The following is a 72,089-nucleotide window of genomic DNA, read 5'->3' as shown; positions in this document are numbered from 1 at the left end:
TCTCATGTTATTTAAGCACTCTCTGAAAACTTTTAGCGATGCCCCAGTTTCTTAGAATAACATAGAAAATGACTTTATAAATCTGGAACTCTTTTAAGATTTTCAGACCCAAACACACACCAGCAGGCTGTCTAAGAATTCAACTCAGTTCTGACGCTATCTACCCAGAGATAACATCAGATTGTGCAGGTTAAGGGTTCATGATACAAGACTGCCTCCCTGTTCCCCCCCGCCCCCACCCACCTTCAGAGGCCATTGCAAGCGCCAGGCTATCTGTGCTCTGACCAACCGGCTAGACTGGATGTTCCAATGACCTTCTCCCTAGGTTCTCTTAATTTGCAAGAGGGTCACAGAACCCAGGGAAACACTTTGTTTCGATGGCCAGTTTATTCAATAATATGATAAATGATACAAAGCAGCAACCAGATGAAGAGATATATAGGGTGAAACACGGGAAAGGAGCTTGGAGCTTGGAGCATGGAGCTTTTATGGATTCTTTAAGTGCACCACTCCCCCCACATTTCCAGGTGTTCGTCAACCTGGAAGCTCTCCAAACTTTCTCCTTTTATTTTTTTAATGGAAGTTTCATTGCATAATTAGGGTTGGTTGAGTCACTGTCTGTTGGTTGACTCAACCTCCAGACCCCCTGCTCTCCCTGCAGGTGTGTGTGTGGTAGGAGGACAACCTTTCAATCTCCTGGAGGAATATATAATATAGATATAAATATAGAATAGATTGATAGAATGAATATATAAATATAGATATAGAAAGAAATATTTGTACACATTTTGCTATTGCAAGGAGAGATCTTCGCTCTTCTAAATATAGTCCCTCCCTATCTGTTCTAGATCCATCTCCTCTTGTATCCTAAGGATGTTGATTTCTTTATGATACTTTTGTCTATTCCTTCTCTTTTAATAATAGTTTTATTGAGGTATAATTGACACACAATCACCTTCACCTATTTAAAGTGTACAACTTGATAAGTGTATGAGAGCACACTTCTCCCATTTTCATACGCCTGTGAAATGAATTATCAGCACCATCAAAATAGTCAACCTAGATACCACCCAGAAAACCCTCCTCTCCTGTCCCACCCTGAAATCTCCCTGCTGACTGCAGGCAAAACTCTGAAAGGTTTTCAGTCACTGTGTTTTACTTTGTATTTTCCAGAATTTTAGATGAATGGAATCCGACAGTATGTATCCTCCTATTTTTGGCTCTTTTCACTCATCTTAATTATTTTGAGTTTGTCCTTGTTGAGCCATGTTATTGCTGAGTAATATTTCCTTAGGTGGACGTGCTAGTTTGTTTCTCAGTCACCTGCTGATGGGCATCTGGGTTGTTTTCAATTTTTACTATTACAAATAAGGTGGCTATGAATATTCATGTACCAGTATTTGTATGGTCACATGTTTTATTTCTCTAGGGTAAATATGTAGAGGTGGATTGACTGCACTAGCTGGTAAAATCATACAATTAATTAACTCTTTAAGAAATTGCCAAACTGTTCTCCAAAGTGTTCATACCATTTTACATTCCCACCAACAGTGTATGAGAACTTTATTTCCTCTAGACTCTCACCAACATTCACTAGAGTCAGTTTTTAAAAATGTTAGCTGTTATAATTGGCATGTAGTGGTACCTCATGTTTTGAGTTTGAATTTTGCTAATAATTAATAATTGTGAGCATTTTACATTGTTCTTTTGCCATCTGTATATTCTCTTCAGTTATGTGTCTGTTTCAATCTTTTGCAGATAGTTTTTTTTTGGTATTTTGGTTTTTTTTTAATTTTTCGTTTAAATTCAATTTAGTTAATATATAATGTATTATTAGTTTCAGGGGTAGAATTTAGTGACTTATCACTTGCATATAACTTTCAGTGCTCATTACATCACATGCCCTCCTTAATGCCCACCACCCAGTGACCCCGTACCCCCATCTTCTCCCCTCCAGCAACCCTCAGTGTGTTTCCCTTATGGTTTGCCTCCCTCTCTGTTTCTACTTCATTTTACTTTTCCTTCCCTTCCCCTATGACCCTCTGTTTCATTTCTTAAACCCCACATCTGAGTCAAATCATATGGTATTTGTCTTTCTCTGACTGACTTATCTCACTTTTGCCTATATTTTTAAACGAGTTGTTTGTTTTGTTATTAATGCACTTTAAGAGTTCTTTTTATATTCTAGCTGCAAGCCTTTATCATAACAGACATGTGATTTGCAAATATTTTTATTCCATCTGGATGTTTCATAAGCATTTCAACTTTTATAAAAGTCAGATTTAATAAAGTGTCCCGAAACCTGTTCCTACTCTGGTATTCCCCTTCTCAGCAAATCCATTTAGTTTGTCAAACCAGGATGAGGGCAACTGTCTTTAACTTCTTTCTCTCTTTCATTTCTCCTCCTTCTACTACATCTGTCATAAACTCAGTCATGTCTGTTTGACTTCATACATAGCTCATAGATAGCTCTATAAGTCCCCACTATCTCTCATCACTCTCCTCATTGGTTTTCCTGACTACAGTTATATTCCCTCTAATGCAGTCCCCCACAGTGGCCAACGTGGCTTTGTTCGTGTGCTCCTGCTTTGATGATATGCCTGTGTTACAGGGACCCTTCCACGAATGTACTATTACTCTATGGAGAAATGTTTCTTTAAACTTTGTCCTGACCTGGGACATGTGGGTGGCTCAGTGGTTGAGCGTCTGCCTCCGGCTCAGGTCATGATCTCAGGGTTCTGAGATTGAGTCCCTGCATCAAGCTCCCTATGGGGAGCCTGCTTCTCCCTCTTCCTGTGTCTCTGCCTCTCTCTCTCTCTCTGTGTGTGTGTGTGTGTGTTTCTCATTAATAAATAAATAAAATATTGAAAAAAAATAAACTTTATTCTGACCTGAAAGACCCATCATCATTTTTCCATAGACTAGTACCCGGCTCCATTCCCCTCCATGCTTACTCTTCCATGCTATATTCCATGCAGATTGAACCACTTCTAGACCCTCAAAAGTATTATCATTTTCTTGTCCCTCAGGCCCTTGTCTAGAACAAAAGAGAGCACTTCTGTTTTGTGGGACGATCTCCTACCTATCTCATTTTCCCTGTGGAATATTATTTCCATGAAGACACGGATTTTGTCGTGTTCATTTATCAGTGGACTCCTAGCACCTAGAACAGTGCCTAGTGTGAAAAAATGTCCATCCTTAAAGACCAGACAGGACGTAGTACCTCTATAAAGCCATCAACAAGCTGCCGACAAAATTAACTTCATCCTCACCTGTTCTCCTGTAGTACTGTGTGCATCCCACTATGTCAGCAATACTTGCATTATTACACTTACTTTCTACTGCTGAGGGGGGAGCTTTGCAAGGACAAGTACAATGTTTAATTTGATCCATGAGATACAATCTCTAGAATTCCCTAACATACTACCTTCATGCATGTTATTTCCTTTTGTCTTTCCATAATTTTTTCCTTCCTTTGCTCATCATAGGCATAATACGTTACTCAGTTAATACCATCAATCAATTAGGAAGTGATGGATATTATACTTCAAATAAATAATGACTGTTAAGTCCATGGAAACATAGACTTATACATTCTATGAACAGATACGGGGCTCTATCTATCAACATAATACATTTTCAACATAAGGACATTATCAAGTTTAAATTTCTAATGTGTATCACATGTGAACAGAGGCAGACACTTTTATATAAAAGTCACTAATAAATGTAAATATTAACCTGTAAATAGAATGTTCTCAGAGGGTGTATATTATTTCTACTATGTAGAGCTGTACATAGACATATAATACTATATTTATAGCTTGTAAAAACTTTGAGACATAGCCAGTTGCACCCTAAAAAGTGGAAGATTTTTAAAATAGAAACCACACCTTTCCACCGAGGAAAAGGTCTCACACACAGTGATAACACAGACACATTGTGACAACCTGGGGTGTTTCTTGTGTAGTCCAAGAATTCCCTGGCAGTTGATTCGAGATTACATTTCTCAAATTACACCCCAAGGGCCAGCCATATCAGAGTCTTCCCCTGTGGGCCACACATTCAGTTTGCAGGACACTACCCCAAACCCACCACAGCAGAATCTCTAGGGATCAGGCCCATGCACCAGGATGCTTAATGAGCCTGACGGATGAATCTGTTGCACACTGCATCCTGGGAATCAGCGATCCCAGGCACCCTGCCTTGGGCAAACAGGCTTACGCTGAAGAACGAGAGCACGATGGGACGGCAGCTGTGAGTGGGAAGTAAGGAGTTGTGTGTGAAGCACAGAAGGCTGGCTGCATGGTGGGTGCTGGCAGGAGCCGGTGCCGGAGTCACCAGGCTGTGGGTGATTACAGAACGAGGATTGTTTTAACGAGGACCTTATGTTCCCCTTCAAGGTTAAGGAAGCAAGATTCACAGCTGTCTGCTTTTCCACTTCTCACTTCCTTTTCACTCTCCTCCTGTTCTTTGACCTTTCCATGAACATGTTTTCCACCAGAAATATGCTCTGGATCTTGGCAGAGCTCAGCCCTCCTCCCTCCTCCCCAGCTTGTCTCCTCCTCTTGTCTTTGCCATAAGCAGATCCAGTCTCTGGCTATGGACAAGGGCAGAGAGGGGTGGCCGCTGCCCAGCATCTCAGAAAAAGTCACTTCTGAAGTCAGCTGACTACTGCTCCGCATGCTCAGAGAAAATCTGGGATGAGAGGCATTTTAAGATGGTCTAGGGCTAACACAGTCCTCATTTTCAGCTAAGGAAACAGCTTCAGAAAGCAGGGAAGAAACTAAGATCACAAACCAACGTAGCTGCCAACCTGATCTGCTATCCGCGACTCTAGTCTCTCACTTGATCCTCTTCCAGAAATTCACTGTGATGCATTTTTAAATGGAACTGTTATCTATTACCTTCTGCAGGCTCCACATAAATAATTTTAATGTATGAACGAAGCATTGAATGGTTAATTGATTAATGACTGAAGGATGAATGAACATATTGATGAAAAAGGAGACTTAAGAATGGGTTTCAGTATAGAATAGATAATCAATGGTTGCCAGAAACCCAAATGTGGTCAACATACTGCTTTTTAGAAAAGCACTTCATTATCTGCGATTTGTTATTTTATATTGGGTTATGTGTGACCTAACACACAAAGGACACCTGGCCTTACAAAACACTTCTCATTTGATCCTTTTAAAAATATTAACAGATATTTACAAACTTGCCCATAAGTTTTAACAAAAAACCTGACATTTGAGACGTGAAGAAATTTGACGTGCAGCTACTACAAGCAGCAACGGAACACAAACCCACACCTGTGCTGACAATGAAGAAGAAAGACATCACACCCAGAGGCCCTTTGAGAAACGCATTTTAGGAAACTCAGATAGCCTCATTCTTTGATTATTTAAGTCAAATAGGTAGAAATGTTTTCTATTTTATATGTAAATAATGTAAATTGGCCACACTGAAAAAAAAAAAAAGAATCATAGTAACTGGTTTTAAGAAGAAATAAGTAAAGACAGAGAAGGGAAGTGAAAGTGCAATTAAGGACTGGACTATGTGATTGTGATAGGCTTTGCTGTTAAGCACCCGGCTTCACCATATGCGCACGCATGTCTTCTACAATTTAAATATAATTATTAATTCTGGCCACAGTAGGCTGCTCAGAGTCCAGGAAATCATAGTAGATGCTGCCTTCCGTGTATGTATTTTATTTTTTACTTATATTAAATACTAGTCTTCACTTGAAAGGCAATATATTCCTATAGAATACAATGTGCTTTATGAGTTCACCTTAAAATACTTAAAATAGGGCAGGCCGGGGGGGCTCCACAGTTCAGCATCTGCCTTCAGTCCAGGTGGTAAACCTGGGGTACCGGGATCGAGTCCCACATCGGGGTCCTTGCATAGAGCCTGCTTCTCCCTCTGCCTGTGTCTCTGCCTCTCTCTCTCTCTCTCTGTGTATGTCTCTCTCTCATGAATAAATAAATAAAATAAAAATTCTTTAAAAAATAAAAAATAAATAAAATACTTAAAATATAATTGAAAATATATGTTTACTGCTATTATATTTATAAAAAAAACATTTCAGGGCTACCTAGGACAACTTTTGACCTGGCAAGGTGCATATTGCTAAAATATTAGAAACATTAGTCTTCTGGAATGAAGAGGGTTTGTTGCCTCCATAAAATTCCAGTGGTCTGTGTATGTTGAGGTAGTTCTCCATAATGAAGGGATTGCTGCTCCTCCTTGTACTTCCTTCTACTGAGAAAGAAAAAGAATGCCTGGTGGTCTCTTTGAATTTCAGAAGCCGCCGTGTTCACCAAATTTGGATTCCTCCTCCCAACAGTTGGGTAAATGACCTTAAAGACTTCCATCTCTGATGTGGTATATTCAATATCTACTGCTACATAGCACATGAGCTCCAAATTGATCAGTTTAAAACAATAAAGAAATGTATTATCTTGTTGTTTCTGTAGGTTAGAAGTCTGGAAGCACCTTACCTGGGTCTTCTGGCTCAAGGTCTGTCACAAGAGACGGGGAGGTGATCAAGGTGTTTGCTGGGCTTGCAAAGTTTATCTCAGGGGGCATTAGCTTAGAAGCCCATGCACCAGCCTATTGGCAGACTTCCAGAGATTCACTTCCAAACTCACTGGTTCTTGACTGGAAACACCCTTTCCTGGCTGGAGGTGTCTTTCCATAGAGCTCTTCACAACATGGAGGCTTGCTTCCCCAGAATGAGGGCTTCAAGAGGGAAGCAGACTGAGAGAGGAAAGTTATGCTCTTTTTGTACCTTAAAGCTGGAAGTGGCCGCTCCTTAATTGTGCCACTTTTCTCTTCCTAGATGTGAGTACCCAGTTCTAGTTCTAGCCCACATTCAAAGGGAAGGAATTGCATAAGGGAGTAAGTGAATATTAGCAGTCACAAATTATAAGAAGCCACTTTAGAGGCTATCAATTTGGAGCTCAGAGCAAAGGAAAGCTTGCTGATTAGTCAGTACAGCCTGTACAGCAAGGAGTTCTGTCTCTTAACCCTTAGGACCTGATGATACACGAAGTACCTGGGTCAGACCAGGATGCTGCATGGAGCTTGTGAAACACCTCAAAAATCACAGTAGTGGCCTCATAGCCAGATCAGCTAAGACCATGGAACAAAATAATGCCCTCTTCCATAATCAACCATTCTCCTTTTCTTAAATAGCTTTTAGTATTTGATCAGGTCTTGGGAGAGATTGAACACATGTTCTTGAGAGGCCAGGTGATCATGCAACCTAAACTGCTCATAGTGAGCTAGACGCGGAGTCAAATAGAAATGAAGTTAGGAGTCTAAAGCAGCCCTCTTTCATCAAGTGGAAATAAATAGTATACTGAGGACTGTGAACCGGAAAGCCCTGAAGAATTGAGACTCTCTTTTCATTGATTTCCACCTGTTGTGCTATAAATCTTTTCAAACTTCATATTTAGATCTTTAAAAAACATGTTGATTTATGTACTTTTCAGAGAAGTTCTATTCTGTTATGTGTGCTCTAGTCACTCTTATTTCAGAGTCTCTGGCTTTTCCTCAGGGAGATAATATATCTAATATTTTATCTTCATAAGTTACCGTTTTCTTTCCCATATTTTTCATTCATTTCATCCTTTTGCATTGCCTTCCTGGAGAACCTCCCGGTGTTTTCCTCAGTGTCACTGATTTATTATTTCAAAGTGCTAATTCTGATTGTGGCAGCTACTGATGGGTTTTTAAGTCTTTAGATATGTTTTACCTTTCTTGAAATATTTTTTTATGCCATGTAACATCCTTTTTAATGCAAACTGTCTTTTTTAATTTAATCATACTTTCTCCTTATGGCTTTCTAGTTCTGCTTCATAGAAACAATTTCTTTTTGTATCCTGTTGCATATACCAGCCTTAAAATTTTGTTTTTTAATTATTTTCATGCCCTAAAAAATTTTGGTCTTAGGAATCCTTTATAGTCTTACAAATTATAGAGGGCCCCAAATAAATTTTACAAGGTGCAAATGGCATCCCAATATTATGAAAACACTTTTTGCCTAACGTGCCCTCTGAAGGGGTCTCAGGGACCCCCTGTGCCTCCAAACCACACTTTGAAAATTGTTGCTCCAATATATATTTTTCAAAGCTTAGCTTTTCTGAGTCAATACTGTAATTTCTCATTTCATTTCATTTCATGTCATTGATTCCCTCACTGTTATATCATTGTTGGATAGGGGATGCTTTTATAATATAAGATTCACATAATATGTTACAGAAATCCATTTCAAGTTCTCATGGCCAGTGGAAGATGTGGTAAATTGCATTAATCCCCCATCAATGCTTCACATTTCTCTGCCTCTCCATCGTTCACCATATAATCTTTCAATACCTTCAAATGAAGGGAAATTGTCAGGCTTCTGAAGCTGGGCTCAGCCACATGACTTGATTTGGCCAGTAGGATACAAAAGGAGGCTTAAAATAGGCCATGCATCTGATTGTGCCATGGAAAGGACAGGCCAGAGCTAGTTCTCTGGTCCCAGGAGTAGGATGAGAGAAACTTGGCAGAGCTGCCAGGACAATTTAGACCAGAGGAGTCCCAGACGACTCACAGAACCATGAGCTATATAAATAGCTGATTATTGTCTAAGCTCCTCAATTTGTGTTTATTAAACACCAATTGTTAACTGAAACAAACAAAAAAAAAGCAAAAGGAACTGGGACTTAACTGAACACCTAGGAAATGTACAAGATAGTATGTTTTTTGTCTACCAATTAATATAATCTGAGGAGTTAATTATATTGTCTGGGTCACCCAAGCTAGACAACAGAATAGTAATAGAACCTAGGTCTGTATGAAGACAAAAGTCCTCACTGTTTTCCTAGAAAAGTTCATGGGATTCCATGGGGACTGTTATCAGCAAAGGCAACAGAAATGATATATGAATATTTAGACTTCTAAGGATCTCTCAGGTCGTTGATTTAGCAGTCAACACGTATGCGGTGTTCAGTTAGCTCTTTCCAACACGATTTAGAACATGTTGCTGTGTTACCTGGAGGCTACCTTCCCTGGACTGTCAATCATTCTATGTATTATTTCAGCCATGAGAAGCTTTATCCCCGACAACATTTCCCCCATCAAATCTTAAGTGTTCTCATTAGGAACTATTTTATTGTTTAAACTGTTGAACAACAGAATTTATCAGAACCTTATCAGCGAATTGTTCAGGCTGGGGTTGTGACATTTTTGTTGTTGTCAGTGGGAGATAGAACCGGTTTTCAGAACCTGTCTCTCTGGAGAAAGTTCCGTCATTCCTTAGCCAAGGCTCGTGATGTTATTTATGGAGAACACAATTATTGTCTTTGATTAACCAAAGAAGATTGTGTGGAATTGCTCCTAAGCTTATCTAGTACAGGTGCAGAGAGCTAAAGTATTGTCAGTCAAGGGAAGGTTCAAAGGAGCAGATTTTAGACAATTTTTAGACAGTTTTTTACAATTAGAGTACATCAACTAGTGAGATCCCCATTACCAGAAGTATTTAAGTTGAACATGGATGATTATTTCCTGAGGACATTACAGTCAGAGGCTCTCATCTGTTTCCATAGCTGATGCATGACAAATCTCTCCTGCCCAATGTGTGCTTTTTTAGGGTCTGTGACCCACTCCCACAGAATCATATGCAAAACTGCCTAAGGCTGTGTATTCTTTTCTTAGAGCAGGTCGATAAATTACATTATTCTCAAAGGATCCCTGAGTGTTAGAAGATTAACAATTAGAAAAACATTCATTCATATGGAATGGGGTTGGACTAGATAAACTCTGTATCAAACCAAATGGTAATCTTCTACATAATTAGCATTTGTTATCTTTTTTTTTAGCCAACAGAGCGTCTATGAATTCTCTCTCTATATATATGTATCTCACAATTATCTCACAATATATATCTCACTGGTTCCTTTTGCTTTTCTCATTTGTTTCAGTTAACAATTGCCATCTCTCTCTCTATACACACACACACACACACATATATATATCTCCATATAGATATATATCTCACATTTTCTTTCTTCCATTCATCCACTACAGACACATAGGTGATTTCCATATCTACATTTCCATATACATAGGTGCTTTCTTAGCCTACCATCTTGCTAATGTCCTCTTGCTTATCTTTTGCTGAGAAAAACAGCCAGCAAGCATAGAAGATTATATCTGCCTGAGAAGCCTTAGTGCTATTTTGTTTTAAGTGATGGGAACTTGTTCCTTAGTTGACTGATAAGGAAGGTGACCTTGAAACTCATATATTTAAATCAAGAATTTTATTTATTTATTTATTTATTTACTAACTGGTCATGTTATATGTGCTTAGGTAAAGAGCATTTTCAAATACTTGGTAAACAGCATATGCTTGACCGGCGCAGCTCAGAGATGCATAATATAATGCTATGGCTCAAAATCAAACTGTATTTTTAATGTACACTAAAGTGTTTCCTTCAACCTTAAATGTATAACTGTACCTTGCAGCTACAATATCTTTCCTAGAAAAAAACGTTCAGATTGAAATTGAAGGTTTTTTTACTAACATGTTTGCTTCTAAAAATGCTCTGTAGAAAGATCTAAATAATTTGTCATGTGATTTGTGAATATTCACAATTGTTTTGCTTACGTTATGTATGGTGATGAGCAAAAAGTAGATATTAAGCACTTACATGCTTAATTTTATACTGTATTATATGACGTTCTTACCTTTTCATTCTAGGCAGAGGAGGAGGATACAGATAATTGATCAAATAGAGGAATAAAAAGCCTGTTCTCACCCTGAAGGTTCCAGTACAAAAAGAATGTAAAAGGGAAGCACGTGACATCTTTCATTTGGTTCCACAAAATATGCAGGAATAAATTAAGAAGTATGTGCATATGTTGCAGCATATGAGAAAGAGCTTCAGGGTTCTATGAAATTTTAATTTTGATAAGAAGCAGCAGTATGCTAGGTGAAATGAAACTGTACAATGAAGACATAACTGTCATGAATCTTTAGGCACTGAATATTATTATGTCAAAATAGATTTTTTAAAATTATAAACACAAGAAACAAACTGACAGGAAAACATTAGAATTGAGACACATAATAAACTTCCCTTAGCTATTGCTATGTTAAGTAGGCAAAAAATAAATAATAAACGTGTATAAGAAACCTTATAAAAATACACAAATAAAGCTGTTGACAAGATGAATCATTATAAGCCTAAAAGGGTCTTAATAAACACTAGCAAATGTATCCTAAAGGAAACTAAGAGATACATTATGAACAATTAGGATAAATTGTTGGTGTGCAAAGATGGTCCAACATTAGAATACGTATTAATATTATTTTTCAAAACAAGAGAATAAAGAAGACACGTATGAGGATTATACCAATAAATATAAAAAAAAAGCACTTGGTAACATTTAACCTACATTCTTGATTTTTTAATGTTAGATAAATAAGAAGCTGAGTTATTATCAGCAACAAACTTTCAGAATGCACATTTTTGTTATTCCATTTTCTGATTTCACCTATTTTCTTAACAATATTCTATTGTTTAAACTGTATCTTGTTTATAATTGTGGATGACACGATCACTTCTTTATTTTCAAACTTTGCATGTCTTTTCTCTTTCAGAGTAATACCTCTTTATACCTCCTGGTAGCTACTAGCTAGACGCTCCCCAGATCACACTTCTAATTAGATGTTTGTCTTGTGCTGATTGGTCATTTGTAGTTATTCTTTACTGAACTGTTTACTCATACTTCTATTCCACTTTTTAAACCAAGTATTCCTAGGGATACCTGGGTGACTCAGCGATTTAGCGCCTGCCTTCGGCCCAGGGCATGATCCTGGAGTCCTGGAGTCCTGGGGTCGAGTCTCACATCAGGCTCCCTGAATGGAGCCTGTTTCTCCTTCTGCCTGTGTCTCTGCCTCTCTCTCTCCCTGTATCTCTCATGAATAAATAAATAAAATCTTAAAAAAAATAAACCAAGTATTCTTTTTCTTTTTTAATTTCAAGTATCTATAACTGAGAGAGTATGAACTGCTGGATACCATGGACTCAGTTAGATGAATGTTGACATTTCCTAAAAATATTTAAATCTCTACCACCCAGTTTACTTACTTCAATTATTATGCTCTTATTTTTTGTCTTTTTTTATGCTCAAAGGTCCTTATATAGGGAATCCAATGGGTATATTGACTAAAAACACAGTTTTGTGCAACACTAATTTTTGGAATTGTTTAAATGCTTTGTTAATAGACCTTTTCACAGCTATTATACATCCCTTACATAAGGTAGTAAAGCCAAACCTCGATATATTTGCTTGAACTCTAGATATTAAATTACTGAAATTATGCATCTATTTTGAACTTGGTATTTGCAAATTCACCTAGAATTTTAAATATATAATAAAGAGATTGTTAGGAAAAGATGAGGATAACTTAGTGTTACCAAATGGGTATTTATGTGTGTTAAAAGATGTTGAGAGGACGTGAGTGCCTGGCCTGCCCACAAATTGCACCCAGCATCGGAGGCTCCTCACCTCCTCCCCTGTCCCTGCCACCATTCCTGGGCTGGGAGCCACTTCTAGAACTCAGCCTTGAGAAAGTGTGGTGTCGTTGGGACCATTTGGACGATACACTTGATTGAATCCCATTAAGGCTTCCATATAAACTCTTAAGATTCTGGTGGGCATTAGGCTTCCTACAGGGAGCCTGCTTCTCCCTCTACCTGTGTCTCTGCCTCTTTCTCTCTCTCTCTCTCTCTCTCTTTCTGTGCCTCTCATGAATAAATAAATAAAATCTTCAATAAATAAATAAATAAATAAATAAATAAATAAATAAATAAATCTGCTGGGCAGGGGCAGCTAGCCTGGCAGTGGCCCCAGGTGCCTCCTACGTAAGTTCCCTTGCTTATTAAACCCGCCACCTACCAGTCTGGAGCTGTCTGCCCTTCTTTGGTCTCTTTGCCTTCTGGGTCCGGTCATGGGGCCAGGTTCCAGTTTTACCTGAGGAGCTCCTGAGGACAGAGAAGCCTGTGCAGGCGTCCACCACGCTGCTGGCCCGGGGGTCCCACGGACAAGGTGGGAGAGGAGGCCAAGTTGGAGAGCCTGGATGGAGTAGCTTCGGGCCTTGCAGAGCTAGGAGGGTGCAGGCCGACGGGCATTAAATCCTGTGACAAGGCCTGACTGGGACACTGAGAGGCAGAAGCCCTGGGGAAGTGAGGAGGGCAGAGAGGGGGATGCTGTGGTGATTTTCTGTCAAAGGGACCACAGGACAAAAGGCCTCAGGCTGTCTGCCCCTGAGGACGAGGGAAGACAAAGGCATAGCAGCAACCCCAGACTATGCTGCAGCCCCAGCTCAGGAAGTGCTCATGGTGGGGAAACACACGGCCTTTGGGGTCAGTGATATCAGGCCAAGTGCCAACACGAGGCCAGGAAAAGTAGCCTGGCCTGTGTTTGGTGCAGCTGTGAGGCCTGAGGGGCAGCGGCGGTCCTCTGGGCAGAATCAGAGAAAGAGCTGGCTCTCCCTGACGCCCTGCCCCTGGCGGAACCCGCCTGATGCTCGCACAGTCCCTTACTGATGGTATTTTTCTGTCCTGTGGGGAGACCCTGGAAATCTAGAAGGGCCACCACTTTTAGGGAGCCAGGAACGACACAGGTCACCCGCGTCCAGGTCACAGAGGGCCCTGATCAGGCCACAGTGGCTGCAGGGTGAAAGCCGAGGATCCCACCTGCCCCCGGCCCCTGGTATGGGACACTGATAGCTCCACTGAGCCCAGCTATGGGACAAGGCGTTGGTGCTTGGGGGCAGTCCACTGCTGACCCAGGGGGCTGACAAATCCCAGGAGCAGGTATGAGCTGTGGGAAGGACTCGGGGCAGAGAGGGAGGTTGAGGAGGTGACAATCTACCCTGATATGTATGCTATGAAGCTTCTGGTAAAAGTAAATTGGCAGCAAATGTGGTTTGACCTCATTGCTGCTGAAACTCCACCTGAAAAGATCCACTGACGCTCCAACATCATATTGCTTGGCCCATAGAAAGGGAAAATAAGGGAAGGGAGAAGAAATGTGTGGGAAATATCAGAAAGGGAGACAGAACGTAAAGACTGCTAACTCTGGGAAACGAACTAGGGGTGGTAGAAGGGGAGGAGGGCGGGGGGTGGGAGTGAATGGGTGATGGGCACTGGGTATTATTCTGTATGTTAGTAAATTGAACACCAATAAAAAAAAAAAAAGAAAAAAAAAAAAAGAAAGTCTTAGAACCCCAGTTCAGATGTGCCTGCCATCCCGAGCACCCGTCCTACTCTAGCAGAGGCTGTAGGCACAGTCCTTCTCTGGGTGGGTGTCTACCCCATCCCGAGTATAGGTTGCAGGCCAACGTCACTCCCAGGTGAGGGTTACTAGAGGCAATCAGAGGCCCCGTGTTGAGCCCACTATTCACTGGTCCCCCAGAAATAAGCAAGAAGTGACAGGTCTGGTTGAGACTGGAGCTAAATAATACGTGGTGACTCGCAGAAGCTTTCTGGTCCCCTTAACGCTACCAATGGTTATAGAGGGTGTTCTGTATTCAAGTAATTTATCAGATATATAGTCTGCAAATATTTTTTCCCAGGCCATGGCTCATCTTTTCAATTTCTCAGACTGTCTTTTGAAGCACCAATATTTTTAATTCTGATAAAGTCCAATTTACCAATTCGTGATTTCCTAGGTTGTGTTTTTCTGTCATGGTAAGCACTCTTCACCCAACCAAGATCATTAAGACTTTCTTCTTTTTTTCTTTTGGTGTTGCATCTCTTATATTTCAATCTATGATCCATTTTAAGTTAATTTGTGTGTATGATGTGGGTTAAGAATCTAAACACATGGAGCACCTCGGTGGCTCAGTGGTTGAACATCTGCCTTTGGTTCAGGTCATGATCCCGGGGTCCTGGGATCGAGTCCTACATGGAGCTCCCTGCAGGGAGTCTGCTTCTCCCTCTGCCTCTCTCTGTGTGTCTCTCATGAATAAGTAAGTAAAAAAAAAATCTTCTTAAAAAAATAGAATCTAAACACATTTGTTTTGCATGCACATATCCAGTTGTCTCAGAATTAATTGTTAAAATGACATCTTCTTCCCAATTCATTGTTTTACCACCTTTGTTAAAAATCAAAAGACCGTACATACAAGGATTTATTTCTGGACTTTCATTGTTTTCTATGTCCATCCTATACCAACACCAAATCACTTTGATTATTTGAGTTTTGGCTTTAGAATATGTTTTCAGATCAGGTACTATTGGTCTTCCAGTTTTGACATCGTTTTGGTTATTCCAGGTCCTTTGAGTTTCCAAATAAACTTTACAATCAGCTTGTCAAATGCTTCAAAATGTACATGCTTCCTGGTATCTTAACCATTAGACAGACTTCTAGTTACCATGAGTCTGATTTACCCTCCTGCAAAAATAATCAGAACATGTATAACAAAGAACACAATACATTGTACATGAAGCGATATAGAACAGTAATCCCTGAGAGTTGGGAAACAAATAAGGTGAGCCCTCAGATTTACCCCAAATTACTGCCTGGAGAAAGTCTCCAGGTCACAGATGGGAGGAGGTGCCCCGCAAGAGCCCAGGGCACTCGCTGACTTGATGTGATGCAGTTGGGTGTGTGAGGAGGCAGGACAACAAGACTCCAAAGGACAGAATTCTGGAGAGAAATAACTTCACAGAGAGAACACTCCAGAGATCTTAGGAGGTCCTCCTGTAGTATTCAGTTCTTTATTCCTAACCAGCTTTTGAAAATGGGGAAATCAAACACAGATCGACATCTAAATTCATGAGCCTCACATGTTACTGTTGCCAAAGTACAAAAGCAAGAATCGGTGGCAGTACTTGAAGGAAAATATTAACTATCAAAAAATGTGGGATCATTGCATATTTTTCTGAGCCTGGGTGGCTCAGTCCGTTAAGCGACCTACTTTTGATTTTGGCTCAGGTCATGGTTTTGGGGTCCTGAGATGGAGCTGGCCTCAGGCTCCGGAATCAGCAGGGAGTCTACTTCTCTCCTTCTCCCTCTCCTTCCCTGCACTCGCTTGCTCTCCTGCTCACTCACTCTCTCAAATAAATAAACAAAATTTTAGAAAAAAGAATTTTAAAAGTGTGAGAATAAAAGTACAACTTTATTTTTATGACTTTATGAAATGTAGAAGATGGAAGGAAAAGAGAAATTATATAAATTTAGAAAACATTCCCCAAATCTTCTAGATAACTAACACTACAAATGAATCAGAGACAAGAAAAACGTGTTGTCACACTTCCAGGGATTCCCATCATGGAATTTAAACAAATGCAATCACAATGAGGAAGAAAACTAACTCAGATCCCTACCATGTTTTGTGCAACAAAGTAATATCTAAGCTGATCAAATTTTAAGACCTACAAGTTGAAATAAGAAAAATTTAGAACTAAACGTAGTTGAAATTACTTATATTCTTGGATTGCCTAGGGATTTCTAAGAATCATATTAAAACCATAATGGAAAAGTTGGATTTTCTGAGAAATTTAAATATATGAAAATGAAAATTGAAAAACTAACATCAATAAAATAAAAGGCAAATGGCAAATCAGGAGAACGTATTACAATACCCATGCGGGTCCATGAGTGAAACAATTTACTAAAACTCTCAACTAAATCAATTACAAAGTTAAACCCCATTAACTTAGTAGAAAAAAAAATCTGAGTTAATAATGGAAAGAGTTTACAGAAAGAGGGCAAAAGTTGCCCAAAATCAAAAGCTTTAAATGCTTAACCACTTTTATTGTTGAAATATATCATGAAAAACTATTAAGATTTCAAATGTCAACTTTGACAAGATTGAATGCTGGCAAGGGTCTAGAGAAACAGGCACATAGAAACCACTTATGAGCGTGTTAATAGGTAACATAGACATGCCTGTGATTAAATACTCTTTTGCTCATCATTACTTCTTGCATTTTATTCTCTCCTTTGTTAATTCCTTCTCCCTGAAGTGCATCCCCAGCTGCCCTTCCAGCAGTAAACACAGCCTTTGTTTAAAACATTTTCATTTCACCCTCAAACTTGAATGGTCAATTGATTAACATTTTTAGATACATACTCTAAGTTGAAAGTTAATTTTCCTTAGCACTGTAGGGCTAAAATCTCTGGTGTCTTCCTTTTTTTTCTTATAATTTTATTATAAAAATTTACCATCACGCAGCAAATTTGAAAAAATTGTGCAATGAACACCCTTATATCCACCACATAGTCTGCACATCACACTCCTATCCATCTGTCTATCCATCCATGAGTCCATCTCATCTTTGATGCATTACACACACCAATACACTCCCCCCTATTTAAACGTGCATATTATTACCTAGAATTCAATATTTATTTTTAGGTTTTTTTTTTCTTTTGAAAAAAAGATACAAGGACAGGCACAAATCTCAGATGTACAATCGATGAGTTTTGACAAATACACATACCTGTGGAGCCCAAATAATTGCGTGGCGTCTGCTCTTGATGTGAAGCCTCCGTTATTAGAGTTTTATCTCTGGGTGTTCTTCCAATATCTGCTTTGATTTGGGTGTGTGGCCACTTAGTTGCAATACACCAAAGGGTAGATTTATTAGGAATTCCTTTATTTACTAAGTCTCGAGTTTTGCATCTTTTATAGGTTTTGGAAAATTCCCTGCCATTTTCTCTTTAAATACTGCTCTGTATGTTTCTTCTTCTGGAAGTCATGCTAGCTATAGTTCTTCTATCTTTCAGGTTTCTTTTTTCTTTTTTTTAATAATAAATTTATTTTTTATTGGTGTTCAATTTGCCAACATACAGAACAACACCCAGTGCTCATCCCGTCAAGTGCCCCCCTCAGAGCCCATCACCCATTCACCCCCACTTTTCAGGATTCTTAACTGCAATGGTTCCTGGGACCATTACCTATCCAGCCCCATCCTCTCCCCCGTGCTATATTTGAATATCCAAGTGACAGCTTATATTTTCCACTGAAATGCTTAATTAGCATCTCAACTCTAAGGTATACAATACCAAACATCTGAATTTTCCTGGCACCCTGCTTTTGGCCCAGGGGCTTTCTATCTCAGTTAAAAGAAACAGATCCTTCCTCTCAGATGCCCGAGTCAAAGCCCTTGGAATCATCCCTGACTCCTGTATTTTTCTCACCCAAGTCATAAACAAATCTGGTCAGCCACAAACTCAAATATATCCAGAATATGTCTTGACCACGATACCGTCTCCTGCCTAGATTATAACTTCAATAGCTTCATAGCTGATTTAATGTGTCTTCCATTGCCCCTTCACAGACTATTCTCAATAAAAAGAAAAACTGTATCAAGTCACATTCCTGCACAAAACTCACTAATTTATCCCCACCTCACTATGCAGAGTAAAAGCCGAAGTCTATCAATTGGACCACAGCAGTCATGTGTTCTCATCCTCCTTTCCTCTCTGGTTTCATCTCCCACCATCCTTCCCATCGGACACTCTGTTTCAGCTACACTGACCATCTTACTGATCTTTGCACATGACATGCATCCCTTAAGATTTGCCTTAAGATTTCCAGTTTATCGCAGATGGCCTCAGATCTGTCTCCCTGCTTTTTAAGAGTCAAATTTGCTCTTCTCATCCAACTGGGTGTTATACTTGGATCCCTAAACTTGCATGACCACACTATTAACTCCCCTCAAACTATCACCAAAGCAATCAAATTTTGAACACCGGTTTTTGTCTGAAGGGCTTTAAGCTTCTTCTTAGTTTCTGGCATTCATATATATATTCTTTTCTTCTATCTGAGAGACACTAAATAATGTAACTTTACCCAGGATCTATAGTGTTTGGAGCAAAAGCATTTTCAAGTTATATTATTCTACTGTCTTGCTGATTCAGATCTTTATCCCAACTCTCCCCTCACCCCAAATCTGGATCACTGTATTTTAGTTGTACAAAGTAGTCTGTCACTGGATTTTGTTGCTATTTGAGTCTAAACTTAGGATCTCTGTCTCTTTACTACTGAGTGTGATACGTTGATATTTATTTCAGTTACTTACACACGGGATTTATTTCCACCATTTTATTTTATGCTTTCTATTTACCATGTATTTTCTTTGCTTCTTCCTTTTTTATTTTTTCTGCCTTTGCTGATTTAGAAATTGGATAGGTGAACTTCTCTAGCTTGTGGTTCTGTCTTCCAGAACATTAGCTTCTTAGGCTTTAGGATAATTATCAGTCTGAGTCCAGTTGAAGTTCCTGGCTTGGGAATTCCTCCAGCACCAGGTAAGGTTGTATAAATTGAGCACAGCCTCAGGGCTTTGATTTCTCGTGGAAATTTTTTTTTCATTTTTTACTTTCTAACACAGAAAGGATTTTGCTTCTCAAAGGACTCTTCTGCCAAGGTTTCTTTTCTCCATTCCCTGTAAGCACATCCTCTAGGTGTCCTGCCTTTACATGGGAGTCTTATTCTACCTCCCTCTAACCTCAAAGTCCATGTCCTAGCTTCTGCTCCTGTGTGTGAATTAAAGTCCGATTCTGTAGGACTTAAGAGTCTAATTTGGGGTTGGATAATCATCTACATGGCCAATATAACCTCAGTTTACTGGCTAAATGCTCTGGTTTTCAGTTCCTTTTTTGTTTCTGGCAAATGAAACTTACCCTCTTTTCTTTTTTATGAGGTGAAGTATGCAGTATATTTAAATCTGCCATTTTTCCAGTTTATAAGTGGAAGGGATCCAGGTTTGTTTTTCTAGCATTGTTCCCAGAACAAGAGAACCATTGCACAAAAATTTAAAACTTCATCAAAGTATATACAGTTATTTACAAAAACAATATAAAGTGCTAATAACAATAAAATGTATAGCTTTATGTTAAATGGAAAATATGTTAATGCTTCTATGAGAAAAAAAATGCCCAAAGAATGCAAGAATTTAGCCCAAAAAATTAATATGGCATAAAAAATGTTTTAATATATACCTAACAAGTATTGCAAATGCAAATTAAAAGACTTTTGTTTTTCAACTCACAGTGACAAAAGTTAATATAATTGATAATGATCAATATTGGTGGGTACTTTCAGAGATAGGCACTCATACACTGTCAGCACATGTTTCAAATTAAAACTTTATCCCTTTGATCTAATGATTTAATTTATAATATTCTCTCCTAAAGATTTAACCAGATACGGATACACATAGAGCCAACATTTTAAAATAAAATGAATGTTCAAACACAGTAAATACATATTTGCTCTTTCAATGAGGGATCATGAGGAGCACATTCTATCCTCACTCCAAAGAATCTGCTTTCATGAATAAAAGGTGGAGTTTTATTCGTCAAATGGGTACCTTGATAAAAATATTCAACATTATACATATGAACTGATTATATTATTTGTAATATCGATCCTTTTTACTGTAATTTTTATATGTAAATATTCAATAGCTGGAGTTTGGACAAGGTTATGAAAGAAAAGTGGAAGAAAGAAAATAAAAAGGGAAATTTTCATTTAGTTAGTGGAGGCGATTTCTTTACTGTTTTTTCCCTCCTTTTGACCTTTTAGTATGGTATTAGGAATTTTAAAAAGCAGGGTGGAAGCTTTACTGTTTTGCAATCAAGACTTGATCTCATTTTGAGTAACATTATTTGAGCATAAAAGTAATGATTTTCTTTTAAACATAGGCTTTTCAAAGATTTTCTCTACACTTTAGTGTGATTTTATTACATCTAAAAGGCTATGTTTCCCCTCTGCCCCAAGAGAAACAAATTTTCCATTTTATGAAGTCAGCGGGGAGTCAGACTCAATTTATAAAAATTAACTTCACAAGGAACTTTTCCTAAGACTAAACTCTTGCCACATGAGGAAGTTACACTCTGGTAATCAAAGTCTCACTTGCAGAAATAAAAACTCTCTAGCATTAAGAAACTAGTAAAAACACAAACAAACAAACAAAAAAAAACCCAAAACCTGAGAAAATAATGAGTTATATTTTCCCTGAAAAATAAGGACGCTCATCAGATTGAGCTTATTTTGACAATTTAAGAAGGTGATGTTCAAATCAGTGTGCAAAATTACTCTTTGGGGATTCAATAGAATATATTAAAACTTTTTATATGCACTTACTTCTCATCACATCCCTTATATCAATGTCTTATGTATTTTTTCAATTTAGATAATATATTAGTATAGTACCACATGCATATAATATGTAATTGAACATACCTACATTGAGGATGCATGCTCAAAAATATTTTTCTGATGTGCAGTCATGATCTTAAAGTTTGAATTCCACTTCAAGATGTCTAGGAAAAAAATTAAGAAGAAACAATTTTATACAGATTTCAGTGCATTCAAAACACTATGGTATATCCAAATCTTGCCATTCTGTATATTGAAAAAAGTAATATTACTTAAGAAAAACATCCTGTATTCAGAATTAATTTTTCAGGCTAGTTAATTTTCTTTAATGTCTTCTATTTTCTAATTCTCTATTGTGATGTTTTGTTCAGTAAAAAGACTGTAGAAGAATATTAAATAGTGATTTCACAATGTAAACAGGAATCTTAATGATTAAATGATCCTACTGGCAAATCATTTCACCTATTTAGTGGGCTATAGCCTTTCTGAAAGCTTTAAAGAAGAAATTTTGTATTTTGCTTTAAAAATAACAATGTAAGAGGAAAGCTAAGTAAAGTCTTTTTTTAATCGTGTAAAATAATTTTCCAGTGTTATGAATCCATTTTAGAAGAAATTACATAGACTATTAATTCCATGTTTCATTGGTACTAAGGCACATATTCTTTTTAATCGTTTAATATATTGAAGATGGAGTGCCTGTTATAATTTATGGCACCTTAAGATTGTTGTAGGTAGGTGGCTATTAAGATGTCATTTCTTCAGCATATGCAAACATGAAAAGTGTCAATATCAAAACTTGCAGATCGAACATCAGCACCTTGGGAGAGAACTCTAGAAAGAAGAGTGGAGTGCTTTCTAAACAATTGTTGTCTCATTAATGCTCTTGATGACTTAGTCCATGTTTGAATAATACATAGGCTTGTTGACCCTATATTGGAAGGCAGTTCAGGGAAATCAGGCTCTGGAGGGAAGAAGCTTCAGCAACACTTCAATTGATTTGTTTTACTTTTACTTTCTTTCAAGTGCATGTCCAAGAGAGAGATAATAAAAGTATTCACTTAAGTAAGCAGAAAAGTTATTTCAATCTGTATAAAATAAAAATTCTAAATGATCAGAAAGTATTGTGTCCTTTAATTCGTAGTATATTTTCTGCCCTATCAGAACATAAAATAATGATTGTACAATCAATAGCATCTTAGTTTCGATGGAATGACATACCCACTATAACACATATGCTCTAGGTCATCAAAGGAAAACAGACCTGGTATGTGGTCTTAATTTTTTAAACTTTCTTTTACGTTTTTTCAGCTTCAGTTAATATATGCTAATGTGAGCTTCCACATGCCGCTCCCTATGTCTCTTATTTTCAGATTTGAAAGTAAAATAAACAGAATAGAGTAAACCATAAGACTTCCAGCAAGAGGCAGAGATACATAATATTAAAATCAAGCAATATACACACTTACATATTGCAAACGACATCAAAAGGACACGACAAAATCTTCTGAAACTGACAATAAACCACACTATAAGTGATAACCTAAGGTATAACAGAAAAGAATTTACGAAATATTTGGAAATTAATCTCATAGAAGTGAATGTCTCCAGGTAGATAGCTATTGTTGCAGATCTTATGGGCACAAGAATTGAATATCTTCAGTTAACGCAAATAACAAACTGGAAATAATGATTTGGAGAAATCAATTCCAATAATTTTCAGCTCCGACCTTAAGGTGTTCAAGACACAACATCTTACATGATTTAAAGGCATTGGGTATGCCCCTCCAGTCATCAGCTGTCTATCCACAGTGGGCATCACCAACATATCCATCATCCCTGCACTCATAAGGTCTCTTCATGTCTATTTGAGGACCACACTCTTGGGCTGGGTCATTAAAACTTAGGCTCTGAGCCTAGTAAGCTTAATCTTCTTCAAGCCAACCACCAGATACCTGGTGCACAACCAAGATGCTGGGTGCCGTTCTTTGCTCCTCATGTTCCTTCCAAGCTGATGAAGACTATTCTCTTCCTCACTCCTTTCAAGTCACTCTCTTTTAACCTCAACCCTTCTGGGACCTACAACTTTTTCCAAATAGTTTCGGCTTTTAGAAAATCCTAGAAAATCCTTAGACTTACAGAGATCCTGAATTATAAAAAAGCCATGTAGCTACTTAAAAGGAAGGGAGTGCTAGGAAGATCTAAGGATGACACGCACCAAAATTATTGTGCCACATGCATCCCAGACTATCTTAACCATCAGCCAGGGAATTCCTGGTAATTTTCGATTAATTGCAACAATAGCCAAGGAAAGGGCAGATTCCATGCATGGAATGTACTTTCTCACAGTCTACAGACGTCCTCAAACCACAGAATAAATGGCAGGACAATTATGCTTGTTATTATAGAAAGCTCTAAATCGTTAGAATATTTTTAGGGAAAATTGCAGATCAGGAGTCCCTTTTTTTATTCATTGTCTCAATGTGAATCCTGTCTCTTTCACTGCTACAAGTTAAAGTCTGTACTTTGCATCATTTTAACACTATAATGTTGGAGTGAAACAACCAAGGGAAAAGAGTGCAGTGTGAGAAGGTTGTAGAGTGCCAGTTTATGAGTTTGTTTATTCTGCAGAAATTTTACTGCTGCTCAAACTGACTGCTTCTTTAGTGCCTTAAATCACACAGCATAATCTGTGGACTCAAGATCAGAACAATAAACTTCACTGAATTTACAGGCTCAGGAGAACAGAATTCAATAGGGCCTTTTATTATGACCCTATCCTGACAATGTTTTCCTGACTTTCATTGCCTCAGGAATTCATAGGAGAGATGCCAAAGCAGTATGTTGTTTTGAGTGTGGACTCTATCCCCACTGTCAATCATACCAAATATTGAAGAAAACAATTCAGATAGGAAAAGATAATATGGAGGGACCTCTGTGGTGGGTGCAGAAAATTGCTCCACTACATGTTAACAGACACATTTTGAAAAAAGAAATGTAGAGCCATTTAATCAAAACTTTTAGTTTTCCTACTTACAGACACTTGCTGCTTAGAATTATTATTCATCACCAGGGCATTAATGGGTCATACACATAGGTGAATTATATAAAAATACAGAACCTAGTATGGGGAAGGCTGGAGAATGTAATTCAGAGTGGCTTCCCTGATCGTATATGTCTATGAAACAAAACTTTAAAAAGCTCCCTTCCCATATCTAATTATTAACTATCTATATGTATATATACACACACTATTGATTAATATTATATAAATTGTACAATATACAATAGAAATGAAAAGGAAAAATATATTAGATAAAAATAAATGCTAATATATTTCTAATAATTTTCATGGTCAACGACTTTGAATTCAAAGAAACCTGAGTTTGAGTGCTACTGATACTATTTATTATCTGTATGAATCTGGGAGATTTATGTAAACTCTCTTAGCCTCATGGGATTAGCGATTAGCACATGCTATGAGCCCACAATGAGTAGTGGCTATCATGATGATGGTGATGATGATGATGATGATGATGATGATGATGATGATATTTTAGGTTATTGACTCTCAGGGATCAAAGAAATGTTGGCAGGACCAATCTAAACACAGCCACAACCACCTCACCAAGTGGTTGCCTGTCTGAGCTTGAATAACTCTATTGAAAAGGAATTCATTATTTCCCAATTTGTTTGCTTTTGGAAAAATTTACAGGTCGCATTACAGAGTAATTATCTTGTCCTCTTCTTCATTGTATCATTAGATGCTACAATTTAGGTTTGTGGAATTAAGGCAGGAAGCTGCTTTCAGGTTCTTTAACCCCTCTAAAATAATACAAGAGAATGCTTTAGTAAAGCTGCGTATCAATTTGCAGAGAATTGATATCTTTATTACATCAAGTGTTCCAATCCATGAACACAGTATGTCTCTCTATTTATTTAGGGTTTGTTTTTTTTTTCCATTTCTTTAAAAAGCATTTTGTAATTTATGGCATAAATGTCCTATACATATTTTATTAGATTTTCACCTAAGTCATGGTGTTTTTTGTTTCTTTGGAGATTGTTTGGTGATTAAATGGTGTTGTATTTGGGGACGCCTGGGTGGCTCAGTGGTTGAGCTCAGGGTGTGGTCCCGGAGTCCTGGGGTCAACTCCTGCATCAGGCTCCCCGCAGGGAGACTGTTTCTCCCTCTGCTTCTCCCTCTTCCTGTGTCTTTTTCTCTGTGTGTGTGTTTCTCATGGATAAATAAATAAAATCCTTAATTGGTATTGTAAAAATAAATAAATAAATAAAAATAAAAATAAATAAAATAAAATAGTAATTGGCATTGTATTTGAATTTTGGTTTCAACATTTTAATTGCTAGAATATAGAAATAGAGTAACAGAACTAATCTACTAGTCCCAAAAGTTTTGTTGATGCAATTTCCTATGTTCCTGCTATCTGCAAATGGAGACAGTTTTTTTTTATCTTTCCAATATTCATGCCATTTGTTTTCTTTCTTGCTTTATTGCACTGTCTAGAACTTCCAGTATTATGTGGGATAGCAGTGGTAAGAGGAGATATTTATGCCTTTTATTTCTGATATTGGGGGGAAAACAGTCTTTCATTATAAACTATTATCTTAGCTATAAGATATTTTGTGGCTAGGTTTTCAAGTTCAAGAAGTTGACCTCTATTCCTAGTTTTCTAAGAGGTTTTTTTTTTTTTTTTATCAAGAATAAGTGTTGAATTTTGTCAAATGCTCTTTCTGCATCGACTGATAAGGTCATGATATTTTTCTTCGTTGGCCTATTAATATGGTGGATTTCATTATTTTAGAATATTTAAATAACCCATATCCCTAGAATAAAATAGACTTTGTGATGGTATATAATTTTTTTAGAAACTGCTATATTATATTTCTAATGTTTTGTTAAGGGCTTTGCATCGTTTTTCATAAGGGATCTTGATCTTCAGTTTCTTTATTGTATGTGGTATTATCTGTTTTGATATATTACTTTGGTCTCATAAGGTGAATTAGAGAATGTTCATTTTCTTCTGGAAAATATTGTATAGAATTGATGTTATTATTTTTTGAACATTTGATAAAACATTGTAATGAAACTGTCTGAGCTTGGAAATTTGGTTGTGGTAGTGGTCTTTTCCTACGTACAAATTTGATTTCCATAATAATTATAGAGCTATTCAAATTATCTATTTCATACAGAATAAATTATAGTAGTTTTTGCTTTTCAAGGACTTGATCCACTCTATCAAAGTTGTTAAATTGATGCATATAGATATATTCATACATGTTCATAGTATTTCCTTACTATTCTTTTCATGTCTTCACTATAATGACATTCCATATTTTGTTCTTGATAGTGGCACTTTGTGCCATCTCTTTTTTTTTTTTTGGTAAGATTTTATTTATTTATTCATGAGAGACACATGGTGAGAGAGAGACAGAGGTAGAAACACAGGCAGAGGTAGAAGCAGGCTCCATGCAGGGTGCCCGATGTGGGACTCGATCCCGGGTCTCCAGGATCACGCCCTGGGCAGAAGGCAAGTGCTAAACCACTGAGACACCCAGGGATCCCCTCTCTTTTTTTTTTTCTTTCCAGTCTTTTCTAGTCATTTCACTTTCATTCAGTCCAGTATATATTTTTTATTTCCTAGGGCCTTTTGACTCATGGATCATTACATAGTGTGTTGTTTAGTTTGCAAGTGTTTAGATATTTTCCTATTATCTTCCTGTAATTGATTTCAAGTTTAATTCCATTGTGATCAAAGAACACATTTTATATGTTTCAACTGTTTCAAATTTGTTAATGGTTGTTTTATGGCCCAGGATATGGTCTGTCTTAGTCTATCTTGGTATATGTCCTATAAGAATTTGAAAAGACTATATATTCTGTTGTTGTTGGGTAGAGTATTCTATAAATATCAGTTAGACCCTGTTGGATGAGGTTGGTGCTGAGACTGGGGTTGAGTTCTTCTATTTCCTTGTTTATATTCTATCTAGTTGTTTATCAACTATTGAGAGAGAGGTATTAACATCTCCACTATAATTGTGGATTTGTCTATTCCTCCTTTCAGTTCTATCAATTTTTACTTTACATAGTTTGTAGCCCTGATATTAGGTGAATATTATTAAGGATTTTTATGTCTTCCTGATTGATTAACACTTTTATCATTAAATAATATTCTTCTTTGTCTGAGACTATTTTATCTACTCTGAAACCTACTTTTTCTGATAATACAGTCACTGCTGCTTTCTTCTGATTGTTTTTTCAAAGTTAATCAACTTTATTTTTAGAGCATTATGATCACAGCAAAATTGATTAGGAAGTACAGAGAATTCCCATATACCCCCTGTCCCAATATATGCACAACCTCCCTCACTGTCAATATTCCACATCACAGTGGTACATTTTTTCCAATCAATAAAACTACATTAAGACATCATTATCAACAAAGTCCATAATACACATTAGGATTCACTCTTAGTGTTGTAGATTCTATGGGTCTGGACAAATATATAACATATATTCACCATTGTAGTAGCATACAGAATAGTTTCACTGCCCTAAAAATCCTGTTCTCTGCCTATTTGTCCCTTACTTCCTTTAACTCCTGGAAATCACTATTTTTTTTTTTACTCTCATCATAACTTTATTTTTTCTAGAATGTCATACAGATGGGATTATACAGTAATGGCCTTTTCTTTTTATTATTATTTTTAATTTTATTTAAATTCAATTAATTAACATATAATATATTATTGGTTTTAGAGGTAGAGGTCAGTGATTCATCAGTCTTATATAATACCTAGTGCTCATTACATCACATGTCCTCCTTAATGTCTATCACCTAGTTACCCATCCCCCTACTCCCTTCCCCTCCAGCAACCCTCAGTTTGTTTACTGTGATTTAGAGTCTCTTATGACTTGTTTCTCTCTCTTATTTATCTTGTTTTCTTTTTTCTCTCTTCCTTATGATTTTGTTTACTAAACTCCACAATGAGTGAGATCATATGACAATCATCTTTCTCTGACCTTCTCTTAGCATAATATCCTCTAGTTCCATCCACATCATTGCAAATGTCAACATTTCATTTTTTGATGGTTGAGTAGTATTCCATTGTATATGTATATACCATGTCTTATTAATGCTTTCATGATACATCTGTTTCCATCCACTTACTTCAGCTACCTCTATTGTGATATTTGAAGTGAATTTCTTTTACAAACAAACAGCTGTGTCATGATTTTTATGATTCCATTGATCTTTGTCTTATAATTGGTCGATTTGGGCCATTTACATCTAATGTAATAATTGCTATGTTATGGTATGTTATTATTTTTTTAAGATTGTATTTATTTATTCATGAGAGAACACAGAGAGAGAAGTAGAGACAGGCAGAGGGAGAAACAGGTTCCATGCAGGGAACCCGACATGAGACTCAATCCCGGGACTCCAGGATCACGCCCTGGACCGAAGGCAGGTGCTAAACTGCTGAGCCACCCAGGGATTCTCAATGTTATTTTTTTTAATACAACTCTTTATTTTAGAACAGTTTTATATTCACAGAACAAATATGAAGATACAGTGCATACTCCATGTCCAATTTTTATTGTTATTAATATCTTAAGTATGATATATTTGTTACAATTAATAAATCAAAATTGATACACTATTATTAAGTAAAGTATGTATTTTATTTGGATTTCTTTAGTTTTACCTAATGTGCTTTGTGTTTCAGGATGCCATCCAAGATAACACACTACACGTAGTTGTTAATTCTCCTTAGGCTCCTCTTGACCATGAGGTATTTTGTTGTGCCAGCCCTAGCAAATTAATGCAATAATTGTTTCCAATCTTATAAACTTGCTTTGGGTGCAATTTGAATCTCCAATATGTGATACTATATATCCCTATGCTTAAGCAATAGATTTGGGGGTTTGGGTTTTTTTTTTTTTTTTTTAGATTTTATTTATTTATTCATGAGAGACACAGAGAGAGGCAGAGACATAGGCAGAGGGAGAACCAGGCTCCTTATGGGAAACCTGATGTGGGGCTAGATCCCAGAACCCCAGGATCATGCCCTAAGCCAAAGGCAGATGCTCATCCACTGAGCCAGCCAGGTACCCCTAACAATAGATTTGAAATAAATAACAATAGCACAGTGATTGTAAAACTAATGAAACAATTTTAGTCCCTTGATTAGGCCAATCTGTGTGACCTCTGAGATTTTATTCATGTTCAAATGTGAAACAGAGTAATAGCAAATTGGAAAGTGTAATACTAACTGAATTATATTCTTCCATTTTAGTTGTTTTGAAGCTAAAGATGAATTTAGAAAAGCATGGATTATTATTACTATTATATGATTATTACCCAAAATAATTTTGTCATATAGAAAATAATTATTAAAAAATACTGTCCACTGTAGGAGTCCAATATACTAGGCATACAACAATTCAGTGTGTGATTACAAAGCAAACACTTGTGCAACCACGACCAAATTTCAAAAAATAGAATGCTGATAGTACCCCAGCTGGCTTCCCTGTGTTCCCTCCTAAGCACTACCTGTACTTCTTTCTAAATATAACAGAATACTAATTTCTCTCTCAATAGTTTATTTTTTCCCATTTGGAATTGACATAAATGAAATAATTTAGGAAATTCTTCTGTGTCTGGCTTCTTTCACACATTTATGTATGTGAGATTTGTACATACTATTGTATATAATAACAGTTTGTTCTTTTACATCACTGCATGGTATCCCATTGTATGAATATCACATATTATATATTATTGATGGATATGTAAGTAATTATTAGTTTGGAACTGTTAGAAGGGTACTGCTATGAACATTCTTTTGGAAGTATCTTTTTGCACATATGTATGCATTTCTATTGGAAACAGAATTGTTTAATTATAGAGTATGTACATCGTTAGCTAAAGCAGTAAACTGTGAACACTTTTTCAGAGTGGTTGCCAAAATTTACACTCCTATCAGAAATGTATGAGAGTTCTCATAGCTCTATATCCTTACCAACACTTGATATCATCATTTTTTAAAGTTATAGCTTGGTAGACATATAGTAGTATCACACTGTGGTTTTTATTTGTATTTTCCTGATTAAAAAGTGAGGATGAGCACATTTCCCATATGATTAATGGCCATTTGAATGTCCCATATCATGGAATGGCTAATCAAATTCCTTGATCAATTTTCTTTTGAGTGGTTTATCCTTTTTTTTTTTATCAAAAGAAAGGAGATCAGTTAGCAGTTAGCTCTTGCACAAATTGTGGAGAATATGGGCCTTTTGAGGAATAGACCATTGATATAGGGGACTAGGACTCAGAAGCAAGATCTGGGATGCAGAAATGCAACAATATGGATTCATTCTACAAGATTTGGTAGTTTTTTTTACAAAACACAGAAAACATGGTGCTTTGTCAATTCGGCTACATATCATGTGGCAGCTCCCTGGCCTCAATCTCAGTGGGTTATACTGGAGACTCATTTAAACATAATGACATTGTAATCTCCATAAACCTGGGACAATTATCAACATAATTTGAAGGCTGTTAATAAGCCAAAGTTCCATCAAAATTTATTACTCCATCAGGGCCCCCTTGGCCTGAAGGCGGATAATCAAGTAATGACTTGTAAAATGGCATTTTTTTAAAAAATAGAAAACCACATTAAATGTGATTTACAATGATATTGCTGACATCAGAAACTGGACTTTGTGATGTGATCCCACGTGGCTTGAACCTTAAGAAAGATGTTAATGGGCTGCAAATATATCCTTTTATTTAGCTTTCAGTCACAAGACGCATCCTGAACCATTAAGAAATAGGCTTTTACTACATACCAGAAAGGTCTTTCTAGATGTCAAAAAATGGAATTAAGTCTTTCCCTGGGCCTTAAGAAAGCAATCCAAATGAAGTGTTTCAAATACTTCGATATTCCCAATTAAAGAAAATAAGGACAATGTAATTGTACTAAACTCACATTACTTTAAGCAATTTGTTCTTAGAATTCGAAATGACAAAAGACTACTGTTATTATGGGATGTATCCTCTCTTTCTCTCTCTCTCCCCCCCCCACTCTCCCTCCTTCTCTCCCACACACTCTACACAAAATAAATGTGGAAAGCATAAATTCTCAACATTAACCTAATTATAGTGACATTTTTCTCTGCTCAACTACCAAATAGTCTGAAAAATCTGAAGAGGAATTAAGTATATTCTGAATTAAAAGATCCTTTTTTGGGATGCCTGGGTGGCTCAGTGGTTGAGCGTCTGCCTTTGGCTCGGGGCATGATCCCGGGGTCCTGGGAGCCAGTCCCGCATTGGACTTCCTACATGGAGCCTGCTTCTCCCTCTGCCTATGTCTCTGCCTCTGTGTGTGTGTGTGTGTGTGTGTGTGTGTGTGTGTCTCATGGATAAACAAATAAAATCTTAAAAAAAATTAAAAAAATAAAAGATCCTTTTTCATAAGCATGCTGAGAATCTTGTTTAAATACTTCCTTTATAAACTTTCAATATCCCTAGTTTATTTAGGAATATGCTATGGTATAAGAAGAAGCATTGTGTGGAATATTACTCAGCCATCAGAAAGGATGAAGACTGATCATTTGTATCAACGTGGATGGAATTGGAAGGTACTATGCTGAGTGAAATAAGTCAATCAGGAAAGACAATCCTCATATGGTTTCACTCATATGTGGAATAAAAAATACAGTTCAGAGGATCATAGGGGAAGGGAGGGAAAACTGGGAAGAAATCAGAGGGAGACAAACCATGAGAGATTCTCAACTCTGGGAAACAAACTGGGGATTACTGGAGGGCAGGTGGATGGGGAGATGGAGTAATTGGGTGATGGGCATTAAGGAGGGCACATCATGTGATGCACCAAGTGTTATACATAACTGATAAATTTTTGAACACTACATATGAAACTAATGATGTACTATATGTTGGCTAATTGAATTTAAATAACAAAAAAAGGATAAGCATTGTGATGTATGGGAAATAAACTTTTGTTGGAGTTAAAAGACCTGGATTTGAGTCTAGCTCCATGGTCTTAAATAACCCATGTAAGGTTTGTATCCTCATATCCAAATCATACAGTAAGGATAAATTTTTCTGCTGTAAAAGGAAAACAAAATAAACTATTGTTTCACCAAATGCATCATCAGCAGAAACATTACATAAAGTCAGTTATTTCTGTCACTCTTATTGATGTAGGCTATCCTTTAGCTAGCATTTCTTTAGCACCTCTTCACATCCTAAAGAACTTTTAAAACTCAGCTCATATCTAACCACCTCTGTTTAGCCTTTCTCAACATATAAAAGGATATTTAAGTTCCCACCTTCCTCATGTTTCCATTGGATATTAAAATACCTGTATTTTACTATAACCCTTGGTTCAGTAGTAGAATTAGTAATAGTAATATGAAAGTAACAATAGTACTAGTGGGAGTAGCAGTAGAGGTAGCAATTGCTATTTATTAAGGGTATCTAAGGCAATGCACCAAGCACATATTGAAGTCTTACAATAACTTGATGAGGATAGTGTATTTCTATATGAGGAAATAAATTTTTAGATCAACCAACATATCCAGGGCCCACAGCTCTGAATCTCATGTACTAATTAGCTACTGCTATGTAGCAACCTACCACAACACTTAGAAGTTTAAATGACCATTCTTTTAGCTGACAATATTGTTGATTGCAAATTGTGACTAGACTAATATGGAGAGGTTCTGGTTTCAGGGAGTTTCATACATCTGTGGTAAACTTTAGCTTGCTTGGGCAGGACTGCATCTGCTTCTAAAAGTTGGCTATCTTTGCGCCACTTGGCTTTTCTCCATGTGTCTCATCCTCCAGGTGTCCAGGCGTAGTCACATGGTGTGGACAAAGGACTAGAGTGAGCAAGAAAAAAAAGAATCCAAGCAAAAGGATGTGAGATTCTTGAGAGATAGACTTAGCACTGCATCATTTCTATCACATTCTATTAGCTGAAGAAACTCATTAGGCCATCCCAGAGTCAGAATGGGAAGAATTAGAAGTTATTAAAAAAAAAGAATTAGAAGTTATTAAAACAAAAATAATAGATAATAGTAACAACATTAATTAGGACCATACAATGCAATTAATCTACCACAGTCTACATAATGCTACTTCACTAGTTCTTGATTTTCACATCTTATTCGCATATTAGTGTGAGACCATTTCAGAAGCAAGGGTCAACTTAGAGGATCCTGGCACGTAAAGCCTTGCCTGGCTATTTATGTAACATTTTAACTTTTTGTTTACAGAGGGGAGACTACAACATTTGATCCAACTAACAAGGCTAATTGGAGGAAATACTTATAGATCTGTTCATTTGACTAACTTTTACTGAGCTACTGCCATGTTCTAGGTAACTCTCCTTAACAATGACTCTTCTAAATATATGCAGAATTATCATGGTATCTATTAAAAGGCTCAAAAACACATTTCTACGCTTACTGCTTGTATACCTGTTAAGGCAAGAAAAAAAGAGTCTTGGATATTGTTAAAATGCCTTAAATTCTGAGACATTCAAAGAAGCTTTGTCTCACTGCATCAGGCATGAGTCATGAAAATCTATGGGAAAATATTAGTGAAAAGATTTCCTTTTTATGAGACTTTGTTTGCCTTCTCCTACCTCAAATCAAGTAATCTATTTAGAAAAACTCTAAATTAACATGGTCAAACATCAGTCTATAAGTATAGTTTATAAGCAATCCTTTAGCTCCAGAGCTAATTTTGGAGCTCATAGATTTGGTGCTCAGTAAGAGAATTCTTATTGTGACAAATACCAAAATAATATTTTCATTATTAAAACGAACATTGAAAAGTATAGAAATAAACACATTTTGTGAGAGAATACTGTGTACAGAGCATTGTTGGATGTAAGCCGTAGGCATTGCTGAGCATTTTTCCCACCTGAGAGATTCTGTATTCTGTGGAGAGTAATAGAATGCATATAACCATAAAACTTCAGTAAATAATCAGGAGCCACCACATATGTGCAGGATATTTTCTATAAGGAATAATTTACTTTACAAACATTTCCTCTGTAATAGTTGTACCTCAGCTTCTTTGCTTATAAATGTAAATATTGCAACAGGCATGGACCAGAATATGTAAACAACAAATTAATCAAATTCATGAAAACAAATTATACCCCCAAAATACCACTCAAAGTACTCAAAGAGCATGCAGCACACATTCATTCAATCACAACTGAAGCAATTTTCCAACTATCCTACGGTCTAAAAAGCCTAAAATACTGGGCTAAAAAAATCTTGAGCATAATTTTTGCCTTGTATTATATTCACTCTTAATTTACACTATTACAAGGAAGCCTTTGCTTAGTCTCTCTCTGGCTTATATCATTTTTCTTCTAACTTCACAGCCTTACCTTTCCTCTGAAGACTCTCCCTACCCTCATTAAATGGAAAATAAGATTATTATTAACTTCAGAGCTTGTAATAGACTTTGGCCTCTTTCATTTCATTATCATTCATTAGCAGCACCTCCTCCTCCCCTATGTTCTTACTGTTCCATGTTTCTTGTTGCCTTTGGTGCTCTCTCTCCCCTGTTTCCTTGGTTTTTAACAGCAGAAGTGGCATTTAGTGACCTACCCCGGTGTTGACATTCAGTAACTGCCTCCATTAAAGACGGACTAATTAGTGTGGGCCATGTGTTGGCCCAGAATTAATGAAAGGGAGTGCAAGAATCAAAGCAGGGCATTGATTGTCTGAAGCTCTCAAATACGAGTTCAGCCTCACAGTTTGGAAGTCTAGGTTATGCTTATTGACCTAGTTATGCATTAGTAGTACTTTTGTATCCATAGTCAGTTGCTAGATCCATTTTAATCAGGGCTGGGGAAGGGGGTGGTGCACACCTACACACATGCATGCATGTATATGTTGGAGTTTGTTTGATTTCTCCTTTGAAAAGAATTTTGTGTGAGTGAACATGACAAGACTTCATTAGTGGAAAGCACTAACAATAACTAAGATCAAGGGGATATCACTTTGCTTATTATCAGATTGGTTACTCCTTATTTTGATTCCATTCATCAAATTTTTTAAAACACTAAAGACTCCTTAATTTACAAGTCTTTCTAGGAATAGAAATGTTTGACAAAGGTCCTTTCTGCCAACTTCCCAACGTAATCACCACTTACTTTTTCTCTACCTGGAATTTATCTTTTGCATCAGTTCATAGAAACTGACCAGTTAATGCCTGTGGCATCTATCAGACATTGAGGAAAGCTCCACCTTTTTAGACGTCAACTCACTCAAGAGATTAGAGTACATCACCCCACATTTCTTGTATTGCATGCACCCAGTGTGCTGACTTTGTCCATCCTGTTGCCCATCAGCATGCTAGGGGCCACATAAGGAAATGACTTATACAAAAGAGATGATCAATTGCCACTTGAAAGATGAGGATGTGAAAATTAATTTAGTTTAAAGATTATACTTTTCATTTAAGGAGGAGACAGGTAAAGCTGTATTAGGGCAGGGCTTCCAAAAATGTAATTTCCAGAAGAACCACCTCAGGAACTTGTTAAAATGCATATTCTGATTCAACAGGTCTGAAGTGAGGTAAGGGGTTTCACACTCTTAGCAAAGCCCTAGGTGATGCTGCTGCTGCTAATCTGCAAACCATAACTTGAGCAGCAAGAAGCTAGAAAGTTTGGTGACTTGGTCAAACAAATCAACATAGCAAGGTCAATTTCTTCTCCTCTATTCCCCATGGTTTTATTGTAAAGACACATTATACTTCCAAATGAAGTACAAGAATATCATAATCACTTCCCAACTCTTAAGGTGAGATTCCTAAAATTTCAAGTTTCCATAAATGATAGAGGAGCTTAAGAACTTAAATTAAGGTGGGGTGCAAAAAGAAAGATGGAAATTCACCACAGGAAAATATTTACCCTTATAATTTTTATTACATTCATTAGAAAAGGAAAAGGACTAGAATAGAAAATAGAAAGAAATAGAAAGAAAATAAATTGCATCTACATATCTTAATTTGTAATGATGACCTCTATAAAATAAGTCCCACTTATCTTTATCTCAAGATGACTTCATGTGATGTTGATAATGTTTAAAAATTGGTGGCATAGTGTTACTAAAAAAGGAAGACAGAAAAAAAAAAGGAAGACAGGGAGAGGAACTTTTAGGAAAAAAAAACTTCTGAAAACTCTCTTTCCTCCCTAATTCATGGACCTACAGGCTCTTTGGAACCCCAATCCTTCCTCATCCCTCTGAGTGGAAGGCAAAGTCCCTTTTTTTGAAGGCCCCTTTGCACCTCTTTGTTAATTGTATCAAATCACTCTGGGTCATGTTAATTAAGACTTGCTAAGACTTTGTTTATGCACTTTCATGACTCAAAGTCTAGTCTTTGAGTACCAGGCCATAATGAATTGATTTTCACTGAAAACTTTGCTTCCTTGTGGTATGTTCTGTACCAGATAGCCTGCTAAGCAAAAAGTTCTGTGAGATAATGCAGCTGTAGGCACATATTCTGTGCCCATCCTGTCTGTAGTGTGAGCACTGGCTCTTCCACTGTCCAGTTCTGGACATTAAAAATCCCAATCACTGAGGAGAATTACCTTCTACATTTAGTTTGTCATTATTTCTTCAAATATCATTTTCTGCCCTGTTCTATCCTTCATCTCTCCTTCCCAAACCAAACTTACACATATGTTAGGATATCTGATATTGGCCCAAAAGTATCTCTTTGTTATTTTTTTTTGACTTTTTTTTTTAATTTTTTTTTTATTTATTATTTATGATAGTCACAGAGAGAGAGAGGCAGAGACATAGGCAGAGGGAGAAGCAGGCTCCATGCACTGGGAGCCCGACATGGGATTCGATCCAGGGTCTCCAGGATCGCGCCCTGGGCCAAAGGCAGGCGCCAAACCGCTGTGCCACCCAGGGATCCCTCTCTTTGCTATTTTTATTCAATCATTTTGGTTCTCTGTTCCTCAGAATGAATAATTTTTAATGATCTATCTTGATATTCTTGGGGTCATTCTTTGGTCACCCCTATTCTGCTGTGAAGAAATCTAGTGAAATCCTAATTCAGATATGGCATTTTTCAGCTCCAGAAATTACATTTGGTTCCTTTTATATAGTTTATATTTCTTTGATTCAATGTGAATATGTTTTCCTTTACATCACCGAGCATAGCTTAACAGCTATTTTAAAATCTTTTTCCGTGGATTCCATCTGGGTCATCTCACAGTTGGATTCTGTTGAATGTTTTTCTCTCTCTCTTGAGACTGGTTTACATTTTGTCTCTTTGGAATTATAGATCATATCCTAGACACTGGAAATGTTACGTGTGGAAACTGGATTCTGGAGAATTCCTCAAAAAAATGTGTTTTTGTTTATTTATTCATTTTAGCAGACAAATCAATTTGCATGGACTTAAACTGCAAACATTTCTTCAGCAGCAGCTCAACTTCCATTTCAGTTTTTTCTCCTTGATTGGGCTGTTTGCAATCTGCCCCAGCAACCAAAGTCATGAGTCAGCTGGAGAGTTTGGCCCCCCTCTCTCTCTACACATTTCCTTTTCCCCCATCCTCACTTTCTAGCTTCTATGTCGAATTCCTATCATACAGAAAGACTACTGCTACTGACAACTCTTGGTATGCTGTTGCATAAATAGGCAGACACACAGCACAAGCATGCCCAGCCTGTTGATCTCAACTCAAGAGAGAGCAGCTGCTTAAAGTGAGAATGCAGTGAATAATGAGGTTCCTAACCACCACAGGAAAACTTATAAGAAAGTGATAAACTCAGATGAAATATGTCTCAAACTGAATCAGCTGTAAGAAACCACTTAGGAATAGGGTGACTGTATAATTTATATTCCAAATCAGGTTATATTTGTGAATGAAAGGAACACTATTAATAATTACCTGGGAAATTGGGCATACACAGGCAATATCTAGTACACACTGGTCACTAGCTCTGAAGAGACAATCTTAGAAGTAGATAAAATCTCAGCATCAATCCCTTTTCTAACATTTCTCATTGATATCCTTCTGTCAGAAATGGGAGGCAGATCAGTAATAAGGATAAGATTAAAAGGATGGCCCTCTGACCTGACCTATTTCATACAGCTTCTTCACAAAATTGAGAAAAGAGAAACAGGAAATCCATAGAGGACAATATTTTTTATGAATCTTTAGGCTTAAGAATCATGTCTAAATTAGATCTCCAGCTTTAATTATTTACATGCAGAACTGACTAAAAGCAAATAGACCACAATTGGGCTAAATTTTGAGAGATTATCGTGTCAGACTTATGAAGATGGCCAACAAAAAAAAAATCTATGGTTTTTCTATCTCTAATGAAACACTTGAGTCCCCAGAACTATGCAAGGTTATGATTTCACGTAGTTTGTGATTTAGTTTCATTTACTTGTTTAACAGTTTTATGCTCAGAGCTTTGATCAAACATAATTATAAATCTGAGCTAAATCCAATTAGTTAGAATGGAGGTTTTCTTTTATAACGAAAAATAAGCCATTAGGGCAATTTAAATCTGTTTGGTCACACATATTAGCCTTTCTATTTCTTAAAGATCTATTTCTTTTCTCAACTGCTTGCACTTTTAAGGGTAATAGGAATAATACTATCACTAACTCACATTAAAATTTACAGCTTTATTTTATTACCTGACCCAAGAGATAGTTTTTCTCTTATAATATACACAATTTCCAATGAGAAACTAAATCACTTAACATTTTCTTTGTCAATATAATTTAACCAACACTTCCAGAAATCCAGAAAATAAGCATACAATCACTATACTATATTCATTTCCACATACCTTGTGATATTGAGTCAAACTCTTTGGTACATGTAGAAGTATAGAAACTGGTCACGTAACAGCTGCCCTGTAGGTTTCTCTACATTATGAGTTTCACAAATAATGCACAAAGCCTATTAGTGGATAGTCCTGATAAATTTGCATAAAATTTGAAGCAAATCAATGTATCCCATTCCACATGATCATTTTTCCTTCATTCATCTGGGAGAACATGTGAATAAGAACAGGATGAAGGCCTACCATTCTACCAACTGGTCCTCGTCAAGAGTTGCCTGGACATAAAAAATTCCAACAACTTTTGTTCTCATTTTGAATATTGATTTTGTACACTTGCTAGGTCAGGAAGGTGTAGCATAGATGAGGCTCCTCCTTTTACTAATTTTAAAAACAAACTGAGCAACACAGGAAAAAATAAAAAGTAAAGAACTACCATCTAAGGTGCAGAATCAGCCAATGTACTTTCTTCTGAGAAGTTGGCATTAATTTTTCTTTACATTCAGTACAAATTTCATTTAATTAAGTTGTTATTATGTAGGAACAAATGATACTTCCCATAAATGCAAGAATACAGTACTACCAATCCTAAAAAAGAAGAAAACATTTTAATCTCCCCCAGGGGAGACATATTGGAGACCATAAACACAGAACACCTAATAATTTAGACAGAACTCTAAATGACCAATTGACAATAGCAATGGAAGGCAACACACTGCCAAACAGAAGTCTTAGTTTTTCTTTTCCAAAATTCTTTTCCAAAATTCTTACACAATGCTTCATTTTCACAGTCCCTATAGATACTATTTATCTTTTAATACAGGTAGATTTAGAATTGAGCTAAAGTTTAAGGTCTTTAAGTATAGATATTTATAAAAGCCTAACTTACAAAAGATAACTGGGAAAGCCAAGAAATATGGCCAGATTAGTACCAAGAAAAGTCAGAGACTTTTAAACTTGACCTCAATTTTTTTTTTATCAGTTTCATGGGTAGAATTTAGTGATTCATCAGTTGTACATAACATTTGGTATCATTACATTCTCTGCTCTCCTTATCGCCCTCCACCCAGTTATCCCATCCCCCAGCCCAACCTCCCCTCCAGCAGCTTCGGTTTGTTTCCCAGGGTTCAGCATCTCTCATGGTTTGCCTCCCTCTCAATATTCAACTTATTTTACTTTTCCTTCCCTTCTCCGATGGTCATCTGTTTTGTTTCTTAAATTCCACATAAAAGTGAAATCATATGATATTCGTCTTTCTCTGACTGACACTTCACTTAGCATACTACCCTCTAGTTCTAGCCAGTCATTACAAATACCTAGTAGTGCAATTGCTAGGTCGTAGGGTAGCTCTATTTTTAACTTCTTGAGGAAACTCCATATCGTTTTCCAGAGTGGCTGCAGCAGCCTGCATTCCCACAAACAGTGTAAAAGGGTTTCCCTTTCTCTGCATCCTCCTCAATATCTATTGTTTCTTGTGTTGTTAATTTTAGCCATTCTGACTGGTGTGAGGTAGTATCTCATCGTGGTTTCGATTTGTATTTCCCTGATGCTGAATGATTTTTTCATGTTGTCTGTTGACCTCAAACTTCTGTAAGTATGTATGTTTACAATACTATTGGGATTCCACAAGAATTTAGTCACAAAAGAATTCAATTTATGTTATTAACATTTGTTAGGATGCAATTTCATATGTAAATTGCCTTTTAATAGAGGTCACTGCCTTTATTTGTAATTTTCAACCCAGTTTTAGTCCTTGCCCAGAATTTTACCCCTGACTGAGCTCTAGACTTGTGTATCTAAGTAAATATTCTGCATCTCTGTGTGAATGTGTAGCAGGCATTTCAAATTCAACTTCCCAAAAAATAAAGCTCTTGATTACCTTCACTTTAACCTTAAAACTACTCCCTACCCTGTATCTTCCACTATTTTAATATTCAGCTAATTCTCTTGGCTCTAGCTTTCGAAATATACCCCGCTCTATACTTTTGCCATTTTAAGCCACACCACTGTCATCTCTTAGCTGAACCAGAGATGACTTGTAATTGTTCTTGCTGTTCTTACTCTTATGTCCCTATAGTCAACTTTCCTTAAAGAAATCAAAGTAAACATTTGAAACTATGACATAGTCAGAAAACACATCCAACACTCTCAACCATGACTATTTGAGCCTATTAGTTGGATAAAGTTTTTGTGTCCACTTTACTGACACGAATGGACCTTCAACTAAAATTTGGTTCAGACACCGAGATTAATGGCACCACACATGTACACCAAGAGGGTATGAAAAGATTCATTCCCTATATAAAGAAGCCTTCTGAGGAGAGAAGAGCAGAGCTCTACATCTTTTCCAAAAATGTCTTGAGAAAGAAAGGAAACTAGTGGGGTTTTATAGTGGTTGAGATTTGGGACTGGCCTGGAGATTCACATGTGTAGTCAGCGGCTTGTGTGGTTTAAATCTCTTAATCAGAGACATTGCATATGTTCTCTCCGTGTAGCACACGCCAACATTTGAGAATGCATATGGTAGGTTTTGCCAGACATCTGAAATGGTGGAGGGACGCAATAGGTGGAAGGTATTTTCATAATGAACCAGAAGAATAGCCACAAAAGAGACCCAGAAGACTTAAGCAGATTGTAAGTAGTGACGTCATTGATTGGTGGTCTTTATGAGGATGACATAGAAGATATTTGAGCAAATGAAATGGAAGGAAAAGAATACAATCACCAGGAAGACGCCATTGAAAAGAGTGGCTGAAATGCAGTGAGAAATTCTGATGAAGGTGAGGGTATGGAGTATGGATTACCATCACATTGCAGCAGTGTCAACCGTCACCAGAGTTCACTTTCTTGGAGAAGAGAACAGTAGAATCAATTTATAGTAAAGGGACTGAAACTCAAAGATGAAGAGATCTGGAAAAGGTCACAGAGATAGCTCCATCAGCCCCTGATGCTGTTTGCCTGACACCTCTGCTGCCCTCCTCCCATCCACAACTATGAGCACATCCTATCCCACCAGCTCTGAATCATATAAACAGGAACAAAACTCTCAGTTCTGCCTACCTTTTGTTTGTTATGAGAATATCATTCTTATAAAGGGCTTATGCTTAAATTTTAATAATAAAATAATATCACATTCACCTTTCACTAAACCTAAGGAATAAAACACATCAGTCCCTTTGAAACGCACTGTTTTTCCTTCCCACTTGCATGCCATACCTTGCCCTGCTTGAACTTCTTACAATTAACCTATTCCATATTTACATAGTTAAACACACAGTATGTAGGAAGTGTCCCTAAATAATATGCTCTTTATTTAAAATTTATATATTTATATATATATATATATATATATATGAAACCATTCTGTGTACTTCATCTAGTAAAAGGTCTTTTTTTTCCACTCAATGTGACATTTGAGATCCATCCATATTGGTACATATTTGCTTTGGTTCATTCACTTCCACTGTTGCAAAAATGGAAATTTATTCAATTTGCATATATACACATATTTTTTTACTGCTGATGAACATACTTGTATAATGTTTTTATTATCACAAAAAGAATACTGACATAGATATATGTATAGATAAATAGAGACAGAGGTGGAAATAAATATATATACATACTCTGAAGCAAATGTACAATAATTTTCTGTATTATGAAAATTCTGGTTATCTGCCACAAAAATTACATGTTGACTTACATATACTTTTTAACTGTCATGAAGACTTTTCTTGTAAAAAAGCAGCACCTCACAAGTTTGTCATAGGAAATGCAGGAAGCAGCAGAGTAGCTGGCATTTGGAAGCCCACAATTAATAATATTCCACACCCAGATGCATTTCCTCTTGTTAACATGTGAATTTCTTATGCCTAACTAGATCCTGCCACAGAGTAGATATTCAGTGAAACTACTAAATGGTATAAAATAATGCACCACCTACCTACAGGCGTTTAATTATTGACCCTACTTCTCTTCCAACCTACACAGATTAAGAACCAGCCCATGTCCAAACTACAAGTTTGCGCAATGAAAGATTGCGATTATGAGCTGCTGAGCTCCAATGGGAGAAATAAAAAGGTTTAGCATCATCCAAACATGATTTCCTTCAGTCAGCTCCTCAAAAGATACCCTTCAAGCCTCTCAGGAAAGAAACTGTCCGAAAAAATCGGCAACATGATGGAAAAATTTACACATGGGTTTAATGCTTTAGCTCCCAGCTTAGGAGATCAGAATTTCAAATCCCAGGTATCCCCTTCGACATATAAATATGACTTTTCTATTCATTAAGGAAGCCAAGAAGGGAAAAGGGGAACTCTAAATTGACTCTATTTAATGGGCTGCCACCTAAAAACTGAGTGAAAAAGTGAACTCCCACAAGTCAGTATTGAATGAATGGAGAGCAGCAGCTGGTAAAAGATTACAAGCAATTTTCATGAGATTTACAGTAAGCTAGTGAACTACAGCATGACAGAGGCAGACAGCGGAAGTAAATGAGACTGTACATCAATGAAGATTTTGTTCTCAGCAGCTGTGAACTTTAAGATGATTAACAAGACGAGAAGTGCAGATTCCTGCCCGCCCTCTTCGGAATACTCTAGGGCGGGCAGCGTTGTGAACAAGCAGAAGATGGGACATTCCAAACTGGATGGACGTGGGGAGCAAGTTCAGTATCAACGTGCACTGGAAAAATAGATTCAATTACAAAACCAATGTATGACTTGAATAGGTGCGTTGTCTCATTCCCAGGTTCACACTCACTCCTTCCAGTCCTCCTGCCCCATCTGTGGAATCAAACCTATCCCACGTTCAGGACTCTGCATGCTGCCCCTCTGCGTGATTCCTCCTGGCCTCGCCTGGCCAACTGCACCTGCCTCATGCCCTGCCTCACACACCTGAAGCACATCAGCGCTCCACCAAACCCCAGCAGCTTGTCCTGGCAGCTTTCTAGATGCTGACTCCTGGGATGCCATTCAAACCATATCACTGCAGTTGGTTTGTTTCTGCAGGACCATTCTCCTGAGATAAGATTTCCTAATACTTAACTTGAGCTGCTCTCAGATGGTAGGCTTTACCTGATGACAAGACTTCTTCCAAGCACTTCCCCTGGCTCTGTTCCCCTTTTGCTCATCTGACTCCTGTGAAGGGGTTCTGGTTTCATGTTTTAGCTCCTCTCACTCTCCTCCACCGCACTGCAGTTTATCCAGCAATCTGGATAGAGCGGGGCATGCAGATCTTGGCCTACACCCGGATCAACTTGCCTGTTTTCCTATTATTGCAAGCATTTTAGCATTATATATACTCCATATCAGACCACAACTTCCTATATTTTGTTAATTACCCTAAATCTACAACCCACACACAGAAAGACGAGCCAATCAACAGAACAATCAGACCAAACAAGCTGGGTTATTGATAGTGAGGAAAAATATTCTGCTCTTCCAAACCAAAAGCAGTATTCTAAGACAAGCTTGTCTATGCTCCCACGGAGCTCTGAATAGCCCTGCACTCCTCCTCTGAGTTCTAAAGTGTCCCACTTCTACCCTCTGAAGTTCCAACTACCTCCAAGAACCACAGCCTGGCACAGGAGTAAATTCAACTCATCCATATGTCCCTAAATCCCCTCCTTACACAGAGTCACTGCACCCAAAACCCATCATCCTGACCCACCAGGGCTGAGTGCAGCTACTCCTCCAGGCTTGGGATGGAGAGAGAAAAAACTGTTCAGATCTTTTCCCAATGCTGCCTGCTTCTAAAGACGCTAAGAGGATGATAGATGGGATTTACCCAGACAGTATAGATCCAGAGGCATCTCAACCTGTACCAGCTTCTGCATTATCACCAGACACACTGTCTTTCACTATGTGGGGCCCCTAGATGAGTCTATTCTACGGCCTGGCATTTTTCAGTACATGATCTCTGACCACCTCCATCAAAATCAGCCAAGGGATTGTTAGAATGCAGATTCCCATATCCCAGCCCACAGAGACCGATTCAGACACTCTGGAGCTGGACTACACACATCTGCATTGTTAACAAGATCTCCAGGGGATTCTGATGCATGCTAACTGTAATTTGGGACTACTTCCCATACTCTTGACCCACAGCAGAGTACCCTGAAGCAGAGGGGTATCACCAAGTGATAACTTCAGTTCAGAAGCCTAGGGTACCATTATGCATGTTTTGGAGCCACAGGAGCCCAGCAGAAAACAGTATGTCTTCAAAAGAAACTTCAGAAATATGCTAGCTATACTATTATTACTGGGATCCTGCTTGGACTGAAAATGGAGACACGTGCTGAGAGCAGCCAGGTAGATCCAGACATCAGCACAGATGTCTGTGTAGTGAGGAAAGAGGGTTGCAGAGGCTGAGCAGGAAGTTCCGTACAGCTGGAATGCTCTCCAGATGAACAGGATGCTGTCTCTCTGGAGTCACCCTGTGCCATCTGGAGGAGCATGTACATACCTTTAAGAACCAGTCTTGATTCCCAAATGTTAACCAGCTGACACACCCAACGAGTCAAATAAACTGGGCTGGGTGCAAAGTGTCTTCCCTAAGGCTCAATTCATGCTTTGATTTAGAAACTATAAAAGTCTTCAAGTATACTCAGACTGAGGTTCTTTGTGACAGCTTTGGGGAACCAGAGACGTCTCAGATTTGCTGGAGAAAGTATCCTATATTGATTTTACTCTTCTGAAGCAACGACTTCATCTGTGCACACCCTGAGCAGATGCTGACGGTGATGTCTCTTGTAAGAGCATCTAAGAGGCCCCAGATCTAGCTGGAGATATTGGGGTCTATTCTGGAGAAAGCAGCTTTCATGGGATTTCAGGTAACTCTGGGAGAGAAGAACATTTGCTATGTGGACTAATTGACCAAGAGCTTGTTCCCAAGTTGTCACTCCTAAGCCTGAAGCTGAGGAGTTTTCCCTCCTGGTGAGAGGAGCCAGACTGCACAAATGGTTGTGTCACTAAGGGAATAAGATATTAGAGGCAGTAAATACTCCTCCCCAGTGGACTAGGCAAGTCAGGAAGGAGCCATAGAGAGCTTATTTCACTGTCAAAGTGGACAGAAAAGAAGCCTATGTGACTAAATAATCTCTCTGGATGAAAGTGGCCCACAGAGAGAGATCCAATGTTGTAAACTATGAGACAGATAGACAATAAAAGTGGGAAATACCATGTTCTAGCTCTAGAAGGCATTTTCTGGGCCTCAAAAACACAATATTGGCATTTCACACATGGGAGTAGAATGAATGGCATCCCATGCACTGGAGAAAATGCCCCCTAACTGTTTGGTTAGAAAGTGGAGACAATCTTTAAAAAGCTCAACATTTTGAACATTTAAAGAAAGTTTATTCTCCATCTGTATGGCAGTAGTTTTATGTGTCAAAGGACCCACAAATGAAATGTGGGTAAGGGAAAAGCATGAAAGACATGTCAATAATAATTCTGAGTAATGTGAGCAACAGAAGAGATCGGCAATGTCATTTATTTACTCATTTGTGAAACCAATGCCTACTGAGTTCCTAGTAATATGCCAGGCACAGAGCTTGGAGCTGGGTATATAAAGAAAAGAATATATATATGTATTGTTAGTATTCAAACATTATTTAAGTTTTTTAATAATTACTAGTCATAATTCAAAATTTACTACCTAAATTAGGAGTCAGCAATCCATTGTCCATAAGCCAAATCTGCTTCACCGCCTCTATTTGTAATCAAACTCTGAGCCACATCTAACTGTTTTCACACTGTCTCTGCTGCTTTCATGAAACAATGGCAGAGTTAAACAGCTGTGACAGACACCATATGGCTTGCAAAATCTAACAAATTATGTGACCCCTTATAGAAAAAGTTTGCTTATCCCATGTCAAAATCACTATCACAGGTATAGTCTATAATTAATCCTGATGGTACATTTTGGACTCAGCCAGCCCCTTTCCCTCATCGCCTGCCCAAGTTCCAGCTTGGTGGGAGCATGATATTTCTCTAAACCTGACTATGGAGTGGGACACAATTACACCTGCTTCTGGAAAACAAGACATTTTCTTTTAAAAGACTTTTAAGGTCAATCCTGAGAGAAAATACACAGGAAATAGCACACATAACATAAAGGAAAGTTACAAAGTTTAAGACAACCTATATTTTCGTTCAGAAACATATATTTAGGTAATATATTAAATGCCAGGAAAGCCTTCTGAATTTGATAGCTCTGAAAACACACAATGTGAACTCCCTTTGATATCTACTAAAATATTCAGATGAATAGAAAAAGATATGAAAGCAATGGTCAACAGCCCCAAACTGAGGGAAAGGTCCCACTCAGATCTGAGAAATGTCATGAGATAGTTTTTCTAGATAAAAGATAAGTGGAATCATAACTACAGCAAAAGATTAAAGAAACAACTCCCTTTTAGGGAAAAAAATGTGAATTTATGTCACAGAGAATAAGGCGATACTGTCCAACTTAAAAGGATTATATTTTGTGGTGTAGGAGACCACAAAAAACCTGGGTTCCCTTCCCTGGCAGCTCCTTAGATTAGTGAAAATCAAGAACACTGGAAAGTAGAGATGACAGCTGTGAGCATCCTACAGAAGAGTCCAGTACCTGTACTAAAGACGCCAGGGTGTAGTTAAACTGGTTCTTTGAAATGAAGAAGACAGTAGGAAAGTGATTTTAACTGATAAAAATGGAAACTAATGCCAGGGACATACAACATAGCTGGAATGGGGACAGGAAAAAATAAAATCTGGAAATAGAATATTGGACCCATCACAGCAACTTCAATAAATATAGAGAATACACTGTACCAAGGTTCCCTGCAGGGCTCACATCTGGCACCCCAACTCATTTCTCACTCCACAGACAATGCTCAGTCAGAACCACAAAGAAGGATTAGAATACACCTGGTTGATGACCGAGGAAAGAAAGCAGAATTAAAAACAAAACAAAACAAAAAAACCAGAATATACCTCACTTTGTTTAAAGAAAAAGAAAAATGCCAGCAAGAGTTTATGAAAAGAGTATTCAACATAAGAATAATCACCAAAGGAAGAAAATATAACACAAAAGAAAAAGAAGAAGAAGAGATTTCTAAAGAGATTTAACTAGAAATATGTTTTAGTTCATGTATATTTTGGGTTCACAGGGAAAAAAAAGCAAAAAATGGACTCAACAAAGATGAATGAAAGATGAGCTTATAAATCAGTAGATTCAGGAAAAGAGAACTGAGAGGCAAGCAGAAGGAAGGAAACTAAATGGAAGGAGAAGACAGAGATGGGGGGGCAAGAGGAGGAGGAGAAGAAGAAAAAGGGGAGGAGGAAGAAGGTGAAAATTCTTAAATGAAATAACAACGAAAAGAGAAGAGTGTAATCAGTACAGCAAAATACCTCAGTTCACAGAGCTAGAACACACACTTGAGAAAGTCGGCCACGATTAGGATTAGAATGTAAATGCCACGCTTTCCTGGTCACAGATGTCTTCAAGATAGAGGGGGACTTTGCCAGCATGTCTGTGGGTCAGGTCAGCCTCTCTGGCTGGAGCAGAGCCGGAGGGCAAGCCCAGGGTGTGCTGACCGTGGAGATCAAGGTGAGGTGGAGTGTGTTCTCGGGAAAGCACATTTCTGCTCTCAGGCACCAGAGATAACATGCACAAGAATTTTGTACATTCGGCACATACGACGTATATGAGTTTGTCCTGTGGCCCATATTGACTTTGTCAAGATTCCCCAAGTATCCTGTAACGAGATTTTTTTCAATAAGTTACAAGAATTCAGCAGTGCAAGACAGCTTTCGGTCGCAGATTTTGGACCTTAAATCAAATAAACAGCAACACTAGCTAAAACATACCTCCACAAATAAAGATCTGAACCATCCCCTAAGGTCTTTCCTGAGTTTGGTTAAGGGATGACCAAGAAAAGGTGGGTGGGGGCTTGGAGAAGAGAGAACCTGAGATTTAAAACTACTTATTTTTCATATTCAAGAAAAGACAAGACTGCTCAATGGCCGAAGTCCCAAATCATAGACAAGTAACCACCGTTAGAGGTAACTTCTGAGAGGTTAGTTACCGATCAGCCACAGGCTCACGCCTTCTAGTTTGTGGACATTAGCCAGTCATTCAATCATCACTGCATTCTGGTAGACCAGCTGGCCAACAACCGTTTCAGCCTAGGGACCACTGTAACACAAGTGGAAGTCCATCTGTCTCTAAACACTCTGCTTCTGAAAGCCCACCAATTCCTGAATACCAGGCTTCCCAAAATTTTGTGGAAGATCAGCTTTGGCTTTGTTTGGAGCAATTATGCCTCATAAGTGCAGCTCTCGCTTGCAGAGGATCAGGAAACTCACCTCATTTTGCATCAGATATTTGTTCACAAACCCTCAATCCTTTCAACATCAACTTCTGTTTACTGTTAAATATAAATTTGTATTTATGAGCCACAGATATCCTGAGGAAGAGATGAGATTAGAGATCTTTTCAATTCCCAGGTGGTTGCTATGACCTCTTCTTTATCTGTGTATATTTGCACCCCCAAATGCCAAGACACCGGTGTAAATTTTGCGATGAATTTTCTTTTTTGGGGGGATGAATTTTCTGAACAATGGACATTTATTAAATGAAGAAAATGTCCTTTTATAGCTCTTTGAACAGTATGCAATTGTCACTCAGTATGGAAAATTGAAAGCTAGATATAAACCAGCATATCCTGATAGTTAACCATAAGAATGTATAATTTCCTCAACTACTTCCAAAGGAAGTGATAAAATAATGAATTTTTTGATTAAGAGAAATTCAGATGAAGAAGATAAAATAATCATGGCAGAAATTGTAATGGCTTCCCATCCTGTATATCATTATCAGTCTTTTAGCTCAAATGACTATTTGAACATATTGCTACCAAAAGTATTTTTGGATTCCAAAATTGCAAGTAAATTCTCAAGTGCCAGGATGAAATCTATAGCAATAATAAAAAATGTAATAGCTCCATTTACTGTTACAGAGATTATCAGAGATCTAAATGCCTCACCTTTTTTTTTTACAACATAGCCGTGATTGCAAGTAATCACAATGGAGGGGAAAAAAATGTTCCGTTGCTTGTGCAAAATTTTTCATGAAAAGAGTTGCCTTATAAGGGTACTACAGGTAAAATCCCTTCCAGATGAGACTTCAAAAACAAAAGCAGATGTTTGTAGAAAACTCTCATAGTTAATTAGGAGTTAATTTTTTTAATTGCACTGCTTTTGATAGAAACAATACAAATACACATGTGGGTATAGAGATGCAAACAATTTCATTTGCAGTTGAAGCTGGGCATGAATGAGTCTGTGGAAGATGTTGGTTGCCCTGTCCATACTCTGCAAAATATGACTCGGACCACATCTATATCCTTTCTGTTGACACTGAAGTCGTAGTCATGAAATTGTTCTCCAATTCAGCACTGTTCAAACTGAACAATGAAAAGATTCTGTGGTTTTGTTTGCATTTGGTATTGTTCATTTCTGTCAAATTCAAAAACCTGTTGGCTCTCTTTTTAAAAAAAGATTTTATTTATTTACTTGAGAGATAGGGAGAGGGAGTACAAGCAGGAGGAAGGGGCAGAGGGAAAAGCAACTCCCCCCTGAACAGGGAGCCCGGGCCCCTGGGATCATGACCTGAGCCTACTGCAGACTCTTAACCAGCTGAGCCATCCAAGCTCCCCACTGTTGGCTCTCATTAACAGATGAAGTTGAGAGAACCTTCAGTTTATTTTGAAGCACTGTAATCATACTTGAATTCTGGTGGTCCCAAAGTTCTTGTTGATTTTTTAAATAACTCATTGAGTGAAGCCTTCTTATTTCTTGTTCATAATTTTCAATATCTCTTTAGCAAAAAGTTTATGCAAATGTTTAAAAAACAGTAAACAGTGTTACTGAAGTACTCTGTTGCTTAAAGGAACACGCTGAATGGGTTGAAGAAAGAACTGATGAAAAATTTATCCCGTGTCAAGGTTGCTTTTACTAGGCATGACATTACTTATGAACAGGAAAAGAAATTCTGATTTGAAGAGGATGATTATTACAGCATTTGCCATGACTATCTTTTCAAATGGATTCTATCTCTTGAAAAATTCCACTTTTTCTTTACGTGGACATTACTAAATACTCTTCCAGCATGGGAACAAGTGGATTCATGATATATAGTATTAAAGAAAAAAAAGAAATAAAGATTGACAATAATGCTCTTTTGGTTGTGAAAAACATTTTTAAAAGCCACTGACCAAGAGATACAACATAATCCTAAAAAATGGAAAAGCAAGCTATGCCATGAGAGATGGCATTAATACTTCAACACATCTAAATTCGAGAACTTTCTCAGTGGTAAACTTCACAACTATAAATGTTCAGTGGCTGACTCATAGTCTAATGTTGAGTGTATTTTCTCATTAATTAATGTTGTATGGGTGAAAAAATGAAATGGATTGCATGTGAAATAAATTATATGTGGCTACATCATATGTAACAGAAACTATGTTACAATGTAAATGGAATATGGACTAGAACTGCAAGGAAGCTAGCTTATAAGCAAATTACACAAACAATGATTAAAGAAGATCAGAGTATCAAAAAAATATAATTAAAAGAAGTATTATGTAATTTAGATATTTTATAAATTATCTGAGATGAATAATGAATAGCTTTTAATTTAAAAATGCCCATGTAATATTTTTACCTCATTGTGCATATGCATACGCCATACCAATGATTTAAATTGAGCAAACATAGGCATCCTATATTTTTATTGCTAAATTTGGTAACCTTAATCAAAGACAAGTGCTTGCCTCATTTGCTCAGGATTAAGGGAGTTGCCTCTCTGATGTTTTCAGGAATATATGCAGACTGACTGTGGGGCACAGGAGGCTGGGAAGAGCACTCTCCAACAAAGGACAATGCTCCAACTATTGATCCAGCCAGGACAGTCTAAGAGGACAGAAATTCTCCTCCCTTGGGAATTTCCATTAAGATTCCTTTGTAACAGCTGGGGAAACTGAGGTATAGGCAAGTAAGGTAAGTTCTCAGTAAAAAGTAGAACATGTGCTGTAGTGGAATAGGAAATGCATAGCACCTAATAACAGAGCACCGAAATACGTGAAGCAAAACTGATGGAACTAAAAGGAGAAATAGACAACTTAATAATAATAGTTGGAGATTTCAGGGGCACCTGAGTGGCTCAGTCATTTGAGCATCCAGCTCATGATTTCAGCTCAGGTCATGATCTCAGGGTCGTAAGATCAAGCCCTTCATCAGGCTCCACACTCAGCATGGAGTCTTCTTGAGATTCCATCTTCCCTTCCCCCACATCAAATAAGTTAATTAATTAAAAAAATAGTTGGAGACTTCAATATTCCAAATTCATTAATGGGTAGAATGAGTAGACAGAAGATCAACAAGGAAATAGGACCGGGGGCGGGGGGGGACAACAACTGTATGTAACTGTATGTCAACTAGATCTAATAAATATATACAGAATACTCCACCCAATAATGACAGGTATACATTCTTCTCAAGTATACATGGAATGTTCTACAGGAGAACACATATGACAGGCCATAAATCAAACATTAATCAATTTGAGAGGATCAAAAACACACAAAGAATGTGTTTTACAAAACTGGAATGCAATTGGAAAATATGTGTTTTATATATTAAATATATATATGCGATCACATAGATTAATATAAAAAAATTCTCCCAAACAACTGATTGGTTAACAAAGAATCCATAAGGAAAATAAAAAGTTACTTTGATCTCACCAAAAGGTGAAAAACTTACACTCTGTAAATTACAAAATATTGTTGAAAGAAATTTTAAAAGATCTAAATGGAAAGCATCTCAATTTTAAGATTAGAAAACAATATTGTTAACATGGTGATAGTCCTTAAATTAATCTACAGATTCAATGCAAACACTATCAAAATCTCAGCTAGTTTCTTTGATAAATTGACAAGCTGATCCTAAAATTCATATGGAAATACAAGGGACCTAGAATAGCCACAACAATCTTTAAAAAGAACAAAGTTGGAATACACATACTTCCTGATATCTAAACTTGCAACAAAGCTACAGTGATCAAGACATAAGGATAGACATGTAGATCAGTAGAATAAAATTGAAAATCTAGAGGGAAAAACCACATTTGCAGTAAATTGATTTTCAATGAGTGTGTCCAAACAATGCAATGGGGAAACAATGATCTTTATAATAAAAGGTAATGAATGGGACTACTGGATATCTACATGCAAAAAATGAAATCTGACTTCTACTCCACACCATATTCAAAAATGAACTCAATACTAAATATGAGTTAAACTATAAAACTCTTAGAAGAAATAGGTGTAAATCTTCACGAACTACAATCTCTCAAAGATTTCTTAGATATGACACCAAAAAAGCAGAAACAAGCAAAAAAAATAGATAAGTGGGACTTCATCAAAATTAAAAACTTGTGCTTCAAAGGGCACCATCAAGAAAGTAAAACAAAGAAGTGACATGCAAAATTGAGAGAAAATATTTGCAAAAAACATTTAAGGGACTTGGATCTATAATATATAGAGAATGCTTACAACTTCGTAATTAAAAGACAACTCAATTAAAATGATCCGAATAGACATTCCTCCAACAAGATATACAAATGGTCAAGAAACACATTAAAAGATACTCAACACCATTAGTCATCAGGGATGTGCCAATCAAAATCACAATGAGACATCAATTCACAACCACTAAGATGACTAGAATCAAAATGTTAGATATACCAGGTATTAGTGAGGAGCTAGAAGGCTGGGAACCATCATACTTTGTTGTTGAAAATGTAAAATGGAGGGGATCCCTGGGTGGCGCAGCGGTTTAGTTCCTACCTTTGGCCCAGGGTGCGATCCTGGAGATCCGGGATCGAATCCCACATCGGGCTCCCTGCATGGAGCCTGCTTCTCCCTCTGCCTGTGTCTCTGCCTCTCTCTCTGTGTGTGACTATCATAAATAAATAAAAATTTTTAAAAAATTTAAAAAAAAAAGAAAATGTAAAATGGAGCAGGCATCTTGGAAAACAGTCTTGTTGTTCATCAAAAGTCAAACAACGTTCCTACATGGTCCAGCACTCCCTAGGTATATATCCAAGAAAAAATGAAAACGTTTGTCCACACAAAACTTATATACAAATGTTCATAAAAATAATGGAAAGAGTAGGGGTCCCACCTCTCACCTTCAGGGTTTGGCCCTGCTCTATTCCCCAGGCCTCCTGACTATGACCATGATACCCACCTTCCTCCTCAGGATAGGAGATGATTGTATCGATTGGTGATCACATTTGTCAAAATCCACAGAACGGCATAACACAGAGTGAACCTCAATGTAGACCATGGACTACAGCTGGTAATAAGGTATTATTATTAGTTCATTAATTGTAGCAAATATACCACACTAATGTGAGAGGTTAATGATAAGGAAAACTATAGAGGGTGCTGTGGGTATACGGAACTCTATGTTCTATGTGCTCGATTATTCCAAAAATCTAAAACCGTACAAAAAAAAAAAAAAGTAAGACTTTTAATTTTTTTTTCAACAACTACTTGACAAGTCGTCTTACAGGTGTTCTGACTAAGCCATCCTCAACCGCAAGTACAGGCCACAGACAAGCGTCAGGGAAATGAGAGAAGACTGTCAGAAAAAGACACGGATCTTCTCCGGATGTTATCTGTCAAGGTAGATTGGGACCTGAAACAGAAGGAAGCAAATGGCAAATTGAACCATGAGGATGAAGACCTGGAAATCTGCAGAAAAGGCAGTTGAAGACCTAGAAGGAAAGCTGGGAAGAAGCTTTTCATTCACTGGGAGCCAGATTACCTTCCTTGACTGTACCTCCTGACCACTGGTTGAGATGCAAGAGGCAGAATGAAACTTTGTCATCTCTGGACAGAAGGAGCAGCCCTGCCACAGAGCCTGCAGACACAGCCTTTACATCAATGCTTCTGGAACTGCATCTCATGCATCTGATGATCCAGACCACGCATCTGTCTGGGAGGGTTTGTTCCTCAACCCCTGAACATGAATGTGGCCTCCTCTGAGTCAGGAGGGCCTCACTCCCTCCTCCTCTGACCCCCGTCCTTCCCTCTATTCTCAAACCCAGGATTGCCAGTGAACCCAAATGGGGAGTTCATAGCATGATGCCCACTTCTGCTCCTTCCTCCAGAATGCTTCAGTGAACCCCCCACAAGCTGGCTGTCCACCAAGGGGTAACTCTCTTCTCCTGGTTCATTGTCTCTCACAGCATCTTTGCTTCTGCATTCTTTTTTTTTTTTTTTCTTTCTGATCCTTTCTAGGTATTTCTCTGCTTGTTCATGTATAGATTTATTCAATAATGTTGATTATGACCTACTAGGTACAAAAGTATATGCAAAATGCGGGGAGTCCCTGTGAGCCACAACTCTCCCCAAACTCCTCCCTGTCCCCTGTCCCAATCCTGCTCTCCAGCCAGGCCTGTGAGTCTGGGAAAGCTCTGAGGATAGATTATCCTTATGGAGAACCTCTGCTCCTGGTATGAGTTCCTGAACCTTCAATCTGCAGGATTTGCAGAATGAAGCTTGAGAATTAATGGAGGATTGGCCTCAGGGTAACCTGGCTGCCCCAAGGAGAAGCCCCAACCTAATAATTAGGACCAAAGAGATGAATGGCATCCTTGTCACTTAAAAAGATGCTGACCCAGCTGTTCCCATACTCTTTGGTTTGGGGCCCAGATCATCACCTTCTTCCCAAACTCAGCTCACTGGGTCCCCTAAGGATGAGACAAATCCCTAAGCTGAACCAAGCCTTGACTCCGGAACCAAATCCCAGAAACTGTAAAGCATGAGCTCTGAGCCCAGGAGCCTAAGACAAAGAAACAGAGCTCAGTTTGTAGGAGAGGGAACAGCCCAGAACTCAAAGACCCAAGGCCTGGTGTGAAGTCTGAGGTCTTAACCCAGGAGGAGATCTTGGGAACAGGAGACAAGAATGAGAGAAGACCAGCTAAAGTCTAAGCACTGTAGCACAGAACAACCCCAGGAAAAAGCTCAAAATTAGCTCAGACCCTGGAAGCGAGAGTTCAGGAAATCGAGCTAAGTCTCAACCTAGAGGCCTGAAGTCTCACATACAGCCCATGGCCTATTTAGAGTCCTAACCTTGAGCCTGAAGACCCTCCTGGGGACACAGCCCAGAGCCTGAACCCCGGGTCAGGAATGCATGTTCTGTTCTTTCCTGAAGCTCCAGACCACTATGTTTTGTTCCCAAAAAGTTCGTAGGGTGGCAACAGTGGCACTGCATCAAACCACAGTGCTCCACAAAGGGCCTGCAAAGTGCCCATCACTGTCAAAATCTTACTTCCTTCACTGTCTTTGAATCCCTGCTAGAGAGCAGAGACATTAAATTGATGACTTTGGGCGTAAGAATATGTATCTAGGGTACAAATCTGATTTTGTGCATCTGTGTGAGGGTAGAACTGTGAGGGGACGGAGGGTTATTGCTTGTCTCATTTCAGGTGCTCTTCTATTGTCATCATCCACGACTCCAGTGTGTCTCTGGAAGCTGCTCTGGTGGGAGTTATAAGAATCCTGGCTGCACAAGTCCAAAGGCTGAAATCCCAACACCAACCTGAGAAATCTGGTCAGGACACCAGGGCCATAGGGGTCACCTGGCAGCTTTCCTGGTGCCTCTGGGACAGGCAGAGGTAAGCCTGAGGACACATCAGGGACCAAATTTGAACTGAGGCTCATCTAGACACCAAAGCCTGGGGCCCACCTCCACCTCCAGACATGCTGTGGACGCTCAGAGCCTCTTACTTTTCCTGTTTCCTGTTCTATCAAAGGGCCAAGGGGATGGCTAGTGAGGGCCGAGCGGGGGCTCAGGGGCACAACTTCACTTCTCTTGGCCCATATCCCTGTGCTTCTTCTGGTTCTGCTTCTCTGCTATAGAAGCATAAACCCCTTTCCCGCAGACCTATGACGGGCCCTCCTCAGTTTTACTTCTCTCCTGCAGACTGCCCTGCTCCTGCCTCTGGCTGTAATGACTCCGTGGGACCTGAAGAGAGGTGGCCAAGCCCTGCTGTGAACAAGTCATCCTTGGACGCAGAAGCCTTTTCCTCATACCTCTTTAAAAGTCCAATGCATGGCCTGAGATGTTCCAGGGAGACCTCCAGTTCCAAGTCCAGATGAGCTTCAGGCCTGCAGAGACATTTCTGAGTGTGGCCATGGTCAAGGTGGAAAGCAGGCCCAGTGGGTGCAGGCTCTGGCTGCATAGCACACTCTCCCTGGGGCCTCAGTCCTCACAGCCCCCCCAGACACAATGCCCCCCTCTTTGCTCTGATCCTCACTGGCCTGTGTGTCCAGTCAAGGACTGAGCCTCCCCAATACCGGGCCTCAATGGTTGGATCAAACTGCCTCATCTCTAGCCTCTGAAAATATCAAGTCCTCCCCTGGCTCCTGCCTGGGCTCCTGCTCTCCCTTCCCTGAAAAGCTCTCTATTCCTCTCTCACATCCAGGTGTCCTTTCCACCATGCCTCGTCCTGGGGCCAGAACCTCACTTTTCCACAGGACAAATGGGGTGATTGCAAGACTTGCTGTGCAATTTCCTCTATTATCCAAAATTGAGCTGCTCATTCTCTTAGGAGAGTTTGTGAGAAGAAATAAGAATTTCTGTTCCATGGCTCCAGAGGACCTAATGAGGAGGGAAGGGAAAGGCTAAGGATCGGATTCAGCTGTGAGGGACGTCGGAAGCAGGAACTAGTGCAAGAAGGCAAAAGATGACGGGCCAGTGGAGGAGGAAATGCATACGTCACTGCATATTCTACGGGATTGTGCAGGCTGAGTCCTGGGAATGATGTTTCTGAGTGGCTGCAACACGTAGCTCCAAGATACACCTCCTGGGCATTTAGCGTAAATTCCATAGGGGTTTCCTAGATCATTGAGGAAGATGAAGAAAAATTTGATGCCAGAAGAAAAAATGGAACAAAAGCAACCATAGAAGTTGGAAGAAAAAGCCTTGATCCAAGAATTCAATAGCCACCTATATTATGTTGCTCCACTTTGGTTGCCTTTCAGACAACGAGAATATATTTTTATGTATAAAAGGGGACAAAAAAAGAGGGGGACATAAATATTCTACCAGTATTTCTGCCTTCAAAAAGTTATAGTAACCCAGAGATAAATCAAAATAAAAGTACAAGTAGGTGAGAGTTCTTGGCGTAAAAAACTAGAATGTACACAGGAAACAGGGAAACATAAATATAAGGGTAAAAATAGCTATTACGAGGGGTAAAAAAAAGAATGTCTTTGCCAAAATCATTTGTGAGTAGAAGGAACCAACGTGGTGCTATACAAATAGCATATAAATTTAACAATAATAAACCAGGTCTGAAGTCACCTAGTTACCAGGTGGGAGTTAAGATGAGTTTGAAGAAAGAATGAAAAACAGGAAATGGGCCAAAATACAAAGGGAGACCAAAGAAAGTATGTAGTGCCTTAAAAAACAAAGTAAAGAAATAAAGTCTAGAATCAAAACAGGGTTGAAAGCCCTGCATTTATTCTCCTTCATCAGCCAAATTTGAATGCTCCAACAATAAGAAATTTGGGGAAACCAGAGGGCCCTCTTAAATCCTGAAAACCTCAAAAAGTAAGTGTACATGAAGAGATACTCCCGATGTACAATTTAAATAAAAATATAGGTTAGGGGCACCTGCGTGGTTCAATCAGTGGACTGTCAACTCTTCGTTTCAGTTCAGGTCATGATGTCATAGTGGTGAGCTTGAGCCCCGTGTAGGGGCTCAGATTCTTCCCTCCTGCTCTCTCTTTCTCTCTCTCAAATTAAAAAAAAAATCTTTAAAAATAAATAAATAAAAATATAGGTTAGCAAACAAGGCAAATAATGACAAATATTCCACTAGCACATAGGATGTGCCAGGTGCACTGCGTCCTTCACACTTTTCACTCGTTGAATCTTCATAGCAACCCCATGAAATAAGTAAAGGCATACAATTAGTAAATGCTAGGACTAGCATCTACACTCCAATGCTTTGACCTATTTCACTCAGCATTATACTCTCCAGTTCTATCCACATCAATGTAAATGGTAGGTATTCATCTTTTCTGATTTTACTCCTATGAAAAAGTGAAAGGGACCATAAGAGAAAGGGCTGGGGCGGGGGGTACTGAGTGGGGAGAAATCAGAGAAGAAGACAAACCATGAGAGACTCCTAACCCTGGGAAACAAAGGGGTTGCAGAAGGGGGGGTGGGTGGGAGGATGGGGTAACCGGGTGACAGGCATTAAGGAGGGCACATGACAAGATGGGCACTGGGTGTTATGCTATATGCTGGCAAATTGGATTTAAATAAAAATAAGTAAATAAATAAAAAAATAAAGATACAAATGATGAAAGGATGAAAAAAAAACCCTCTAATAGTTTGATTCCAGAGCTAGCTGGTACCACTGTCTCTTGTTTTCACAGTAGGCTTTAAAAATATTTTTTATTGTATTATAATATACATAGAGAAGGTGCACAGAATGTAAGTGTGCAGCTCAGTGAATGTTCACAGTGAACTCACCTGTCTAACCAGCACCCTGCAAACCCCTTCACACCTAAGGGTAGCTCACCACTAGCCCGACTTCTAACATCATAAATTACTTTTGCCTCTTTTAGTGTGTTCTAAAAATGGAATCATTCAATCTATACATTTTTACATATGTTATCTTCTGCTCCATTTTATCTTTGTGAGATGTATCCACGGTTTTGTGGATGGTGGGGATCCCTCAGTTGCATTGTTGCAGAGCGTTCCATTGTGTGCCTAGCAAACTCTAGGCATCTACTCTACTGTTGGAGAATATTTGGCTGGCTTTCAGCACAGGGCTCTTACAAATAGCGTTGCTGGAAACATTCCACAGATAGTACTTGTAGAATGCTTGTTTTGAAAACAAAAATTTGTTCTAACATGACTGATATATCACAGAACAATTTAAGAAAGTTTTGGTTATAATGCATAATGTAGATTTTATGTTTGCTTACGTGCAGTTTTGTCCATGAGAAAATTGCACAATTGTACCCAGCTAAACTGAGATCTACATGTATTTATACATAAAACACACACCTGTACACACTCAAACTTCTTTCAGTTTTCTCGGGTCACCACGTGTATTATTCCACAAGGTTGCATTTTACTGCTATTTTTCATTTGTGAACTTTCTATATTAAACATGCACACACACACAGTGAACATCTCAAACATGTCTAAGCATCCTGGCTCAAAAGTGCCAAGTGGAAAGATTTAACATCGAGGAGAAGCTTGAAATAATAAGGCATCATGAGCAACAGTCATAAAGGAACCCATACTTGGACCGTCAGAGCCAACATCGTGAAAATATAGAGTCTTTTATGGTTCAGAAAGACTAAAACAACTTCAAGTACTGTGAAGTCAATATGAACAAGGCCTAAAGAAATAAAAGAAGTGGAATATTGTTGGGCATGTGGATTGAAAATCAAACAGTGAAAAATCAGAAACAACCTTTCTCACAATCAAAGGGAAGAACCATCTACACATAAAGACCTCGAATAGAAACTGCCAAATCCTGCTGATGTGGCTCATTTTAGTGACGGTAGCGCCTGCTTTGGTCATTTCAAACATGCTGCAAATTCCAAAGCCTTCAATTTTCAGGCAAAGCCAAGAGTGCAAATGAGAAAACCACGTATTTCCGGCAGTGATACAGAAGCTCAAGTAATTGACGAAGAGGGCTATCTGTGGAACTTTTTTTTAAATGTGTAAATATGTTTGTAATATGCTATTACGAACACATGCTTCAAGGGACCTACTCCGCAAGGGCAGGAAAAAGTGACTCGGGTTGCGAGTTGTGAAAGAATTTTATGACTTTGTTAGAACAAACGTTTGTGACTTGCTTATAGTATGGATTGAATGACGGCCCCCAAACAGACATGTCTGCACCCTGAAGCCTAAAACCCTATAAATGTGACCTTATTTGGAAAAGAATCTTTGCAGATGGAATGAAATTAAGGATCTAGATGAGAGCAGTCTGGATCATGTGCGTGGACCCTAAATCCAATGACCAGTGTCTTTAGAAGAGACAGCAGAGAAGACACAGGAAGAAGAGAAGGCCATGTGAACATAAAGGCAGGGACTAGGGTAAAGTGACCCCAACAGGAAATATCCAGGACATACCCAAAGCTGGAAGAGGCCTGGGAGGACTCCCCGCTATAGTTTACGGTTTCTGGAGGGGGCACAGCCCTACAGACACATCAGTTTTGGACTTCTTACCACTGCCACTGGGAGAGAATAAATTTCTGGTATTTTTAAGTCACCAACGGTGTGGTCATTCTTGTGACAGTCCAAGAAACCCATACACCCCCTTCCCCCATTTCACAATCATTCCCAAGCCACACTCCTTGCTGTCCACTTCCAAAAGAAAACTTCAGGTCTTTTTCAAGGTAAAATGCCGTATTTGTTACAGTATTTCCTAACCATTTACCATATATAAAATCGCACTGCCATTTTCATCAGGTTCTTTTTTTCTTTTTTCAGTGTCACTGATGAAGTTCTTGAGTGTTTTACCCCAAATTCCATTTTTTCCATAATCCCCATGGTCTTTAATGTGAGATTTTACATAGCATGGTGACTTTTTACAACTCACGAGGACATTATAGAACTGACTGTACATATTTTAGAAAAATATATGTACACATTCCTGCTGGCTATCCACCTATGAGTAGAATGTTCAGGCCCTATCTTTGGCTATGGTCAATAATGCTAATTTTCCAAAATAAATAAAATAAATATCCTCTCATTAGTAGTGAACAAAGTTCTAGTTTTTCCACATGATGGCCGACACTCAGCATGTTGGATGATTTCCAATTTAGCAATTAAGATGAATATGTAGCCTGGCTGATATCATGGTTTTAACTTATATTTCCTTGATGACTAATGAATTTGAACTTTTTTTTCATTTGCTTTTGAGTCATTTGAAAGATCTGCTCTTCAGTGAAGTGTCTGCTCAAATCTTTCACTCATTTTTCTATTAAGCTATCTTCTCGTTTCTTACTGGTGTCAGAAGTTCATTATATAGGCATGAATATCTTCTCTCATTCTGTTGGATGCCTTTTCATTCATTTATTGATGTGTTCTGATGAACAGAGCTCTTTTATTTGAAGTATAGCCCAATTTATTTATTTTTATGAGTAGTGCTTTTTTTGTGTCCTATTTAAGAACCCTGACAATTTTATGATCATGATACAAAGTTCTCTTGCATTTATTTCTAAGATCTTTATTATTTTACTTCCTACATTTTGTCGTGCAAATAATATGGAATGGATCTGTGTATATGTGAAGTAGGGATTAAAATACACTTGTTCCGTATGGATAGCCAACTGACTCAGTGATATTTATTGAGAAGATTATTATTTCCTCCATTCCATTATAGGGTAGGTCTGTATTTGGATTCTTCATTCTATTTCATGGTCAGTGTGCCAATACTACACTTCCATAATTTCTATAGCTTTGTAATACGTGTAAATACCTACACACAAGTTTAAGACCTCCAGCTTTCTTGTTCTTTGAGACTATTTCTGTTATTTGCCCCATACAGTACTAGAATTTTAAAATCATCTGTCAATTTTTTTGGGGGGGGAAACTAGTGATATTTTTAATTAAATAGCATTTAATTTTCAGATTAATTTGATGGAAACTGATGTCTATAATATTGTGTCTACTGATCCATTAAATATGCTCTTCCATGTATTTAGATCTTTGATATACCTCAATAAGATAGAGGTTCTACTGGAAGAGAATTTTATATACCTTATTAGGTTCAATTCTAGATGTTTTTTATGTTTTTGATACTATTGTGAATGAAATTTATTAATTCAACTCATCTTTGTCTTTTACTATTATATAATTATACAACTGACTTCTAATACCTATTTGAATCAAGTGACTAAATTCATGAATTATTTTTAATATTTCATCTGTTATTTCTAATAGATTATTTTCTGTATTTATTTTAGGTGCACAATCATGACATGTGCACTGATTTTTTTTTTCCTTTTTGGTTGCTAGGCTTTCATTTCTGTTCTGTTTCTTGCCTTATTGAACTGCATGGGACAACCACAGTGATAGCAGGCATCTGTGGTAGAATAATGGCCCAGTGATGTCCATGCCCTTCATCCTCAGAACATGCTAATATGTCTCCTTTCATAGCAAAAGAAACTTTGCAGATATGATTAAGGATGCAAACCTTGACATGTGGAGATGATCTTATCATACCTAGGTGGTTATAATCTAATCATATGTCTCCTTGAAACAGAGAAGCTTTCCTGGTTATGCTCAGTGACAGAGCTTTGATGATGTTGCTGGAAAAAGATCTATAGTTAAGAAATGGGGGTGGCATTTAGATGTTTAGAAAAGGCAAAAAAAAATAGATTGTCTCCCTCTAGAAGGAACACAGCCCCATCCTGCCATCCTCTGTGGATATACTTTCCCTTGGAGAAACAGCTTTGGCTTGCTACTGCACTTCAGTAGAGACTGAATACTTAACCATAAGGTACCAAGTTACCACACAACCTGCGCTGCCCATCATGGACAGGGTGTCCACTGATCTACCAATCCATAAAGTTGGACATGCACAGTAGCCCTCTACCATCAAATGGAAAGGATATACATGAGATTGGGTTTTGGCAAGCCCCTCAAGCACAAGTAAGTTCCAAGGAAGTAGCCCAAATGCTATTGGACATTGCTTCTACTACATGACCTTAGTTCTCCCAGCTATGGCCATCACATGGAGTTCAACTAATGGAGGAAGAGAAACTCAGGCCTGATTTACTGATAGTTCTTCATGATATGCAGGGACACCCAAAAGTTCTACAGTCCCTTTCTGAGACATCCCTGAAGAAGGCAGTGGTGAAATGAAATCCTAGCAGTGGGAGAACTTTGAGCATTTCAGCTGATTGTTCTTTTTTCTTGAAAAGATACATCACCAGAAACATGAGTCTATACCAACTTGTGAGTTGTGGCCAATGGTTGCTTGGATGAAGAGGCACTTAGAAGGAACATGGTTGGAAATCAGGTGATGTAGAGGTCTGTGGAAGAGGAACATGCATAGACATCTCTGAATGGGGAAATAATGTAAAGATAATGGTGCCTCATGTGAATGCTTACAAAAAAGTGGTCCAGCATAGGAGGATTTTAATAATCAAGTGTGTAGGGTGACCCCTTTTAGGGACACTAGTTGGCATCTTTCCATGACTATTCCCATCATTGTCCAGTGGACTTGAAAACAAAATTACCATGATGGCAAGAATATCAGTTATGCATGGCTCAACAACATGGCTGAGCTCCACTGATGAAAACCAACCTGATTATAATCACTGCTAAGTGCGCAGTCTACCAACAACAAAGATCAACACTGAGTACAAGATATGGTATCACTCCCCAGTGTGATATGCCAACTACCTGGTGGGGTGATGATTATATTGGACTGCTTCTATCATGGAAAGGGCAACACTTTGCCATTACTGGGAAAGACACTTGCTCTAGATATGGATTTGTCTTCCCTGATGCAATGCTTCTGCCCAAACTACCTTCCACAGGCTTGCAGAATGCTTTGTCTACTGTGACAGTATTGGTTCTGACTAAAGAACTCACTTCACAGCAAAAGATATAGAGAAGTAGGCCCATGATCATGGGATTTTCTGGTCTTACAATGTTCCCTCACCATTCCAAAGCAGCCAACTTGATAGAAAGATTAAATGGCCTTTTGAAGACTCCATTATAGCACCAGCTATGTGTCAATACCTTGCAGGTTGGAGTAATGCCCTCGAGGAGGCTATACATGTTCTAAATCGACATCTAGTATATGATGCATTTCTCCCATAACCAAGATTCATGGATCCAAGAATCAAGGGGTAGAAATGGCAATGCTACCACTCACTATCAGCCCTAGTGCGTAGTCTTACTATGTAGCTCAACATAGAGTCAATTTTGGTAAATGTTCCTTGTGTACTTGAGAACAATATGCATTATCTTATTGGTGGGTACAACTTTTTCTACATACGTCTATTATTTCAAATACACTCATATATCCTTTCCTTGGTATTCTTGCTTTGATTTCAAGATATTCTTGAATCTGTAGCAAGATTTTCTTTTACATTTTTAGAAAATGCCATCATTATTCTTCAATTAGTCCTTCCATCCTATTATTTCATTCCTTCACCCCTGGGACTCTCGTTACACGTATATTAGATTTTCTCACCACATTCCTATGTATCTTACACTCTAACTTTCTATCCTTTTTTGCTCTCTCTGCTTCAACCAGGGTAACATCCACTGACCAGTTTCCTGGTTCTCTTTTCTGCCATGTATAATCTATTACTGTACTTAGCTATTGAATTGTGAATGTTATTTCATTTTTTGATAATTAAATTTTCACTTCTTTAATGACATCATTCACTTTATTATCTATTTTCTTGAAACTATTGGTCATAGCTATTTTAAAGTCCATTTGTGATCATTCTACTATCTAGACCATCTGTGGTTCTTTCTATGGTCTTTTTTCCCCTCTTGGTCCTAATTATTGGAATGCCTGATAACTTTTTATTGATTATTGGATATTTTATATGATAGACTATAGAGGCTCCAGAAGGTGTTATCTTCCCCTAGCTTCACTCCACCTCTGATAGACAGAGTGTGGGCAGGTCACCTTCATCCAATCAGGGACTGAGTTGACTTCATGTGAGTTACACATTTTATAAAGTTTTATTTGTCTATTTCACCTCTACCTCTATGCTGTACCTCTCTGAGAGTTTTAAAAAGCCCCTCCTTTCAGTGGACTCTGGAGTCTAATTTTTGCTTTCTTGCCACCTAGAAACGGTAAAACACTCCACTATGATTTTCATGAACTTTCTGCTTACTCCTTTACATTCCTACCCTGTGTACCTTAAGAATTTGGCAAATGCCTCAAGGACAGAGCTGATCACATGTTGGTCTCACTTTTCTACACGTCCCTTTTAACCAGGATCTTATCCCCCAAACCCTCACCCATGACCTGGCTGTCTTGGTATCATTGACCTTCCATTTTTGTCACTTTCCCTTGTGAGATTGCCAGTTTCTGCTGACTTCTCTCCCTCCTAGCTGCAAACTTCTTGCTGCTCTGGACCTGAATTCTTCTCTACCACTTGCTCAGTACCAAGAATAAGCAAATGTTCTGAGGGAAAAGCAACTACAAGTGTCCTCTTCCTCCTCCAAAATTTTCTCCTCTCTGAAATCTTGTCCCCTAAATCCTGGCTGCTTTGGTGGCTTTCTAATGCCTTCAAGCATGTGCTGTTTCTATTTTACCCAGATTTCTAATTGTGCTCAGTAGGAGTGTTGCCTTCCGTAAGCTATTCCATCATAGCTCCAGAGTCTCATGTTAAAGTAACTTCTCAAATCCTCTACATGGATCATCATACCAATACCTGTCTGCTAACTACCATTTTCATTGAAAATATGTCTAATATTTACTTTCATACCAGCTCAAACGGATCTCCCTTTTTTGTTTAAAAACCACATAAGATAACATTTTATAGATAGAGCCTAATTTGTTTACTCAATATTTTATCAATGTACTTTTTTTAAATGTATGTATGTATGTATTTATTTATTTATTTATGAGACACAGAGAGGGGGCAGAGATATAGGCAGAGGGAGAAGCAGGCTCCCTGTGGAGAGCCTTATGCTTGACTCGATCCCAGGACCCTGGGATCACGACCTGAGCCAAAGGCAGACGCTCAACCATTGAGCCACCCAGGTGCCCCTCAAAGTACTTTTTAAAAAATATTTTGCTATTAAAATTTTCAACATGGAGAAAAATGGAAATAGTATGATAGAAATAGTACTGACAAAGATTGTGTGCTTGACCCAACGTTATTCAGACTCCTGAACTAGTAAAGTCTAGTTTTGGTGAGAACCCCCCAATCTTAATATATTCTACATCTGATCATCCTTGACATCTGATTAGCTTCCTTATCCTGCACCATCCCCCAGGTGATATTTGATCATGCTAGCCTGTCTTCAGCAAGAATCCTACTAATTTGGTTGAGCAAGAACACCCCTTACCCTTGATATTTCTTATTAGTAACTTTTCACCCACAGACTCCCACCCTATTTCATGGCTATAAGTTCTCACTTGTCCATGCTGTATGCAGTGTTGGTACTGAGTCCAGTCTCTCTCCCTCATCACTGTAAAATCTCACTCTAGTTGTCCCTAAGTCTATGGTGACAGTCCTGAATAAAGTCCACCTTACCATCTCTGACAGTATTATTAGATATTTTTCTTAATAGCACCTATATATTCATCACCTAGATTTAAGAATATTATTTCCTCACATTTCTGTTCTTCCTAAGCTTTTCAGCATGTACCTCTTAAGATTGATATCTTTCCTTCATTACCCAATATGCTGGACAGAATGTTGTATATATTAATTTCCTAACACAAATAATGTTTTAAAGAATATCCATGTATATTTTGGCTAACCTATGCCTATATATCCACATGATATATTCTAAGCAATTGGGCCACTGATTCAAAGTGTAGATGCATTTAAAATTTTGATAACAACTGGCTGATTGTTCTCCAGTAAAGTTGTACCAATTTGCACTCCCAACAAACAGTGTATGGGAGCTCCTTTGAAGGAGAGAGCTTTTGATGTTTCTCTTTGGGTGTCTCATCTGGTGATCTTGGCATCCTGTGATATACAGAGTGTGTCAATTAGCACTTGAAAGTCACCATCTGTATGAAGGCACTCAGGGGTTCTTAAACCCAGGGATGCTTTTCAAAACCTTAAGTATCCTCTAAAAGAAGGCAACTGCCAAGAAGACGTAAATTCTAAAATTTCAATTCTGATTAACTAACTATTCCTAACCCATAAAAGGATCTAGTAAATTTTCCTAGATAAAAGGAAATTCAGTTTCACAGAAGCACCATCAAAAGGAAAACAAAAGGAAAGAGGAGCCAAAGTTGGGTGAGTTTCTTAAGGAGCTCATTTCAGTGCATTTTCAAATCCTCTTTTTGTTCTCCTTATCATAAAGAACCAAATTAAAAAGAAAAAATACGATAGCCATAAAAATATTTATTTTAGATAAAAGTAATGATTAGTAAAGCTTATTCCACTTAATCCAGATAAAATTAATTGATCTTCTCTTAGGTTAAACAAATCCTTATAGACACTGCTGAGCATAGAAACAGAAGTGAAACAAAACCGTTTGATGAGACAGTTAAAGTCATCTAAGTTTTTCGAAGGATGTCAGGGAATTGGTAGAGTAGGTATGCCTTCCAAATATGACCAGCTGTGCAATGAATAATTAATTGCAGTAGGATCTTTGTTTTATCTGCCAATTTATGAAATATTTTCAACCATCAATGAACATGATGCTCACATACAAGTTTATAATAACATCAGCAATGAACATTTGTAAAAAGTTGACAGAAGTGCCAAAGGTTTGCATATTTCTTTTAATTTGATCTTTAGGTTTTTCAGATAAGTAAACAAAGCCTTGGAAAAATATATTTAAATAGACTAATTTCACATGGGTAGGAGTTTTCAAAGCTGAAATTTACCCAGAATATGTCACTTTTAAATTTAAATATTAATGAAACTTTAAAGAAGATACAGAAAATCATAAAGACTTATATAGCTAATTTTTTAAATTTAAGAAATGGTGTGTATTAATATTTTTCCATATATTTATACAGATATCTATAATTGTTTGCCTTTCATCAAAACAATATTTATTTTATTTTTTAAAAAATTGTAGAAAAAAGAGCAGAGAAATGAAACTTCCAAGAATGCCACCCAGAAATAATCAGTGTTTACATGTTGGCATATTGCTTTCCAGAACTGTTTGTGTATTGTGTACATGAATAGCAAGGAAAATAAGTATTTACTGTTGTAGTCTGCTTTTGCACTTAGGAATATACTGAAAGTGGTTTTCCATATCAATAAATATTTCCTGTTCATATTTATTATGCAGTGCTTTTATCATTATAAAAATAACAAAGGACTTGAAATTCAAGCAGTTTAAAGAATTTTTTGCCTCCCATCTCCATCAATAACTTCCATCAACAATTATATATTCTCATATATAACATATTTCCTTTCTTTCTCATGTAAATGCAAACTTAGGACATGTACTGTTCTGTATTTTCCTTCACCCACTTAATATTGTATTATTGAAACCTCTCATCTCATTATGCACATAGAACATGACATTGGATGGATAGATCACAATTCATTTAACTGGTGTTCTACTGATAAAAATTAATGTTTCAGTGGTTGTTTTCAATATTACAAGTAATGTTGCCATAAATACAACTAGGAGCAACTGTAGTAGTATTGTTAATGTTGCTATTACTATTATTATTATTACTCTGTACCAGGTGCTGTTCTAAGTAATTTACGTATAATAACTCGCTTATGAGGTAGCTACTCTTATTATAACCTTTTACAAATGAGAAAAATTTGGCACCCAGAAGTTAAATGAATTTCTCAAGTAATATAAATGGTAAATATGTATATATTTCCACATATGTGTTAATAAATATACAGGATAATTTCCAAGATGTCTGAGTCAAAGAAATTATGCATCTGAAGTTTTGACTGAAATGGCCAAACTACCCTTTAAATGAGGCTATCTCAATTATATATTTCCTTCAAAAGTATATGAAATTTCCAGAATTTCACAGAATTGTACATTTTTGTTTATCTGTGCCAATTTAATAGATATTAACTGCTGTGAATAAATAAATTTAGGTAACCTTTCGTATAATTTTTAGATCCTTTTCCTGTGAGCCGTCTATACTATAAATGTTCTTTGCTATTGGATTATCAATTCGTAAGCTTTCCTAATATGCCAAAGAAATAATCCTTTGTCATGTATTTTGCAAATATCTTTCCCAGCTTTGCTTTTTAATTTTGCTTACAAAGTTTTTGTAGCTGTATTTTTGAGACACTAAATTTAATTTTTATGGAGACTTTACAGACTGACAAAAACATGCCATTCTGTTTTTTTGCTTCCTTTCTTTAGGTCTGTCTTCATAACTATCTCTGTGTCTCTTTCTCTGTCCTTGCCTCTTGCCTCTTTCTCTCTCTGCTTTGTTCATTCCTTCCTTCTTTCCTCCTTTCCCCCTCCCTCTCTCCTTCTCTTATTTCTTTTCTTTCCTTATTGTTGTTCTATTTTGATCTCTGATGCAAATAGTTGAGTTAATCACACTCCTTAGATTAAGACACGCTGTTATCAGGCTTCCATATTAGACCTTATGGTTGAATTTTATTATATGCTTCCTCATTTCTGTCTCCTCTAATCTTCCTTCACCTGTTGAATGCTGCCCAAAGATGCTTCATGCATGTCTTTGGTCCTCATTTGGAGGGAAATTTGACCATTTACATTTATGTATTCATCTAATTGTAATTTCTTTTTAAATATATATACACTTATATCATGCTTTTGTTATTTTAAACATTTTAATTTACATAGATAACATTGTGCTATAGATCTTTTTCTGTTTATTAATTATTTCATACAACATTGTGTATTAAAATCTGTCCATAAGACTTTCTGCCCATGCATTCCCATTTAATTATCTATTGCCATGGATGTGGGTACCTCTGGTGCCCATCTCAAACTACATCATGATCAACACTTACCTGCCTATCCACTGGAAATAATCCCAGAATGGGATCCTGGCTCATTTGGAATACATGTACTTAATTTCTCTACATGTTGCCAGATTGCCCCTCAAAAATAAGGCATTTTACTCCAAGTACAGTAACATTTTCTTTTGTCTATATCTTGCCTGATGCCAGAAATTATCCAACCTTATGATCTTTGCCAATCTTGGGTAAAAAATGAGATCTACTTTTCAAGTGCATTTCTCTAATTATAAGGAAAATTTGGGCATCTCCTCAATTTTTGTGATCTGTCCCAACTCTCCTGTCTCTTATGTCTAGTACTTATATTAGTTGGCAGTTCATAGTGAAAAGACAAGTGACTTACATTGAACAATTTCTAAAACCCTGTCTCAGAGTAAGCTACTGAATTCAAGTTACAGTTTCTCCACTGTACTATCAACTCACTATTTGTCTTGCGAGCTAGCGATGACCTCCTAGTGAGGGCTGACATTCAGCAGATGCGCTAGTCCAGCTGCATGGGTTGTTCACACTGCCTTGCTCTAATTGCTCAGACACTACTTCCGATTGGACAATACCTATGCCAAACAAATGATTAATTATTTTTAATATTATCCTTGCTCATAGTACCTAAGGTTAAGCAAAAAACTTCTAATTCCTTCTTTCCATCTCCCCCTAAGAACACTTTAAGACTATTATAGTAAAATTAATATAGTAAAATTACCTAATATGAACGTTTTGCATCTTTACCTAGAAACTTGGTGTTCAGCAAGACAGAGAAATGGGTTTTGTGAGGATATGGATTTGAAAGCTGCAAAAATAATTACTCCTAAAATCAATAAAAGGCAAAAATGGTTCCAACATTTGGAAAGCAGTATGAAAATTCAAGTGAGGTTTCTTTGATCCAGCAATTACATTCCTAATTTGTTACACAAAACAATTCAAAAGAATATTGTGCCTTACCTGAAGATATTCACTTCGATTTTGTCTAAGGGGGAAGGAGAAAGGGAGTTGCATTTAAAAAGGGAAGTTAATTTGATAATACTTAAAACCACAGGCATCTAGATAAAGCCTAAATATAGAGGTATTAATTTTATTTTCATTTTTAATTCCTTTTACTATACTTGTTATTTTGTGGTAAATAGAGTGTCTCAAAAATTCAATCAACAAAAAGGCATATATACTTCTGAAGATCTAATAAAGTTAGAATGTTTTAATACAATCAGAAAAGTTTTAAGGAATAAATAGATGGAGTGAACAGGATGGAGGCAAAGCATGAGGGAGATCAGTAGAGATGAGGGCATCTA

The sequence above is a fragment of the Canis aureus genome, chromosome 4, assembly GCF_053574225.1.
Source record: "Canis aureus isolate CA01 chromosome 4, VMU_Caureus_v.1.0, whole genome shotgun sequence".
Lineage (NCBI taxonomy): Eukaryota > Metazoa > Chordata > Mammalia > Carnivora > Canidae > Canis > Canis aureus.
The sequence above is the reverse complement of the archived record's forward strand: the minus strand, read 5'-3'. Positions refer to the sequence as shown.